General features: G+C 36.1%; 3 protein-coding genes across 3 annotated transcripts in view; 1 reads left to right on the forward strand and 2 right to left on the reverse strand.

Moving 5' to 3' along the window:
- LOC121412633 (photoreceptor-specific nuclear receptor-like) overlaps nucleotides 1-9,151 on the forward strand; it is a 10,342-nt gene extending 1,191 nt beyond the window's left edge. The window contains exons 2-4 of the mRNA XM_041605412.1: nucleotides 6,860-7,359; nucleotides 8,095-8,353; nucleotides 8,900-9,151. Of these exons, the coding sequence (XP_041461346.1) occupies nucleotides 6,860-7,359; nucleotides 8,095-8,353; nucleotides 8,900-9,141 (1,001 nt within the window). The 3' untranslated portion in view covers nucleotides 9,142-9,151. The remainder of the gene's footprint in view (nucleotides 1-6,859; nucleotides 7,360-8,094; nucleotides 8,354-8,899) is intronic.
- Nucleotides 9,152-12,276: 3,125 nt separating this feature from the next.
- Nucleotides 12,277-17,630, reverse strand: LOC121412635. The gene is made up of 7 exons (XM_041605413.1): nucleotides 17,551-17,630; nucleotides 17,023-17,075; nucleotides 16,492-16,620; nucleotides 15,732-15,937; nucleotides 15,122-15,202; nucleotides 13,780-13,996; nucleotides 12,277-13,040 (listed from the first exon to the last, which is right to left on the reverse strand). Exons 3-7 carry the CDS (start codon nucleotides 16,517-16,519, stop codon nucleotides 12,994-12,996), a joined length of 579 nt encoding a protein of 192 aa, XP_041461347.1. The 5' UTR covers nucleotides 16,520-16,620; nucleotides 17,023-17,075; nucleotides 17,551-17,630; the 3' UTR covers nucleotides 12,277-12,993.
- A 17,174-nt stretch (nucleotides 17,631-34,804) lies between these two features.
- Nucleotides 34,805-60,235, reverse strand: LOC121413790 (protein OSCP1-like). The gene is made up of 9 exons (XM_041606743.1): nucleotides 60,035-60,235; nucleotides 54,776-54,930; nucleotides 49,563-49,730; nucleotides 48,039-48,119; nucleotides 43,897-44,000; nucleotides 42,261-42,471; nucleotides 41,788-41,930; nucleotides 36,158-36,227; nucleotides 34,805-35,384 (listed from the first exon to the last, which is right to left on the reverse strand). Exons 1-9 carry the CDS (start codon nucleotides 60,144-60,146, stop codon nucleotides 35,271-35,273), a joined length of 1,158 nt encoding a protein of 385 aa, XP_041462677.1. The 5' UTR covers nucleotides 60,147-60,235; the 3' UTR covers nucleotides 34,805-35,270.
- Between the last annotated feature and the right edge of the window lie 4,315 nt (nucleotides 60,236-64,550).

Consider the following 64,550-nt stretch of genomic DNA (forward strand, 5'->3'; position numbering starts at 1 on the left):
ACGATTGATAATGTGAGGAGATTGATTGTAATTGAGGTGAAAAAAGGAGGAGAATAGTAAAATATGAACGGACGAACACATGCACGCGCTTCTAATTGTATATCCGGCATTTAATTGTTTGTTTCGTCAATATTACAAGTTCTACCGCATGCACTCGCGAAGTTCACGGTTTCCATGTAAATAGATTTGTAAAAATATATATTTTCTTTCAAACACCAGAAATTTCATTCAATGATTATTTCCGCAAATAAGCCACTGAAGATGTATTATGGAAAGAAAACCGCACACTTAGACCCAGATGCACAAACACAATCAATGCGATGACCTTTCTTGCACTTGGGCAGGAGGGGGGGGGGTTGGAGAGAACAAAATAAGAAAAGACGTTGCTGTGATTTGTGGTTTAAAACATGTCACCGGGAAATCATCCTTTACAATCACTGTAAATGTACTCTTAAAACACAAAAAGGCGAAAAGGGTCGAGAGTAGTGGATTTTTTTACCCGAAGTTATTAAAAATGCTGTCACTCCCCCAGCTCTTTTAAAAGGAGATTTACCCCTTTCATTCTTATAAGAGTGCGGTTGATATTTTCTAGAAATATATCTTTAGACATTAGATTTCAAGATTTCTATACTTCCTAACAATTTAAACTTTTTTCGTACAGTATTAAAGCCATCACATTCCCTACTCATTCCGATAATAACTAAATTGATAATTAATATTCAGCTATAGAAATAAGATTCTTCTATTCTCTATGTGGGGTTGTACCTTATTTTGAGAAAAATAATGGACTTGTTATTAACTTACTTATCTTTGGTTGGAAAAAAATCATGCAAAATGGATCCGGGATTGTTTTACCCAACAGTTTGTTATGCACAAACACACGAAACTGTCATAAAAATCCTTGAAAGATTTATTAATCTTATCTAATCGAAATTCTTATTTATTCTCTCCTTGATTTTAATAATCATGAGGTCAATGATTATTTGTGCTGTACTTATCGCATTTCCTTTCTCGGCAAGTGGCCGTCTTATATATATCCCCCCCCCTTAATTCTATTTAAATAGACATCATTTCAGCGGGCAGACGTAAATTGTTTGACATTTTCATTTCTCAAGAAGTCGATGACAGATGCTTGTCTGTTATAACATCTTCAAGCGAGTGCCCTTCGCATCCTATTTTATCGCTGCGCGCCAAACACAAATAAGTCAATACCATGCGCTTGTCGTCTGCAAACGAAAATGCACGAGACGGCGAGAGTCTGTGGGCGCACTCGGGCCGCGCTTTTTGGCCGGAGCTTTGCTTTCCTATCTCAAAGTTGCTCCTGAAAAATAAGATATGAATGGAATAAAAGGAATATACCTTGTGATAATAGCCCTGCCCTCGAGATCGAGAGGAGCTTGTTGATTTGCCCTCGGGCTAAAAAGGCGACGCTATTAACCTTCCAGGCAAATGCCTTCTGATAAGGAATGTTGAAATGATGAGTAGTTTATCTTTCTGTTGCTGTGTTATCTCTTGCCATTGAAATTGGGTCTTGAAGATCCTTTCAGTCTTGTGTCATCTGCGCATGCACTAGGCCACAAATTTGTACTTTTCTTTGTACTTTAGACTTGGCCTAACCCGAAAAGTGCACACTTTCTTCAATTTTGTTGTTCAATGATTCTTAAGACATGGAAACGACTAAACCTTGTGATATACTGAAATCAGCTAATTTTTTCAATGGTAAAAGTATTATGAGCATTCTCTATGTCCTTATAGCACTGTTTAATTTATTGTATAACTTCGATTTGCAACGCATAATTGATATTCTTTTCTGTTATAGTAACTCGCGGATGGACTCGGCAGGACAGCTTCCTGCTTGTATATTGCCAAGCTGATACATTTTACGTCTCAGTTAATCAGTCATAGTGCTTTGACCATTATATAGACGACATAAATTACTCAAGTTTTTTTATAATATTTATCAAAGTGGAGACAATGGCAGAGCGGGGATTTGAACTCACAACCTTACTATCATGAGGCCAATGGTCTAACCACTAGACCACACGAGCCATCTTGATTTATTTCATTAATCCTTATTATCCAATACCATCCAAAATATAATTTCTTGGACAATTATTGCGACATAAATTTGTTTTTATACAGAAGTATTTAGGTGATAAAAACATAAATCGGTTGGAACATCTGCACTTTACATCGTCTAGATGGAATCAATCAAAATTTGAAACTATATGAAATATAAGTTTTTGTCCATAAAACCATTTGACATGATAAAGATGTTATCAGCCTTTAGATACAGTATGTATTATATACGTTGTCATGATTATTTGAAAGTTCATATAGGAAGAAGGAGAAAAACGTTGGACGCGCAAAGGGAATATGCCTTAATTCTGGCAGCGCGCGCTTTCGGCCAACCTATGGGGGTGATTTTTCCCGACGACCATGACGAGAGGGATGCGAGTGGCTCTGGTAAATTTATTCGTTCTTCCTTCTTTGAGCTTGATTTTCTTCTTTTTTCTGTAGAAAGGTGTCATTAATCGCTCACTTGCCAAGAAAGCCACTACGGGGAAAGTGACCGGGAGAAATTTACCAGCTTCGCGATGATTGATCACGCTTGATAAAATCCACCTTGGCCAGGTTTTAATGTCAACGTTCCATATAACCCATCCCAAGACACTAAACGATTAACTTCATGCCAATGATTAGAGGTCGGTCACAGGAAGAGATGCAATCAAACACAACTCCAAACATCAATCACAACTTGATTTAGAAGCACACATATAGGGTCTTGCGATCGATTTTTGTTTTTAGTTGAGTTAAAACGCACGAGGGGGCGGGCAATTGGTCCAAGCCAAAAACATATTAAAAAAACAAACAAACATGTTATTGAATTGAGAGTCTGTCAAAATAATATTGCACATTCAGTAAAAAAAAAATTACTTACAGACAAAATGTACATGAGTGAAGTTTAAGATCGGAAGTGGGGAGTACAGGAAAATGTGATGTGCAATTATTAGCTGTAGATAAATGGATGGATAGATGGATAGATAGATAGATAGAGAGAGAGAGAGAGAGAGAGAGAGAGATAGAGATAGATAGATAGATAGATAGATGAATAGATAGATAAGTAAATAATATTTACAGATAGTCATAAAATACATCCGTAACAACCTGGTGAAGAGTCCTAAGAAAAGAAATCGTTGAAGAATAGTGACTTCGTCTTCACCGTATTACAAGAAGTACAAAACTATCATTCGTAATAACTTCCGAGGATTTCAATCGCAATTGGCCACGCTGATCATGCTGACTACGTGTGACTTTGTACTTTTCCTAGTGGTCCCAGCCCACCGCCACGAAGTAACGGCGCTCTCTCCCAAGGGATCGTGTGTATGGTGTCCCTAGTTAATAAGCAGGTAGAAAAGTGTCAAAGTATTCCAGAACCATATTGATCAAAATAGGATATTCATCTACATCTGTGTGTAGATGTTTAATCTATCTTTTACTATAGACTTTATCTTGTAGACTCGGGGGGAGGGATGCGGATCGCATCTTAAAAACTATATGGCGGAGATGGATCATTTAATGAAAAAATGAACATACATTTTTGTGGGGAAAGGGGCGAAACCTTGTATCATAAAAATAATATAAATATTACGTTTATACAATAATGTTCAGTAGACATGGGAGAGAGAAAATAAAAGGACTGTTGTACCGTTATGCGATTGCGCAGTATTTACGTTTTCCACTTTAGATAGTTCATAGCTTTATTCTTAGACCGAGAAATTGGAGTCGAATTATATGCAGAACAAGTCTTTATCTCCCAAGAGTATTTTTCCAAACCTTTTTACGAGGTGCTGGCACACCAGTGACAAATTTATGTTTAAAGACGATATGACAAGATTTTGATTTTGTTCTAAAAATAAAGAAAATAATACCGATGAGACAACATCTGCAAGATAAGCCGACAAGATCTTATCTCTTAAATTGTTATAACCTGACATTTTGAAGAATGTAAACATGGATTACTTCGATCAATCTATAATTTTGTCGTGTTCATATTAATAAAAATATCTGAGAATCTTTACAATCCATATAAGCGTGTCTGCAATTAAGAACAAAAAAAATGTCAAACTCAATCATAATTTTCGAGCTTATCCATTAAAAGATGTGAAAAATGCCATTTCGATCGATGGTGACGAAACGCCTCTTCAGAATGTGGCGGTGCTTGAAATTTTTGAAGTTGATACTCGATCTCATCCTTATACAGGAAGCGTCGAGGAGATTAGAAACCATTATGTTCGATTTTAAGAAGAGATCAAGACATTAATATGTCACTCTGACAGTCAGGCGTTGCTAAGTGACTATGACAGTTTCTTCTCCTTCTTGGAAATGTGTTTTATGTTGTTTATAGGAGATAACAATGTTGTATATTCTCATATTATATCAATAAAGTCGGAATCTAACATGATAGCGAAACTTTGCAGCTTATAATGAGGAAGTTAGCTAAATGTATTGATGGACATTGAATTTCACTCTGGTCATTTGTCATTTAATGTCTGGAGTCAATGATGTCGTTGAATTCTGTATAGAACGTAATGATAAATGCCTTTCACATGCACCATTGTGTGAAATTATATTTCATTTTAATAATTTCAATATATATTTTTTTATCAGATTATAGTTTTAAAAAAGCTGTTTTCGCCTTTCAGTCAATTTCAAAGACTACATGCCTCGAACCCCACCCTCATCTCTCCCTGTGTGTGTGTCTGTCTGTCTCTCCGCCCCCCCCCCCCCCCTCTCTCTCTCTCTCTAACCGTATATCTTCTCCTCTCCAATTGACACTTTCATGGAAATATTTAATTCTTTAGACAGGAAAAAAAACGTGAAATATTTGTTATTAATTCTCCACAGTGCAAAAAGTAATATATGATCAGACGACGTAGATCTAAAAAAGAATTATAGCGGGAAATTTATAATTTGACTACGCTGACCGAAGTTGATGGATATTATAACAGCTACTTAGAATGTGAAGTAGGTTCTCGTTGTTCTTGCACGACCCACTCCCGGAAACTATTACTCTGGAAATGAATTTTCTTAAACGTTTTACGACAATAATGGCCGTGCCGAACCGGTGTAAATCATAAACAATGACGACTCAGACATTCTCAAGGAATATGAGGTTGTCGAACGTATCATTGTCTTTTCTATGAACAAAATCCACACAATTAGCATGGTTAATTGTGTTCCTTCCAACATGTCCAAAATGAGCTTCACCTTCGTTAAATACACTACGCAAACCCAGGTGAAAAGTAGATTTAAAACATAAAACACATGTGTTTATGATTTATATTTCTAGGGCAACTTGTTCGGCTAATGTATAGCTTGCATTTCTGTGCAAACATTTTCTTCCACATGTTCTCTTATTCCTTTTTTTTCTTCCTCTCTCTCCCTCTCTCTTCCTATCTCTCTCCCCTAACCCTCCGCCAATTAGATTATTTTCTTCGATTCATACATCCATTACGAAGTCTTGTAATGTTTTATTATTTTATGTATAATTCAGTAATCAATATCATCATCAATCCTTATTATCATTTTGGACAAAGAGCCCATTTATTGTGTAAGTTCATTTCAGTCCAAAGTGCATTATCTTTTTTTGGGTCACCCTGGTTAAAAAATGAATCAATTAAAAGAAGTCCGCTCTCAGAAGTATCATTCAAGTCCTATTTTCGAGTTAATTCAATCTTTGACGGTGACTCCCCATAAAGGGTAAAGATTGATAATTCTTCAGTAATAAAAAAAATCACAATTTAGCCGTTGACAGCTGTGCCTTTTTTAAATCGAAATATTGATACTTCCTAAAACATCGCACCTTTGATAAATGCCCCTCCTAGCAGCCCCATTGTCAAAGTGTCAAATTGTATATTTTCCCACGTTCTATCTCTGGGCATGAAAAAGCTGAAATTAGCCAACTATAAGCACCTGCAATATGCCATTTTTTAATAAATACGTCGATTTCTTTTAAGTGCAAGTCTGTTGTTATTGTAACAGATAGGTGTCATTTTGTAGATAACAAGGTTACTCATCCTTCTATTGTGTTGCGTTGTCAATCAACCGAAAATGGCAGAACTTATTTAGTGCAGTAGTTTTGATGGTATAGCTAAAAATCACGAAAAAAATCCAGTGGGCTTATTCAGGAATATTAAAGAAAAACAGATCGATTATGATGATGCAAATATCACATTAAAGCCTCTTATAAGCAGGCTACTTCACGGTAGTTGTTTAATGTCTTTTTTTTTGCGCATAGTGATAAATCAATTTGTAAGTGCAATAAAGTACATAACTAACAATAATAAATTCTCTGTTTATCAGAGTGAAAATGTAATGAAGTATTCGGTCAACGATACTATATAACAAATTTGTGAAAATCTTAATTATTATTGTTTTTAATCAATATTTTGCTTGTTTTCTAATCAACTCATATTTTTTCAGTCATGACTGTACTTTTATTGACTGTTTCATTGGTTTGAGTTGTTCACCGAGTTATTATTTCATTCATTCATTCACATACATATTTTTATCGATGGTTCTGTCTTAACAAAATAATGTATGATGCAAGAATTATTACATTTTTTTATCTTGATTCGTGATATAGAATCGACATTAAGTTGGTAAAATTGGGTAACAATCTCATCACTTTATTCCAAGTTGGTGCATGTTGGCATATTTCACTTAACCAAAAATTCGAATATGAATTTTAATCAAAATTGATATTGGTTTGAAGCTAACAAAATATAAGAACAAAATTTATTCTAAAAATGAAATATATGATTATTAAGATTCTATTTTGTTCTATGTCCATCAGCTGTACAACACGAGCGAGGACCACGGAAGCCCAAGAACAAACCCATCATTCCAACAGAGATCAGATCAACAGGCACACCAGGCACCGTTCGATCCCTGACCCCATCCAGCACCACGTCACTGAGCCCCTTACCCCGTCAAACCGGGCACTCAATCCTGCCCCTAACCGTACCACACCGCCCGCTGCCCGCCGACAAGTCACCGCTTACAGGCTCCTCAACGCCGCTGCCTCCCCCGTCCAGTAGTTTCATATCTTCATCCGTTTACTACGGGACGTTCTACCACAGCCTCCTCACCGCTGAACACTACAACATCAACCCACTCGCGCTGGACGCCGTGCGGGAAGATGACGGGGCCGAGGTGGGTCGGGTGAAGGGGATTGGGTCGTCGATGTCCACGTCGCCGGATAACTTGCCTGAAGTGACAGCGAGGCTTATTTTTACCTCGGTGAAATGGGCGAAAAATATCACCTGTTTTCGATTGCTGCCGTTCAGAGATCAGGTTAGTGCAGTGTTGATTAAGTGATTTTCATTTCGCGTAATAATGCCCCGACCCCGGATCGCCCCTCCTTACACTGTCCCCCACCCTCAATTACTCCGCCCCCTTAAAAAGCAAAACAAAACGTGGAACATCCTAATCTCTTTAAAAGAACAGGTCTGAGTTTTAGTTAAGTAGAGCAAAATAATGTAATCGATGTTTTCCCCACTATTTTCTGCTTTCTTATAGCCTAATAATTTTGTATTTATATTTTCTTTCAATGTTTGATATACGTCTGACTTAGTGTTTATTCATGTGAATTTATTGTAAGAATGGAGGGCAGACTTTTTGATTTTTTTCTAATTCATAACGGATCATTAAATAAATTAATCTAAATAATGATCTTAAACATAATTAATCTATTACCTATCTAGTTAGCTAGCTAGCTTGCTTGCTGGCCTTTTCTCTATTTTCTCTATTATCTCTATATCACTCATTCTTTTTTTCATTCCATCTATCTATCTATCTGTCTGTCTATCTATCTATCTATCTATCTGTCTGTCTATCTATCTATCTATCTATCTATCTATCTGTCTGTCTGTCTGTCTGTCTGTCTGTCTGTCTGTCTGTATGTCTGTCTGTCTGTCTGTATCTAATCCTTCTCCCTCCCTTTTCTTTATCCATACAAATTTATTTTCAATAAGACAAAGTGTCTTGTAGTAATTTCATCTTTTTATTCCTTTCATCAACTTCTCTCAGCTCATCCTTCTCGAAGAAACGTGGAAAGACTTATTTCTGATGGGAATTTGTCAGTGGGCGGTTCCACTCGAAACAGACGCCCTCCTAAAGTCCCTCGCGGTCAGCATGAGCGTGAAGGGAGAGAAGACATCCCCCGAAACCACGGCGGAGCTTGCATCGCAGGTCCGCTACATGAAGGAGACGGTTGCTAAGCTACGGGCAATGAAGGTGGATTTCACCGAATTTGCATGCCTGAAAGCTGTAGCTTTGTTTAAATCAGGTATGTTGTGCCCCATCAATTCGCTAGTGAAACAGTGTGAGAAATTCCATCTCCTCTAAAAAAAAACATGCCTTAAACGGAAGTGATGCATCACCCCACCCCCCTAACACACCCTCACACACACACACACACATACCGTCCCTGCTTGGGGACTGCAGCCGCACCCCCCCCCCCCCCCCCCGCCGTTAAATAAAATAATCCTAGAATCATAATAATCAGGGGTTGTTTATATGTCTATCCGGTCTATCCGGTCATCGTTTTGACTGTTTGGAAAGTACAAAATATATTGAAGAATTATATGAAAAATGTGAAGATTGCGGTTCCCTTGTTCATAAACTTTTAGACATAATAATAGTGCATAAAAATCTTTAAAGCCACTTGAAACAGCGATTTTATTCATTTAAAAAAAAATCACATTGAACAATGTTTGGGTTTTATTTCCATCACTTAAATGATCGTAACTCGTCTTTTTATTATATTTTTAATATGAAGTTTATTGTATTCATCATTATTTTCCATCCTTTTTAATCTTTATTCATAAAACAGAAACCCCTCATCTGAGCGAGCCCCATCGTGTCGAATCACTTCAAGACCAAGCCCAAGTCATGCTGGGGGACTACGTCCGGTATGCTCACCTTTCCCAGCCCACTCGCTTCGGCAGACTTCTCATCATGCTCTCCGCTCTCCGAGCAGTCAGCAGCAAGTTTTTAGAAACGCTCTTTTTCAAGCAGACGATAGGGGATATACCTATTGAAAGATTATTGAGCGATATGTTCCAGACTTGTTAGAAGAACTTTCGTAATTTAAGCATTCTTCACATAGCGTTTTATCATTTTTATCATATTCTAACAATACTTTATCATAGTCGTTTGTTCTTTTTTATACCAGATGGAGATTAGGCATATCAAAGGGTGTTGCCTTGGCGAATGTATTGGTGGTGGTGATGGTGATTTTTTTTTACCTGACTGCTAAGAAAGCATGAATGCTTGTAAGCATTAACATTGTATTAACTGAAATATCATTATCATTAATCATTTAAATTGCTCAGTTGGGATACCCCCACCAACTTCGTTATAAGTTTGAATGTTAATAATTGTCTTAAGCCTATAATACCCACTGTGATTTTTAATACACCATCCATTCCAATTAAGCGTCAGTGCGAATCCCCCCCCCCCCGCAATCCCACAAAGCATTATTGTTATTTATATCACACATTCCTTTATCCAAAGCAGTATTAATTTTGAAATCATACATTCCATTCTCCTTCTTTTTTACTTTTAGATAAAGTGGTCAATAATGAATGCAAAAAGAAAATGAATAATGGAGAATAGCTCCTGCATGGTAAAGCCAACTGTCATTTTGTTTGCAAAACGGTGATTAAACTTAATGCTCGTGGCTTGTGTAAATAAATATAAATATGTAAATTTTAATTTATTCTTTTAACATTCAATTTCTAGCTAATTGCTTGCTGTATTATTACATTGAATATAGAAATCAAAATGTTAGTGTCAAGATTAGAGGACTGTACATGTACATGTATATATATTTCAAACTATTGGTGGCAGCACCAATAAGGCAGTATACCAATAAGGCTTCTCGTTTCATACATTATTTCTATTTCTTGTATATTTCAATATGTTTTGTAAATGTTGTTTTTAATATATGAACGAAATAAATGCATATGAATGAATGAATAAATGTATGAATGAATGAATGAATGAATGAGTGAATGAATTAATAAATGTATGAATGAATGAATGAATGAATGAATGAGTGAATGAATGAATGAAACTGTGTAAACAAAACTAGAAACAGAAAGAAGGAAAAACATGTGAAATATAGGTGGTTATTTTATCAGTATATTGTTCTGGAAACTTGCTGAAATTAAAAGTTAAGTGGTACTTAGATTGACCCATTTTATCTTATGTTTTAATATAATTATGCATACATGATTTTTGTGTTATAAATGTTATAATTGTTATAATAATGAGTGATTTTCAATGAGTGTTTTAATTTGTTTTGCTAAAAGTCCGTTAAGGACATAACTATCATCACCAATCGCCCATGTATTATTTTTTAGTAAATTAGAAAAATTTTAATTTTTAGTTTCTTATAGACTGTTGGTATTAGAAAAAAACCATTAATTTCGTTTTAAACCGATTATGTTCACATGGTCATGATGATAGCATGATGAGCCATTTTTTTAGGGATACCAGACTTCGCGTTGCAATTGCAAGCGAGCGAAGCGAAAGAGCAAAAAATTGACCCTTTTAGTACAAAAATCTAAGTTTGTGATAGAATTTTACATAATACTTTTCAGAAAAAAAAAATTCTTTCCTTTCCTTTTTTTCTTTTCTCCTGATTTTTTCTTGGTCGTGAATCTATTCAATATGCCCGTCCCCCTTCTCAACCCCAATGTATTCAGAGGAACCTAAAATTTTCTATATAGAGGATACTTTTTTTACTACACTATATACTTACGCAAATTGCCCTTCTTGTAACCAGAATCTAGCTCCAGGACGTGCAATCGTTTCTATATGTATGAAATTTTTCTTGAAATTATATATGGTTATTATTGATAGCAATGTTAGAGACTTTATTCAGAGAAACAAATAATTCAGACCTTTCCGTACATATAAAGATACGATTGCACAATCTAACTCGTATAACGGTGATAATGAAAAGTGGACTTATAGAGAGCAACAGTTTTACTTCATGATCAAAAGAGGTTTCATTATTCCTTATGCTTTTTACATGTTTATAGTCCATATTGCTTTACCCATCTTCAAACCATTATCGTAATAGGTATGCCGCGACATTCATGCATAATCATTCAGTCTGATGTTGACTCTTCTGTTTTGTCAAATCGTATGTTTATGTATAACATGCAATATGATAAGAATGTTCTCAAAACTTATTCATGAAGAATAAAATGTATGAAAATTCGTAAGTGTATGATAAAATCTTGAAAACTGATTTATGAAGACGAAAACTCCTTGGATTACCGAGCTTTCATTCTTGTCTGAGCAAGTGGTTGTTGCGATGAAAAGGAGAATGAAAGGGGGGGGGGGGGTATTTAGATAAAAGTGGAGAAGAAAATGGGGTGATGAAGAAGGAAGGGTACACAGCAAAAACTGTGGTGTTAACCGGTGTACAAAGAGGACCGGTGTTAAATTGGTGGTGTTAGTTTTACACCTAAAGGTGTTATTACAGCACCTTTGGCTGTTACATTTACACTCTTTGGTGTTATGTTCAATCTTTAGGGTGTAATTTTGACACCTCAGGGTGTGGTCCTCTATTAACACCAATTGGTGTCAGTTTTAACACCACAGTTTTTACAGTGAGGATGGGAGGGATGCAGAGAAAGAGTCCTGTGGGAGTGAGATGAAAGGGAGATTAAGAGCGGGACAGAGAGAGGAGACGAGAGAGAAAGAAGAAGAGAAAGTTCATGAAGATAGGTTCAAGGAAAATAAATTGTGCCGGTCTGGATGGTCCATTTGAATTATTAAGAGTGAAAAGTCCAGTTATGAGGTATGTAACCTGCTGTAGTTATCTGATTCTAATATTTAAAGATATTCTTGCCTTGCATGGGATTTTATGAATCACCATGAAAACACTGAAGATGGTCCTCCCTCCCCTCCCCTCCTTCCCTCCCCTCCTCCCTCCCTCCTCCTTCCTCATATATCCCATGCACCCCAGCCCTCCACCCACCCCTCTTTCTCTCACTACTCCTTTTTTATACCCTTTCACTGCTACGATTTAATCATTAAATATCAAGTTCCAAAAAGTATATCTATTGTATAAGTTGTATAAAAATAGCATCATTAATGTCACTGCTAATCAAAATGATCAACAATAGCACGAGTTTTTACTGATACCACGTTGCGGATGTATACACTGTTAAAAGAACTATACACATTTAAACAGAACCATTGACTTCATACCACGCCATGCACTTTATCTTTAAACCTACTAAATTCACATTTTTGCTCATAACAAAAATCTCTTTCTACTCAAGTATTTGCGATCTACTGATTGTATACTTAAAAAAATATGTAATTAAAATTTTCAAAAATTTACATTTAAAAATACATGAACATCATCATAATGCATCTGAAACTACAATTCAGGTGATGGATCAAAACTGAGAATATCGAGCATAATTATGATAATGCATTGGAAAAATGGCGAGCGTGCGAACAGAGCGAGTAGAGGGTCAATACAAATGAATTTGAATAATTGATTAATTTCAAAACAAATCTGGCATAATTATAAAAGACTTGGTATTACGATTTTCTCTACTGCTTTTTGGAAAATTGACAGGGCTGGGATGGGTGGAGGAGCAATATAAATTTCCGTTGAATTCCAAAACTGGGCCAATTTAGGCCGACCATTGTGTTCCATTTTTTTAACCTCTTTTACCTTATTCATGTTAATATCGAACTATTTCCGTTTTTCAATCAAGGCGATTCCACGAGCCCAAAATCTTGGCTTCTTGACATTGGCATGTTCAACACCGATCTCTTCTAAATGACATCATCAAAATGTATTTGAAAAAAATAAATATTATGTTGTTGCTATGTAAGGAGGACCTCTGGAATGTCACTTGCTCGATCATGGTGTACGAGATGATTGCTTATTTAGTAACCAATACAGATGTCTGTGGCAGTAGAACCGGGAATGTCTCCTGAAAGGTGAGAAGAAAATAAAGTAATGATAATAAGGTCATTGTATTCGATAAGAACCCCATCCCCATCCGCGGGTGATTTATTTTTCTTAAAGTAAAGAAAGAGAGTGTTTGAAACCGTTAAGGGTGTCCCTTATTCCATGTTTTGCCCATCTGTGAAAGCCTATTCAGAGGCCCGTTTGCAGAAAGAATTTGATTTAGCCTTAACCTAAAGCGCAAGTCCCTAATACGTGCATTTGATAGGTTGAATATCGAGTTGTGTTTGATTGTTAGGGTTACGTTTGATCGCAATTTTTTCTGCAACATGTCCCTGATCTTCAGTAGGATCCAAGGGCAAAAAAATGTGACATCAAGTAGGAAGGTTTAAAGATCACCCCCCCCCTCCCGCGAAACAATAAGTTCACTGCTCGAATCACCAACAGTGCTAAGTTTACTTTGACAATTTAAAATCGAATGTCGAAGGTAAATAATACTAATTTACCCTCCTTCAACTTAATGTAATATTAATCGACATGCTAATCAACATTTTTTAGCATCAAATTTAGCCTACCTCCTGATTATGCAACATAAAAAGAAGGCCCACAGATCGGTATTGACTTTTGTCCTTAAAGTTTAGACTTGCAGCTCAGCTCATTTCTCAATTCTCATCACAATCAACACACTTTTATATCTTGTTTTATTATATTCATTTACTGCTGCTTGGACTATTGGAAGGAGGTGGGGTGATCAAAGACTTTACCGTGCTCGTTAACGATATTTTGACAAATCGTGTCGTAACGGCTGGTCCCAACGAGTCTACTGAGAGCGTCGTCCCACCAGCGGATGAATTCCTGGTTCGACTTCGAAGTCATCATGCTTCCACCGGCCGCTTCACAGTTATTTGGGAAATCCGCGGGAGAAATAGTTTCCAGGGCATCGTCGAGTTGGGGCCGGCGGACACTGAAAGCAACATCCACCTTGAAATAAATCAAGACAGATACATTTCCATATTGATTTTTTTACTAATTGCATCACTGCTTAGAACAAAAGTGGAAAACATTATTCGGAATTTTGAATAGCACCTCCTTGAACTTGTTGAACCATTTTGTATAATCAATCATTCATTTCATGTTTTATTGGGGGCGGAGAAAAACTTCAGATACTTCAGATAACAAAGCACAAATTGTTCCATCGAATGGTGCGACATTCGAAAATGCAATCTATCACCAAAAAAAACCAAACAAACAAAATAATGAACACCATCAAGGCATACAGCTCCACAATGCAGACGCCGTGAATGGCAATACCTTTTGCTCGGTTAGTCCATTAATGTTGCTAGTTTTGACAATAAATCAGTTTTCAAAATGAATATCCAAATGAAATCAGCAAACGCAATCTAAATTTTCTCGTCTTCCATGAAATCTAGTATTACAGTATTTTTACATCTACTGCTGATGAGCTGGAGTCCGTTTAATAAAACTTGTTTATAACAACAAATTTACAATATCAGTTAAAAGCTACTGAAATCTTTCGATCCGACTGGCTGATAATCATTTGTAACATAAATTGTGCATTTGTTTTTATAACAAAGTGTGTATGAAACGGGCCCCAGTATTGACGTCTTATCTTAACCTGGGGAGCGTTTCATGAAAGGACTTGTCGGACGGTTTATCCGACAAGTCCTGTTTTATCCGACAGTTACTATAGTTACAGTGCTTCTCAGCCAATTAGAATCCAGGAAAGTTGTCAGATCTGACAACTTGTCGGACGAAAATATTGATGAAACGCCCCCAGGTTACAATATCATATCCATGAGTCTCCATCACAATCCAAAAAATATTCACAGAAAAATAAATACAATAATGATATTATATAATATACACTGCAGCCTATCTGATGTGGAGAGGGAAACAGTGTGCCACCCCCCCCCCATGCTCCTATACTGAATTTCATGACCTTTTATTTGTGTGCTTGTCAGAAAATTTTCGACTGGAAAAGTGCTTATGTGACCTGTATTGCATTTTTCTCAAAGTTTAGAAATGAAACGAATTTACCCAATACAAAAAGAAAGAAACAGAGGTTATAATGAATGATTAACTTACATCCCCATTCTGCACGGCAGCAATGAGATCTTCAGCGGTATCGTACGTGATCTTTTGACTATCCGATGGTAAATCAGCACCCTAGAAAACAAGTTTGCAAATAAATAAGATTTATTCAAAAATAGAAAAATAAATCGTTACATTAATGAATCACTTTAAGATGTTGTACAATAATACACATATAGCAACTTAATAATTTATCAAAATTAAGGTTCGTTTTTTTTAAATACACAACTGATATAGATCTACAATGATTAATATACACTTATTCTAGATGGAGTGTGGGTAAGTTTTTATGTAACGCCGTCTTGAAGAATATGCCTCTTGATACGGTGATGCTAAACCAATTCATTATTTCAATATAGAGAAAAGGGATTATTATGGACGGGACTGGATAAACCAACCAAGTGTTTTAGTGGAGGAGGAGAATGTGAAGAATTAGAAGCGTTAAATTTACGCGCCGATGAAAGGTCGACATGATGAAAAATAAAGATTGGCAAAGGGAGTGACGGCACGGTGAACATGAAGGAGGGGGGGGGGGGGGTTCTGAGACAGAAGTGTGAAATTCCCGATATATCATATTATATGAGCGTAATCATTGTAATCATACCGCAATTGGATAAGACGGATCAGTCGTGTAGCGAGCTAGGCAAGGGGCGTCAGAAAACCACGTTGCTAGAAAACCAACTCTGAGCCCCGAGAGATCGGAGTAATCCTGACTGCTTCCACTCGCGGCATAGAGGGCGACCTTTCCCTTCTGTGAAAAGGGTCGTGTGAAACCGAAGGTGAGGAGACGTTCATAAGTTTGTATCCATCCTGAAATTATGAATGAGATAATTGTTAAAAGACACTGGCAGATCGTTGATACGCAAACAAATTAAGATTGATAAGGTCTTGCTAACAAATAAGGGCCTACATTTAAAATGTTCTAAATAATATATCGAAAAAACATAACATGACATGAGCCCCCCCCCCCCCGCCCACCACCAAAAAAAAAGGTTACTCTTCAATGATTATATACGTCATGAACAAAGCTTGCTGCATGCATTATATCGTCACTGCTACTGATTCGTGGCAAATAAATCATCAATAAATTTACAGTATGAAAAGATTTTTTTAAGGTTTAATCGCAATTCTCTCATACTGTATCATTAGACTGGGGATATTAGTTATTATTTTAGGTCATTATTGTTCTTCTTTCTTAAATTACGGGAGCAATATTAGATTTACACAGGCATAATCCTGTTTATTTTTCAGAAGAATATTTTTATAACATTTATGCAATACAATGAAATCATTACAATAGATCGACATTCATTGGTGATCATTTTGATAAAATTTTATAAATGACTTCAATTATGACATCATACCTGTGCAGGCGGTGTACCAGTTTGCCATCAAACCAACTCCCCCTCTGGCTCTCTCATTAGCAGGGCTCTCCCAACAGTTGCTGTACACATCCCAGACCAATTCACAATTCTTATTTGCGATATCACAAACTGTAAAAAGGGGAGAAAATTTATAACAGATATTATTGTACATCTCCTTTATGATTTTATCAGTGTAATGTAGATTTGTAGATTGTAAATATTATATGCATAACAAATATTGGTGCATGATACATTTTTCTTCATGAGTTTTATTGCAGATAAATATTTATATTACCTCATTATAATCGATTAAAGAACAGAAAAGAGGAAATGGTTGTTTTTAAAACCTAGTTCAGAATAAAAAACAAATCGTTTAGGGTTTAAAGTGCATGCCGTGCTGTGCTTTTATTACACACTTTAAAACAGGCCTGTGATACTTATCGTAATCGTTTCATATACTCTACTGAATCCAAGCTCAACATTGTATGTAGAATAAAATAAAACAAATAATGAATTGATATATCCCCATACCTGCATCGATAATGTCTGCGTTGTAACCTTTCAACTGGTTTGACACAGGATCCCTTGAATGACGATAAAGAAGAGTACGTAATCAATAAGCTTAATACATATGAATTAAATCAAAACCAAAATGAATGTATAAATAAATTATCAAAGTCGTGTGTGTGTGCTTTTCATAGAACAGGAATTTATTAATCGTTAAAACGCAGAAACGATTAGTACACCTGCTTTGCAAAACCACAGTGACTGATGCATTATTGCAGAGTACTTATGTAACCTCATCAGAAGTTTTCCATTTACATTAGATACATATACAAAATATTGAAATTCCAACATATCACAAAAAAGGGAAAATAGAACAAGAGCTCAAAGAATCACACGGTAAAAAGCGTAAGAGTGCTAATTGACTTCTTGTAAGTGGTAAGCGCTATAAATATGGTCATGCCTTTGGTAGGGTAATCTAGGTCAAAAATGTATATTACTTAGTTTAGTTAATATAAGTGTAGAAACAAACACAAAACCTGAAAAGTTACTTACAAGTATTCCAATCTGTTGTCATAGTCCCCGATAGCAAAGAGCCAAACTTTATCGTCAGAGGCTATAGTGAATATGAGAATACGATTAAAATACTAAGTCATACTATCGAAAGAAAATATACTATCTTGAAATAATGGAACTCGATGACAGTGGACCTTATTGTGTAAAACACCTGCAATTCCGGTATAAGACTTCTGGATGATGACTGATCATTCTTGCACATTTTTTTCTTTACCCTTCAATAATCTAGGCTACAATAGTTAAAATATTCAGGGATATATAAAGAATTCCATTTGTATTATTACAAACTTTCCAGACTGAATAACTATTTTGCCAAATTCACAAACTACAATCGAATATGTTGACCCAATCTGGTTACCCTAATTATCTTCAATCTTACCATTCACTAAACTCGATCTTTTAAACGAAACTCATTAATTTGTTTTTATTAGGCCGTTTCATTTTGCTTATTGTGTTCCCCTAGGATAGTCCAATATGTTGTTAATTGTTTTTCTGTTTGAAACCGTCTTGGATTTGCCTTTGTTATTCCTGTATTATTCTCTATAGTCATCTGTAATCTCATGTATTTTATTCCTATCTTACTATCGTAATAAGAAATGTATTTTTATGCAAATGTGACATAAAATTATTTTTTTTCTGCGTTATCCTACAAAATATCTTTAAGCCCCTAGCATCACTGAATTGACTTTTTGAAAATTCCAAATTCAGAATTTATTTCCAACAAAACAGAAAGTAATTATTTCCATACATTTATAATACCAATCAATGTCGTACGTTAAAAGGGTCCAATCAACAGATATAGTAATATATGCATATACCACATCCACCTTGCATGCAGAGTACTCAATGCAAATTATCATTCAGCCCATCCTTATTATGTCGTATCACTCTGTCAGTAGGGGTGGGCAAATGACAACTTTTTTTCAAACGGGTGAATTCTATTGCCATTTTTGCTGCTGAACACAAATCCGCCAACCATTTTGACCTCCAATGAGGTTTGATATTGGTTCCAGCCATTTTTTTGAAAAATGGCGGGAAAATTGCCCTTTTTGCCCTATTTTTATATATAACGGCATATAACGGGTGTGTATTTGTCTCTCTCTTTGTTTTTGAGGGTGCTGAGTTCAATTATCTCAATATGTAAATCATTGGATGTATAGCCATGGTAAAAAATTGCCATTTTCCCTCCATTTCTTGAAAAATGGCGGGAAAATGGCATTTTTCCATGTTTTTTTACATTGAGTAGCATAAAATTGGTGTGTGATATGTCTTATGTGTTTGAGGGTGCTGAGTTCAAATATCTGCACATACATAAAGGACATTAGATGTATAGGCTCGGTGAGATGAAGTTGGTTTCCCGCCATTCTTTGAAAAATGGCGGGAAAATGACCTTTTGGCCATATTTGTACATTAAACATCATAAAAGGGGTGTGCGACATGTCTCTTTATTTTTTAGGGTACTGAGTTGAAATATATGCATACTTATTGAGGTACAGGCATGGTGATAAATGGTAAGATCAACATTGTAAGCAAAAATAAATGCAAATAGTGAATTTCATATGTTTATTAAAAATCATTATCATACATGTAGTTATGAACAAAACAAAACGAAATCAAAGATTTAATAATCTGCAGACCAGCTGCTTTAATGAATCAATGTTGAAAATACATAGGCATACAGTTGATATGAATAACATGAAAGCAGACCACATCACCATAACTGGACATTCAGGTAAAAGGACATCCCTGACCACAGGTTATGTGGGAAATTTGATGCATAGTGGTCAAGATGGGGCTGATCAAAGCTTATGGGTTCAGGTGCTTAATAGCCATTCTTGCCAACTCCACAGCTGATGAATTGAAATCAGAAATAGACTTCTGGATGACAGATCGAGTTGCTGACAGAAGTCCTTCTTCAGGCTCTTGGAGTAGACCTTACTAAAATCCTAAAATGCTGCGCTCATATAATTTTGCGTATAGATCATGCAATAGATGTGCAGAAACATAACAGAACAGAAGATTTGCATCCACCAGTTACTGGAGGTATCAGCAGGTGAGGGGATATTTGTATCTCCAGGATTTTCAATCCATACTAGGGTTAATCGCAATCTCCTAGTTATTGTCTCCTAGCCATAATCAGCAATAAGTGTCCCTCTTGGATGGAAAATAACAATATTCAGTGCCAAGGATTCAAAGGATTTGTAGCCAATAAATTCGGTAGAATTGCAGAACTTGCTAAGGAGTACCTGTCATGACGAGAATTCATCCAAGCTTTCTTCAATGCAGATGTGGACACCAACAACTACAAACTTGTTCTTGCAGTGGCTACATTCATTCAGAATGAGTGGTTCACATGCTGTTGAGAAATTTACACAATGACAGGTTATCTTAACATCTTCCTGATGAAAGAACTGCTGGGCATCAACAAGATGGGTGAGCAAAATGTTGGGGATAGAACGTGGCAGGTGATTCCTTGAGGAAAAACTAAATGGGTAAGACAAAATTATGGTGGACAAAGAGAAAAGAAACAGGATCGGGAAGAGATAGGCTAGTTGCTGATGTGATTGAAGAAGTTATTAGTACAGTGAAGAGCCAGATGTCCAGGACAGATTACTTTATCGGATGTTGATGGCATGATTTATGCTCCTTTTACCAACTTAGAATGTGAACTGAATTTTCAAAGCTAGTGCACAGATTCAAAGTTACTGATGGAAGTTCTCCTGTCCAGAAAAAAAAATCTGCTGGCATCTGGTGGTCTTCTGGTACACCCTGAATTTGAAAGTAAGAGTATAGAAGAAAGGAAGGAAAGGTGGAAGTGGGCTCGCTGTTCTGAAGAGGTGAACACAGTATAGAAGCTCGAAGCACACTTTAATGCAACTGTTGTATCTGCACAGAAATTTGCACTGCATAAGAATGAGGAGTTAAAGAAAAAAGCTTGTAAAACTCTAACAATCTTGGAAAGATGTAAAGACCATAATGGCCCACTGACTCTTAACAACTTAGATATGTTAGCAAATCTCAGTGAAAATGGCTTCAGAATTAAGTTGGCTATCTTTGTCTCACAGTAACTCCAGACATTCGTCAAATAGGTGTGTGAAAGGATCAGATGACATACAAGATGGAAAAATGTTCTGTGGAGAAATTGAAAGTTTTGATAAGAAATGCACTAAGAATACCAAAAGACTAAAAAATGGATGCTCTGCTGCTGAATTAAAAAGTTCATATATTAATTCATTATACACGTACACACATTAGTACACTCTGTGCTCAGACTCTACAGTTTCATGTAAACAATTTTCATTTGTCAAAATATTTTCGTTTTCCCAAACTTTGACACAGAGTACTTGTAGGCAATCGTATTAGTCAAAATTATGTTCCAGTTTTACTAGTGTTGAGATGGTCTTGTAAATCACTGCATATTGGTAACAGATGCAATAAGTACATTTTAACATCTATAATTCTGACTAAAGTCAAGGTGATATCTAGCAAAAATTTCACCAAGCCAAGCATTACCCCAAATCTAAAACAGAAATATATAAATCCTCAAAGGGAAACATTGATATCTAACAAGAAATTCATATAGCCTCCTGCTTTAAATTTCATTTTCTTTAATCTAGTGCTGATCATGAAAACATGCACTATAGGAGGCATAGTTCGAGACTTGTTCTATTACGTTATGTACATTGTACATCAAAAATATTTCAAAGCCACATACATGTATACACCCCCCTTGCCTGACAATTTCTGGGATTTTTCTCTAGAAAGAAAATGAAATTATATCATCATACATGAATCATCTATTTTTCAAATAAATAGCATGAACACATCAGTTCATACTATAGTAATTAGTATAGGTACAGATGCATTAATATTGTTTTTTTTTTATGAATGCAATAGTGATTTGTGATCATTTATCACCACATGATAAAAAAAAAGCTGATTTCACCCCCCAAAAAAACTTTACAAATGTTGGAACAGATTTAATTTATTGATTGTTGGCTTCAGTGGCCATGAAAACATATATTTAGATATGTAACAAACTACAGATAAATGAATAGTTACTGCTTTATGTCAAAAAATTATGATTTGAGGGCAATTCATAACAAAAATGGCCCAAATATGCTGTTTTCACCTAAAAACATCATTTTGAATGACCCAACTTATCTGATTCATGCATTTTTGTGCTTAGTGACCATGAAAACATAGAGCTAGACATGCAACAAGTTACAGATGAATGAATAATTAAGGATTGATGTACAAAAAATGTGATTTGAGGACAATTTTTACCAAAAAATGACCAAAAAATGCTGATTTTCACCCAAAAACGTCATTTTGAATGACCCAACTTATCTGATTCATGTATTTTTGTGCTCAGTGACCATGAAAACATATAGTAAGATATGTTGCAACCCTTATTTGTACAGATATTTAAGGATTTACAAGTGAAAACACTGATTTTTGAGGAATTCGGCGGCCATTTTGAAAAATCGCTCGGAACCAATATCAGACGTATTCTAAAACAAAAATACTTATTAGATTTGTGTTCAGCAGCCAAAATGGCAACAGAATCCACTCGTTTTAAATTGAATTTCCCAAAAAAGGTTTTATTTGCCCACCCCTACTGTCAGTAGTATAGGCCTACTATCAATAAAAGTGGCCTTGATAAAAGTTCACATCAGTCTTAAACTGTCCACGAAGAGGCAATGGCAAAAAGAGTTACTCTAAAAATATAATAACTCTAAAAATATAAATGTTAAAATCGTTGAAGGAGTGACAAACTTTTCTAAATGATTTATTTACCACTTAAAATGTTGGAATCAACTTAATGCAGGATTGGATATATCATTTGAAAAAAAAGGTTCTAACCCCTTCAACTTTTCAAATATTGATTTAACTTTTTATTTTTACTGAGGCTAGAGGGGGGTCATTTGCCCTTCTCCACTCCCTCTCTCCTTGCGATGTATTTGTCTGGATGTTTATTTCTGTGTGGCATCAACTTTGAAGAGTGTTCTCTCTTCACTTCCAACGAAAGTAGCAAGTAGCAGATCAATAGAAAAACAAGAACAAAACACACTTCCTTTTGCCACTTTCTGTCAATGTGTGAGAACTCTTTGGGCGGGGTGCAATTAATAAAAATCAATACCTAAATCCCTTTAAACTATTATCAATAGAGAAAGGAGATCGATTTAAGCTTTTATTGAGTTCCTTTGATCAATACACGTCCCCGACTGGTACTGGTTCTCGACAAGAAAAGAAAAAGGCAGGTCAATGCGTTGTTTGCAGGCTTAAAGTTTTATATAATAATGCTTTACAAAGGAATGTCATTTTTGCATGTAACATGTTGATCGATCGGCAGAACTAGAATTACTTTAAACCAATAAAACTCAAATATATTTAATTTTGCCGAACAAAATGTTAATACTCTTTATCTATGCTCATTTTCTGGTTTGAATTGAATTAATTACCAAATTTCAATGTAAAATAAATTTACACTTAACATTGCATAAAGGGGGCGCGGAACGGGGATGGGCCGAAAGTGCACTGCAAAAACTCCGGTGTTGATTTAACACCAGAACGGAATCTACATGTATTTATGTCCACACCAGAGGAGTGTAAAACAACGCCAGGTTGGAATCAAACCGATGCTGGTTTAATACTAATTGGTGTTGTATAAACACCTATCTGGTGTTATACAAACACCAAACTGGTGTTGTTTAAAACTTCTCTGATGAGGACAATATAGATTCCAGGCTGGTGTTAAATCAACACCAGAGTTTTTGCAATGTGTATGTGAGAGGGGGTTGGTCATGAAAAATATCAAAATGAGATGTTAAGTTTTACGTTTTTGTATACAGTTTTGAAAAAAGCGGGGCTGAAGCCCCATCCCCTTTCCTGATTCCTCGGCCCCTGCATAACATGAAAAAACCCCAGATATTTGGGGCTATAGCGCAACAGCCAAATGCTAATCGAGGTTAGCCCCAAATGAGAAAATTCAAATTTTAAACAATAATTTAAACTAAATCACAATATTTCGTTCAGTAAATTCAGTATTTATAACCAATTCATTCTTTATCAAAATTATAAAGCGAATTAGAGGTATGCACTTTCTTGGCGTCAGACTGCCTTAGACCTAGATTCCTAAGTTTCTCAAAATGCGTTATCCCATGGTTGTTTCATTTTTTTTCTTCTCAATAAGAAACCGATAAGGTTGCCTGGGTATGGTATTGGACAATAAACAGTCGAACAAATCAATCGCATAATCCTATAATACCTTTACATCCTCTAATCCAGTAATCTTTTCTTTTCATTTCATCCATTCTTCGTTTTTGCCGTTTCCGCGTTAATTTGGACAATAACCGAAAACGTCTTCCTTGTATAACTTCTACTGTTGCACGAAGCTAGAGGGAGTTTTGCACCTCAGCGCACGGCGGATTCAAGAACAAAGTCCTGAAAGTTTTTTTGTCAAATGCTGTCAAAATTACAAAGAACAGCTGAGAGGTGAAAGTCGATAATTGATAAACAAGAACAATTTCGTCTTAAGTTTCGTAGCTGACAAAAACTTGCAAATTCTATATCATTTTTTTTTCCAGAGTCCTGGACGAAACTGCTTTTGATTGCCCAATCATTTTCGACAAAGACTTCTTGGTTGTTTGTTTCCATGAAAGGCATTTGAAAATACATTTTCGACATTCTTGAATCCGTCGTTAAGTGGAAACTCTCTATACCTTAAAACGGAAATTATGTTTCGTGCATTTTAGAAATAGCCTCGTACTATTCCCTTGCCTATACAAAATCGAATAATGTTTGAAATAGTTTTGGTGAACTGTAAATAGACATCAAATTATATTCGATGGCGTTATAACAGAGGGAACAAACAAACAGCAAATTGAAAAAAAATGAAAATGTGCACTTTTTGGGGGGGTCGGTGATATAGGAACAAATTATTGTAAATCGTATAAAAAGTTCGATACTGATATCTATATAGCATGGCAATACAAAGTAATTTCTAGAATGACATCTTTGATGGAAAAAAAAATCTTCATCATCAAACCTTTATTGCGACAAGGCATTATGTAGTCTTCTAAAATCATTTAGATCTAGTGCCAGGGGCGGCACCTTTAATTGTATAAAAAATGGAGGCAAAGGTGTAATAAGAGAACAAAGTCATATCTTTTTAATTTTTGTCTTTTTCAAGATTCTTGATCCCCCTTCTCTTTTTATCGCTCAAAATTAGGAGTCGTGCTCCCCCCCCCCTCCGTGGCATCGTACCTGTACCCCTCCCCAAACACACATCCTGGTATAATTTCCTTTAATAAAGTATATCAACAAGTAACAAGGCGGTAGGCCTATACAGCTGCATTTACTTACAAGAGGATGGTGATGAAACGCCGCTGTCGACGCCACTATCCCCGGTCGTGCCCCCACTGCTCCCAGCATAGATGTTATAATCTGCCCTTCCGTTCAACCCAACCTGGGCCAGGCTCAGGGCTCCGAGAACCACACCCACTGTCGCGATGATGAAGGCACAGCACACCAAGAGAACCAGCATACAGAACTTGTTGTCATTTTCGGAAGACATTTCGAATTCAATTTCTAGAAAACTGGTATCACCTAATTTCTTTTAGATATTCACGTAATTTCCCGTTCAAAATGTACCTCCTTGAAACCCCCGATTGGAAAGTACAAGCACCAGTCCTATAGAGTCCCTTGTTTTTCTTCTGACCTGGTACAGTCCGCCTCTTGCGTATTATCGGTCACAGGATGATCCGTTTAGACAATGAATTGTGAGATCCTTAAACGACGTTTTTAAAGATTGGTATTGATTCTGCACCCTTCTTTCACAAGCCGCTCTTCACCTTGATGGCCGCTCTCTCGTTGGGCACAGGGGCGTATTTCATGAAAAGTTTTGTTTCACTTACTAATTTTGCTCCCATAGCCAATCAGAAGCAAGGATTTGCAATAGCTTATAGCAGCACTCAGTTAAAATCGCTGAATATTATTCCCAGATCCCAGCAGTAAGTACGGAAACTTGGAGTTTTAAAGAGTTCCCGGTGCGTATGGGCTAACGATTGTCCCTCCCTGGACTTGTAAGGGTGCAAATAGTCACTGTGGGTTTTGAACAGCTTATGATTACGTAATGGAAGATTTTGAAGCTGGAAATATTAAAGCATCGTTTTAGCTATTACAATACCTGGCATTAACGGAATCAGCTCACTAAATCAAACAATCGCATTACTTCTTTTTTATTTCAAATCTAGGAGAGGGAGGAGATTCTCTCCATAAAGTACGCTAAGTTGACGAACCAAATATGGCAGAATAGTCATTAAAAATCACGAATAGTGCAACCTGCTCGAATTCATCCTCGTTACATCACAGTTTTGAAAGAAACTTGAAATGTATGAATCAATAAATATACGCATATATTGGGCCTACATAATTATATATCTTTTTATCGTAGTCGTTTTTTGGGGGGTGGGAGGGGGCTTCAGTCCCCAAAGCCCCCTCCCACCTTAAAATAGCGCCTGATCATACATTTAGGCTACATAATCATCAATTAATTTGAATTGCGATGACGCTGTGGTTGTGAAAATACTTTGTTGATTTTTACCGCCACTTTACTTCAATCTGAGAAGAGCAGACGATCAATCAATGTGATCGATTAATGCCGATACCTATTACAAGAAATGTGTTGCAAGTGGGCACCTGTGCGAACAAGACTTAAAGGCCTGGTCACACCGTCCGAGCGTTGTTGGAACGGTCGTGGAGCGGAGAGAAAAAAAATCATCACCGCTCGCTACCGTTCACAATTTTCGATTCCGATTGGTTTATTTTTGTGTTCGATTTTTGTTTTCGATTTTTTCCCCACTTTTGTGAGTGAAATTCGACCCTCTCTCCCTACCGCTCCACGACCGCTGCTCCAACAACGCTCGGGCGGTGTGACCAGGCCTTTAACATTTTTAAGATAGACCGGGCGAACTTTATAGCGTGGGAAAGAAATACAAAGCAGGCAGATGAATAATTTAGAGATTTTGTTTTGTTTTTAGAGACGTTCCCCCACCCTCCCCCCATTGTCAGGTTCATCTGTCAATGCTGAGAGCATTAGGCCTAAGCTTTTTTTCACTTTTGTAAACTGCTGGCGAGTGGAGTGCACATTCAGTCAGTTTTAACATAATTATAAGCATCTACATCTGTCTAAGAATGCTATATGTCTGCCCAGGGGCGGATCCAAGATTTTCCAAAAGGGTGGGGGCGCATTTTTTCCGAGGAAAAACTTAACATGCAAGAAAAAGAGTCTCACTTTCAACGGGGGGGGGGGCACACTTCTTTTTCAACGGCATTTTCACAATACAAATTGTATGTTATGCTTCTCAAAAAGGCTGGCACGGTCCGGCTGTACACCCCCCTCCCCCCCTGGATTGAATTGAATTGAATTTTTAATTGAATTGAATTTATTACCAAATATTACTGTCAGGTACAATTACAAGGAATAGTACATCACATATAAACAAATCATTTGGTAATTGGAGCTAACATAATAGCAAGATGCTAATCGAGGTTAGCCCCAAATAATGTCATTATCATAGTTTAAACAATAAATTTAACTAAATCTCAATATTGTACAACAAATTCAATACTAATTCTACTTATTAGTGTTGCAGAAAGTTTCGATTATTTTCAGTGAACATAATTACACTATTTACAGAAAAAAAATCTTAATTATTCACAAAATCTTTACATAGAATTATTTGTTTTCAGGCAGTATTTTACCATATCAAATTAATTATAATCTTCCAGTAGCCAGTGTATCTGCCGTTTCAGATTGATTTGATACCACATTGTAAAATCTTGATGAAAGACGGATGAAAATTGAATTTACTGTATGTATTCAAGAAATGTCATGGCAATAATTATCTTAACTTTCGTTTATGTATATTAATTTGCTCTTGGTTAGCAAGTTAGTGGCATAACTAGGTGAATTCATTTTCTTCACTCTAAATTCAAAGGATTTGAAATAAATTCAGATCGGATGTGAAAAATGATTGCTGAAATTCAGTTTTACAAAGATTGAATTTAAATCTAGATTTGAAAGTTAATCCTTAATATTTAGACTTAATCCAAATTCGACTGGTCACCATGCTCACATTGGATTAATATTTTAAATCGAGAAGATTTAAAGAGTTTGAGACAATTATGCTCATTAGAACCAAAGGGTACACGTTCTTACCACTAACCTCACTCACATATGAGTCCATATCAATATGAGTCCATATCAACTCTAAATATCATGCGCAACTTGATTATCAACCAATCAACAGCGCGCATTTGGGACTTGCGATTGATTTTTTGACTTGCGTTTAAATACAACTCATTCTGCAACGGACCCCTGACCGTAAACAAGAGCACATACACCACACTAAATAACACAAATGATTCATTAAAATTTCTTTTGTTTGTTCATAATTTATTAACTAGAGAATGCCAGAAGCTTTTTTTTCAGTGCCGACTGATACAACACTGCACAAACATCATATATTCAGCATAAGGGAGTGCACAGTTTTTAACATAATTATAAGCATCTACATCAGTCTGAGAATGCTGTCTGCCCAGGGGCGGATCCAGGATTTTCCAAAAGGGTGGGGGTACATTTTTTCGAGGAAAAAAACTTGACAAGCAAGAAAAAAAGGTCTCACTTTCAAAGGGGGGGGGGCACACTTCTTTTTCAACGGCATTTTCACGATACAAGTTGTACGTTTTGCTTCTCAAAAGGGGTGGCACGGTCCGACTGTGCCCCCCTCCCCCCCCCCTGGATAGCCAGTGTATCTGCCGTTTCAGATTGATTTGATACCACATTGTAAAATCTTGATGAAAGACGGATAAAAATTGAAATTGAATTTACTGTATGTAGTCTAGAAATATCATGGCAATAATTATTTTAACTTTCGTTTATGTATATTAATTTGCTCTTGGTTAGCAAGTTAGTGTCATAACTACTTAGTAGGTGAATTCATTTTCTTCACTCTAAATTCCAAGGATTAAAATTAAATTCAGATCGGATGTGAAAAATGATTGCTGAAATTTAGTTTTATAAAGACTGAACTTAAATCTAGAGATTTGAAAGTCAATCCTTAACATTAAAACTAAATCAGAAATTGGGGTGGTCACTATGCTCACAGCCGATTTCAAATCCAGGAAATTAAAGTGTTTGAGAAAATTATGCTCATCACCACCAAAAGGTCCATGTCAATGAATATAGGTGGGTGTTTCACAAAGCTTTTCGTAAAGTTACAAACAGCTTTACGAACGACTGGAACATGTTATCAGGTCATTATCTCAATTACATAGGGATATCACATAGCACAAGAAAGGATCACCAGTCGTGCGTAAAGTCATTCGTATCTTACGAACAGCTTTATGAAACACCCACCTATTCGTAAGGTAAGAGCGACTTTACGAACAACTGGTGATCCTTTCTTGTGGTAAATGGTATCTTCATTGGCAATACTTTAGCGCGTAAGAAAGGATCACCAGTCGTTCTTAAAGTCGCTCTTAACTTACGAACAGCTTTATGAAATGGCCCCCAGGATCGTAATCGACAGCACATACACCACACTATTAAAATAAGAAAAATAATGCATTAAAGCTTCTTGTGTTTGTTCATAATTTATTAACTAGAGAATGCCAGAAGTTTTTTTCAGTGCCGACTGAAACAACACTGCACAAACATAATAAAGTATTATATATATTCAGCATAAATATATATATTTCTACAAATTCAAAAGTGGTATGAATTACACGTGAAGTACAATGACATATTTAGATTGGAAATTGTGTTTAATATATAAGTGTTAATAAATGAAATGTGTTCAAGTAGAGTCCAAGATTAAGAAATAGCGTTGGTCACAAGGTTTGTAGAATATTTTCATTTTTTATTGAAATAATAAATGCCTTAGGAATTATGCATAGCAACAATTCACTTCAAATACAAGAGCCAGGATAAAATGCTAAAGAGCATAATTCAAAATTTAAACGTTCAAACCTACATCTAAAGAGGAGGTCAGACCTTGAGTTTTTAGCCAGGATAAATTGACTTACACATGGCAAGCCATTTATCATACATATCCAATTTCATGATATCAAGAATCGCCTTGTTTGAACAACACAAAATTATTTTTTGATTTTTATGTTACCAATAGGATTGAATGACACGTCATGTCATATAGGTAAACCAACTTACGCTGGCTGAGACAGTCTGCAGGCAAAGACCCTGATTGAAACTTTGATCAACGAGTGGGTCTCCACACAAGACTAGCACATTAAAAGCCATTTGTCGGGTGTGCATTCAAACCACTTAACTCAAGTGAAGGGTTTGCACTGTAGACTAGCATGACAGCCCCTTAAGCACTGTAGTTAAGGAATTATATTTGGGGAAACGGACAGTAATAGTAATGTTTCAAGCAGAGAATTACAAGAGGGTCAAATAGATTTTTTTTTCACTCAATGTTCTTCTCAGAGCCTAAAATTCCAAATGGGAAAATCATTTGGTCTACTGACAATTCGGTCTAATACACACTGGCCCGTATTCTGAGGTCAGGTTTAACTTAGACCATGGTCTAATTCTGTGCTAAAATCATGAGGAGCCAAAAATTCAAAAACTCTGTTTATATTGTATATTTCTTATGTTTACTATTTTGTTTCCATTTGCTATCATAATGAAGAAATATATTTCAAAATACTTCAGTTACTATTTCCAGACAATTTGGGTGTCATACGAGTTAATAAATCAGATGTGTATTGTTATGAATTTGTGCCCCATTGGCTATCCATAGTTAAAGCACAACTTTAAACCAGGGTTTAATTTAAACCCGAGTTCAGAATAAGGGCCACTAAGTCTACATTTTATGTAGTATAATGCCCAGTTGGTTCTATTTTCGCTTCAATCTCCTTATTTACTTTCACTTTATCAAATGATAATTTGGTTCATTAACAGTTCACCTCACCATATTCATTTCATAAAGACTTAATATAATAACAAATTCTCTATCAGCCAATCAAATCAAATGATTTCAGTAACTTAAAAGTGATATTGCAAATTTGTTTATCATATAATAGGTTTTATGAAATGGGCCCCATATGGATATTAGATGAAATTGGTATATACTGTAGCACAAATGGTAAATACATGTAGACTACATGTATGTGGCAGTTATACAAAACTTATTGCAACAAAATGGGATTGGATCATCTGGAAAGAGGGCAGTTGACCAGTGAGCAATTTATCAACATTATTTCAGGGGATAATGACCAACAAAATTATGAACTATAGAACACATATATCAATATATGAATATACTGGACTACATATCATATACTTCTAACAATAAAATATATACTTTGTCTAATAATGAAACAACAAAAAATCAAGGTGTCAATTTCAAATTTTCAAATAATCACATGTGACATAAAATAATGCATAAGTGCTATGGATGGATTAATCACACTCAGAGTGTTCAAGGTATTGTGACATAATAATAGTTTATAGAGTAACTGACTTCTCCGCTTTGATAACACCAAAATATGATAAAAAGAATCATGAAACAAAGCTGTGTTTGTCCATGCAGGTTGATTGGTTGATTATGGTTAAGCATATAACTTTGTTAGCTAATGTGAATGAAAGGTGCAGACAAATAAGCAGATAAGCAATTCAAATACAACAACTGAATGACCATCGTTTCAAGAAGTATCGCAAGAGGCTAAAATTTATGGCAAATAAGAACAGATTTCTTATATCAAAGAGCTTCAAACTCCTTGCTTATATTTATATTTAACTAGACTGTCATATGTGTAGGTAAATCTCACTACATTTCAGAGACTTTGAAGTGGTTTCAATCAATTCCTTTGATATTGTACTATTATAAAATGTGGATTCATCACACACTTAAACAAAAGCTAAACTTACATTTTTTTATTTCAAAATATGTTTCTGTGCAATAAAACAAAATGGAATAACTTCATGAAAATGGTGAACAATTTACATGGTACTTTGTGTAAGAAAAGACAGCAACAAATTTTCCTTCTTCAGTAATGGGCATATGGTAGGCAATTAACTGAGAATATTGTAAAAACCAAAATTTCAATCAATTTGAAATATGATGGTAAGTTGGAAATTGATGGCTCACTTGTAAATACTGCACGTCAAATCCTACCGTCTGTTACAACAAGCTATCTGGTAATCAATTACATATTTGCAATTAATTCCAAGATTTAAAACTTATATTTAGAAATATATATATATATACACTTCGGGAATTCTATCCTTGAATAGAGTGCTCGATGTTCTTCACAGGAAGAGCTTTGGATAATAAACAAAGTCACAAGGCTGACTGGAGGTTCATCAACCTCCAGTCAGCCTTGTGACTGTGTTTACTATATATATATATATATATATATATATATATATATATATAATGAATTCTAAGTTCCTAGCAATATCCCCTAAGAAAACCAAATGTGACAGGATCAGTCCAAGTACAAATAATATCCAATTAAAGAATCTTGGTCTGGAAAGGAATATTACATTGCTTTGGAATGTTGAATATCAAAGACACCTACTTCAAATTACTAAATATAGTCCTACTTTCAAATTTTTTCAAACAAAATAAGCAACATTTTCATGACATTAGAAGCTCAGGTTTCTGATGAGTTTTAATTTTCTATACAAACATAGATTTATTGTACTTTTTTGTAAAACATCTTTAATGAACAGGTGAAGAGATGTAAATGAAGTTTAGTTTATCGTTGGAATTTTTTTTAAAATGATATTATGTACTCATAATACATGTATGATAAAGAAATAATCTACATATAATACACAAACTCAAGCCACCTCTACATTCAAAAGAAAAAAAAAAACATTTGCAAAGTGAAATCCTTTCTCACCAGACAAAAATATAAATCTGATTTGTTATACACAACTTCAGCATAGATATAATGTACAATGGCTGCAAAAAAAGAGAAAAACTAAACACACACAAAAAGTTTCAGATTCAAATGCAGCTATCAATATGCACAAATCCCCATGGACAGATCCTTACGATTCAAAGATACAGAAGAACAATCCATAATTTTAAACATTGATACGACAAAATCATCTATTAAAATACATTTCTATGCATTGGCAATAATGCATTAAGACCTTGGAAATCACTTATTTTATTTGCAACTACATGACCAAACGCTTTAAATGGGAAGTTTGCCCAATGCTAAGATAGTATTCAACAAAAGCAAATAAGTGTTGGTGAAAGTTTTGACAAAAATCCATAAAAGAACAAGGGAATCATTATTTTTTGTAAGGTTTTGATTTCTGACGTCATAAGAGGGCATCTACCCCATTGGTTATGTAATTTATGTTCCATAAATTTCATATCTTAATGGTTGATGATGACAGAAATATTTTTCGTATAGCATCCTGTATGAAAAAAAATATCTGATACAATGAAATCACAGGTAAAACCATTTTCAATTTTCTGAGAAAAAAATAGGATTTTAAAGAAGTAACATCACATGTGAAGACACAAAATGAAAAATTTAAAAATCATTTAATTTTTCATCTTTGACAGATCTGTGTCAACAATATTAATACATTGATTGTTATTTTGTTGTCATAAATGCCAAGGTGAATTTTCCCTTTAAAAAAATGGTCACATGAAAAATGCAATAAAGACAAATGCTTGACAAAACACAAAATCGCTTGATTTGAGGTGGATTCTTCCAACGAACCCAGCCCCCCCCCAAGTGTGTGTCGCAAGTGTGGTAAAATAGTCATTATCTTGCATGTTACTTTTACATAGATACAACAAACTTCTAGTACTGTCTTTTAAATTTTACAGATACTTGTTAAAATCCATGAAACACACATATGCAAACAAATCAAAACTTATAGTTACTGGCATGAATTCAACAACGAAATTATTGTTTCAGGAGAGACAAACTATTATCTCATTCCCTCCCCCCACTTGTACAGTATGACATAATGGCGTATGTATGTATTTTAGTTTTGTCAGACGTGTATCAATCAGATATGATTATTTACGTCTGGGACTGACCTTTAACGTCACCATCCGAAAGACGTGACCAGGGCTCGAACCTCGAACCACTGCATCAATTTGTAACTTCCCCACAGCTTGGATTTAACTTAAACTCAGGTTTAAATTTGTGGTTTAAGTATGGGAAGCCAAAAGCATCAACATTTTTATTAAGTTGTATATTTCTTATGTTTACTGTGCTCTTTCCTGATTCATCAATGGTGAATACAATATTCTTTTCATACTTCCTAGACAATTATGAATGATTTGAGAGCTAAATGAGCTGAAGTATGATATCTCTACTATTAGTGATTTATGTAACAATTGGCTATCCATACTTAAACCACAACTATAAACCTGAGTTTAAGTTAAACCTGCTATCGGAATACGGGCCAATGTATTTATGCCCATGCTTAGATTTATATACATGTACATTTAAAACATGGATCAAGCTCCACTAAATCAGGGGAGCATTTCATCAACATTTTCATCCAACAAGTTGTCAGATCTGACATCTTTCCATGATTTTGATTGGCTAAGAGGCACTGTTCCTATGGTAACTGTCGGATAAAATGGGACTTGTCGGATAAAACGTCTGACAAGTCCTTTCATGAAACGCCCCCCAGAAATATAATTCATATACCACCTACATATGTAATGCATAAATACATATTCCAGATATTTTAAATCCATACGGTTACATGTATATCAATAACTAAGGACTCTCTTCCATGTGCTTCATATTCCAATATGTTTGCAAGTCTTTTGATATCAACATACAAATCTCTCTCTACACAAACATAAAGAAACATTCAGATTCCAACATACTACTCAAGAATGGAGCTGAGGTCGATTTTAACCGATGGCAAACCAGATTCAGTGAATGCAAGCACCCAAATAGGCAGACAAATATAAGACCCTGATATTCACTGTTCACGACACCATTTTGAACAGGATGCTTTTCTACCAAGCAATCTAAATTCACATTTATCAAGAAGAAGGCAGTGTTATTTCACACAAAACAACCACACCCAAGGATTCATTTTTATCATTCAGGGGCCCATTACACAAAGTTTATAATGATCGTAGAACATTTTTTTTACAATTGATTGCATTGACTACAATGTACAATCTATTGTGAAAATCAAGCATACGACTGAGTGCTAACATTTGTGTTACGGGACCCAGGGGGATGTTTCACAAATAAAAGGTTTAAGTATGACTTAGAGCCACACTTAAATGCCAATTTGCATGCGTTTTCAAAGGCGTGACTACATCGGTCAGGATCATACCAGGAGGATGCACATGACTGCATATTAATCAATAAGATTTTGCGTTGCATATCATGTTCACGTTGGGATATAAGTACGACTTAAGTCATACTTAGATCTTCGTGAAACACCCCAGATCTTGTAACATCTTCTGTGAATCATATTATCCCATGGTTTATATTTTTCCAGTGAATTCAGGTGTGGGAAATTACAGAAATATCAACTGGAGCGGTACAAACATCTAAAACTGTCTCTCAAAACACTCGACATTAATGGCACATGTAAGAATGTATATAATACATCAAGAATTAAAATCTGATTGCTATAATGGTAGTGACCTTTGACCTCATGATGCACTGTCCATCAGTTCTAAAAGGTCATCGCCCTTATTGGAAGGACCTGTGGCATCCGGGATGGCCATGTCGCCCATTATTCTACTCAGCTCCTCGCTCGTCTGGATCTAAAGAAAAGTGATACAACAGTGAAAGAATTATTGTTTAACCCATAGGCTGCCCATAGCTATATATGTAAACAGTTTACTTCTATGTATATTTGCAGCCATGTCAAATGCATGCATAACATGTTCACTCATGAACACTAAGTAGCCCTGCAATAAACCTGGCAAAGAGGAAGTATGGTGCTGGCACAATAAGGGTTAATTATCATAATCATAGCATCAAGATAAATACTAAAAGATCCATGGAGAAAGAGAGAGGAAAAAGGGGACATTAGAAAGGAAAAGTACCCATGATCCAATCCATACCCTGGCTACCCAGTTACGATCTGAAAACAGCAGCTCACAAAAATGATAGCAAAATAAAAAGAGGGCTTATAAATCCAACTCCCAATTAAACTCATAGATTAAAACTATACAAACTTTCTTTCATAAATAGTTTATCATGTGTAAGCTGGACAAAAATCATCACATTCAAATAAAAATGAACAGTACTCTGAGCAAACTTTGCTAAGGATCGATCAGTTATTATTTATTATAATTCCTCAGCTTACATAACACTCATTAATCATTACAATAATTACTGACTGATATTCTTCCAAGCAAACTATAGTTTGATGCTGTTGAATGTAATGAAGTCCAATGCCACTGAAATAACAAAGTCGGTACCAATTTTTTTTCCTCATGATTTATCATACAGGATCCATAAGCTCCACCTCACTTCACTGTATTTTTCAAAATATTCTTTCAATCAGTGATATTAGTTTCTGAACACCTACCTTTGAGGCATCAATGTTGATGACCTTGAAATCATACATGTCTGGAGGAGGTCGAGCAGCAGCAAACTTCCTAAATGGGGGCAAATTATGAAATGAAACAATTTTTTTCAATAGATGATCAAGTTTTTTGGATTTTCGTGTTTTCACCACGTAAGGTAGTCCTGACAAGGACTGTTGGGTATCATTCAGACAATCATTATAAGAAAAATTGGTGATCTCGATGTTGAGCATGTAAAATCTGCTCTTGTCAAGAGTGAAGACTTGAGCCAAAATGTTTGTGATAAGTAACTAATTAACTTATTGAATGCAAAATACTGAAAGCTTTTTATGGGCGTCAATCGGTGGGGGACAGGGGCGACGTGTCCCTCCCATGATTTTTTCACGGGGGGGGACACAATATCAAATGTCCCCCCCATGTTTTTGTCACAAAAGAAGTGTGACCATGGGGGGGGAATATGTGTATACCTTCTCAAGGAAATGTGAGTTGATTCCCCTTAAAAAATATAAAGAAAAAGTCATGTAATTTTACAATGCAATTAACAGTGGGTAAATTCGCATTCAAAAGCAGCGCTGCTAGCCGCCTTTAGGCCGTTCCTGTACATACGACGCCGGGGTACACGCGAGCACCCACACGGAGACCCGCACGTGCGTGGTGGGGTTTTTTTTCATGTGGATATGCCTGGCATGACATACCGTACATGTAGCGGTGGAGTATGCCTAAAGTGTAATGGATCTGGAAAGACCGTACGTACGTACGCGTACTGTACTGGTACTTTCAGCGAATCAGAAGACAGAAGCTTTTGCTGTTACTTACGGCCCTACGGCCAGGTACGATCCATCCATCTACCTAGTTGCACCAGATCACCAGCACATTTTTCAAGAATCAAGATGCCTCTTAGAAAAGTGGCAACTGTAAGTTAAAATGTCTGAAGTTCACTTGAACAATAAGTGTTAATGTAAAATTGTACAAAGTTTTGCGTGGTAAGGAAGATAGAGAGGGCAACTTCAGGCTTCTCCTAAACTTACTTGAATCAAATGACCAAAGTCTGAAAACTGGTTGGAGTGAAAGACCACTTTTACAAGTGGTTCATGTCAAAATGAGGAACTACAATTAATGTCCCACAGGTTGATGAGAGATATCTGCAAGGAGGTTAATGCGTCAAAGTACTTCGGTATTATTATTGATGGGACTCAGGATTGTGTCGGTATGAAGGAACAGAAGTCCATATGTGTTCATTACGTGACAAACACATTTGACATCGAGTAAGAATTCCTGGGATTCTATGAGATACCAAATACAACTGGTGTTTCACTCTATAACATGCTGCAAGACGTATTGACAAGACTGCAATTGCCAATCAAGAATCTAAGAGCACAGACATATGATGGGGCAATTAACATGTCGGGAAAATATCAGGGATGCCAGGCACACGTTAAACACATTCAACCACTGGCAAGTTACACACACTGTGGAGCCCACGTTTCCCATCTGATTATGTCTAAAGCTGTACAGGCTGCTCCATTTGTAAGAGATGCCCTTGACCATCTCCAAGAGTTGGGGAACATCTACAAGAAATCTGGCAAATTTAAACATCTCTTTCTGAATTTGCATGCAGAAGATGAACATTCCTCATCAAGAAAGCTGAAGCCCATCTGCCCTACAAGATGGCTCACACGTTGTGCTTCCGTAGTTGCCTTGTTGAATAACTATGAAGATGTTTTAGAAGCACTGATGACAGCATCCCGTGACTTTGGGACAGAATTCTCTTCACGAGCAAATGGAATAAAGAAATGCATCTCTTCAGGAAAATGTGACCTCGGCCTAGTTGCAGCCTTGCCAATCTTGCAATGCCTGGAGAAGTTCAACAGATGTTTGCAAAGTTCCACTACCACCATTTCAGGAATGCCTGCCTCAGCTGACATTGTTAAGAGTGAGCTCCAACAACTTCACTCTGATGAAAGCTTCAGCAGGCTATTTGAAGATGCAAATTCAAAGATTAAGAAGTGGAACGTTGATCCTCTAACTGCAAGATCAACAAGGATCCCAGCGAGGTATAATGATGGGTCCCAGCAATATGTTTCAAGTTCCATCGAGGAAACGTATCGCACTGAGTTTTTCAAGGTTATTGACAGCGCCCTTTCTAGTCTGAGAACATACTTCAGTACCACAGATCTCCAAGAGCAGAACAAGTTGGCATCAATGCTTTTATCTGGTTCCTTCCACAAAGACCTTGTGGAAAAGTATCCCGAGCTAGAGGATGCACATACATGTACACTTCAGCCAGAGTTAGCCTTCTTTCGGCATCAATTTAGCTGTTCATCTCTTGAAGAATACAGAATTTCTCTTCAAAAAACATGGTGCCAGACGTAAGGAGAGTGTTCCCCCAAGTTGAACGACTACTACGACTTTTGTTAATATCCCCCGCCAGTTCATGTGAGGCAGAAAGATCTCTCAGTGCTCTCTGAGGCGGGTGAAAACTTGGTTGAGGAACACAATGAAGCAAGACAGATTGAACCATCTGATGGTTTGTCATGTGCATCGTGACAAGTTAGCTGAAATAAATTTACATGATATAGCAGTATCATTTGCTCGCAATTGTGAATCAAGGAGGCACATTTTTGGTAGGATGAGATATACCTATGAAATTTAATGAAGTAAAGAGTGCTAAATAATATGGCTCCATTCATGGGTACCCCAAGTAAAAAAAATGTATGCACCCCTTCAAGGGCAAGTCCACTTTACAAAAGTTAATTTGAAGAGAGAGAGAGATAGAGAAAAAACACAAGAATGAAACTGAAAATTTCCTCAAAACGGATGTAAAATAAGAAGTTTTGGTATGTTCAAAAATTTCATTTTCATGAAACAGTTATCTGCATAACGAGGGTGAAATGCAAATGAGACAGTGGATGATGTCACACACTCACTGTTTCCTTTGTATTTTATAACATACGGTATAGACTATTTCCATATTTGCAATTTTGAAAAAAAAAAGCTCTTTATATTCGACATGTTCAGGGACAAATCAAACCCTGTTTAAAAACAGAATGAAGAAAAATTATGATATTTCACATTTCTCTTGTCTTTTTAAATTTTAGTTTGGGTGGATCTTCCCTTTAAAATTCAAAATGTTATTTTCATAATGAAACTGACTTGGTTCTTAAAGGGATGCATAAGCCAATAATGAATGAGTCAGACATTGTGGTGGTGTCATGTCTTGATGACCCATAGCATAACCCCTAACCCCACCACATTGTTTTCAACTTTGAAACAAAAAGTAGTTTTTTAGAGGGAAAAACATGAATTTCAGCCAAAAAAGTAAAAAAGAGTGTGAAATAGATAAGTGCTTTATAAACATAACAAACAAACCATAAAAATCGATTGAAATGCTGGCTGAAAGGAGCAAATTTACATGACTGCACTTTTCCTTTTAAAGGATGTTAGTATTTATAGAGAATTAGCAAGTGAAAAGACTTTAAACAAAAAAGTGACATGCTGGTTCTCCCCTCATACATTTTGTACATAGTTTTTGTGGCTCAACTTACCCCAGAAGGTGGCTCAAACTTACCCCATATATGGGGCAAGTTGAGCCATTTGACATCGTTTTTTTCAAAGGTCACGATGACTCTCAGTGTGGGGATAGAAAGTTAAATATAGGTGGAAAATATTTCAGAAGAATTTAATTTCAAGGCAAGGTACTTATTTCGACAAGATTATTAATCATATCAATTCTAACATGCAAAAAGCAAAAACTGTCACAACTTACCTCGCCTTCCCCTATGTATTAAAATGGTAATCAAAATTTTAAGAGTTAATGTTTCAAGATTTTAAAATATTACATGTTAAATTAGCCAAATTGATACCTTTTTGTTTTTTGTTTTTTTTAACCAATGACACCATGCATGGCTGAACAAATTAATCAGATAGACAACAGGTACAAATTCAATTTTTTCAAAACATGGCAAGTAAGTATGAGATAAATCTCTCACTGATGCCTCACTGAGCTGAATGATTTATTTATTACTAAATGTGGTTACTATGAATAATCCTTTTAATAAGGATATTTTAATATGCAAGGCTGAAAAGGTTGCTTTGCCGGGCTGATCAGTCAGCCCCCTTTAACCACCCATTTTGTCTTTTAGCTTCATTGGTTCAGACATGAGCAGTGTAAATTGTATTAGTAAGGTACCAGGAAAAAGATTAGGGGTTGCTCTTTTATTTTTTCTGGTAAATTTCTTTTCTGATATTCATTAATCTCTGACTAGGATGAATCCTCTTAATATATGGATTTAGACTGTACTTTGGAGCAAAGGACACAAGTTGTACCTTCACTACACTGACCACTTGTTGACATGTTTATGGCCAGGGAGTGGAAGTAACTGGTATCAAAGTGTAATCCACTGAAGATAGTGAGTAATGTAAGGCAAAGTTGAGCAAAAAAAGAGGATGAAATTTGGAAGAGTACACCTCTACTACCAGTTATTGGACTATTGATAAATAATATGTCATGTTCTTGAAGTTTGAATAAATATGACAAGTGATGCATTTTATTTTGAGTTTATTTATATATTATTATTCGTGTCACAATGTAACATAACCAGGCAACTTGATTTTCATGGAGAAAAATTTCAGCATTCAATAGATATGTTCATAAAGCTTCTTAACATTCTTGTTGAAAGCATGATAAAGGCATCCTTTCATATAATTTTCATATATTCAAAGGTCAATTGAAGGAAACAAAGTCAGATAGAGGTTGTGTGTGGGTGGGTGTGTTTGTGTGTGTGGTGGGACAGAGAGAGCTACAGAGAGAGAGGAAGGTACGTGGAGAGAGGGAGACAGAAGACGGGCTTCAGCAATACGTCATGGTATTAACTTTGAAAGTATACCTATAAAAGTGACATGCTTGCATGTTGCTATTGTGTTCCCCCCCATGATCAAGTTTGGATTGACGCCCATGTTTTAATTAATATCACATCTTTAGCACAAGTTGTTCTGCCCACAGTCATTATCAGTTGTTTCATCAGAAAACCAGACAGGATGAGGTATTTTAGAATCCCTTAAGATTGATCAGACTGTGCTAGAATCTAGTCTCTCATTACACAAACTAAAACTTCAAACCAGAATGTAAATTACAACTTGGGAAAATCCTTAACTTGCAGTATGACCATACTTCAGCACGACCACACTTGCAAACAAGGGTGTTTGGCAAGGACAGGGGTGTGCATATGTGTATTTGGATGGGCAGGAATGTTAGAGGTATCCTGTTTTTCTTTATTTTGGGGGACCAGTAAATTTAAAGTTTGGACCAGTGGAAACTTGAATCTACCAGTTGAATAGAAATAGGTCACACCTGGGGCCTGTTGCATAAAACTTTTTACCTGCGAAAACTCTGGTAAAAACTGGAAACTAAGGTTAGTCCGATTTCTGCCATTGACTTTAACACAGGGCAAAAACTCTGGTAAAAACAACCTGAGTTTTTTCAGGTAAAAAGTTTCATGCAACAGGCCCCTGTAGAAACATTGGCTATAGTGGCATTCTGCACTCTGTGAGAAGCACCTAATGCTGAGGAACATGGATGAATTCACTCTTTTCTTTCTTTTCTTTTTTTTGGATCAATAATGGAATGACTTACTCTTCTTCTTCATCTGTATTGAACATACTGATCCTAAAATCATTTTCTTTGCCAGGACCAGCAGGTTTCTTCTCTACCGCACCCATCAGATGAGCCAGGAGATTAAGCTCTGCTTTCACCATGGGATTAGGATTAGCTGATGCCTGTGGATTAAAAGAAAAACAAATCAAGATATATCTTTCAGGTTTACATTTTCTAGGACTTGTTCATTTCTCCTTAAATCAAGACAATTCATAAATCCTTTGTTATGGAGCTTTATTGAAAATATTATATTACTTCAATTATCCAATTCTATTTTGGTCAAAACGAAAAGCTCTCAACTATCAGTTCTGTACAGTGCTATTTAAAAATCTGCTCCTCAAAAGACATTTTTTTTTTTATGTGGAGCAGTCTGTGATGTGACACCAGGAAAGCTATTCCTTGGACTCATAAGCCTCCAAACTTATCTAATCAAATGGGAACATCATACTCACATGCTCCGCAGAGGCTTTCGATTTGCCCCTGCCGCCGGAGTCCCCCATGACCGTGGCGTCTCCCGTCTTTGATGTGCAGTACATGTTCCTTCCGAGCTTGATGACCCTGTCTCCTTCCATTTCAAACGAGCCTTCCTTGAAGGAGGCAATGTACTTCCCTGGGCAGGAGAACTCCTCTGTCTCAACCTGCTTCCCATCTCGGTTGAAATATCTGTAATATAAGGAAAGGAGACAATTCCATGACACTTGCTCCGGCAACAATTGCTCCGCTATGAATTCAACAAACTTATCGAATAACTAAGTTCAACTCTGTACCCTACCCTAAACCTAACCCCAATTCTATTAACACAAAACTATATTACACAACCATTAGTAGCTCTATGTTATAACCCTACATGTACATGCACATATATCTTTGACAAAATAAAGCCTAAAGCAAATGCTGTGTGACTCGGGAGACTGCTAAAGTAAAATTATTAGATGCATTTATCTTGAGAATATGGATGATTGTCATTCACTGTATAACCCATAGAAGTACATTGCATGTAATGTACGAAGGCAAAACTTAAAGGTAAAGATTAATCTGTATTCGCTCCTCAAATTGGCACTAACCACTATTTTTTCTATCATTTTCATGGAAAAAAAGAAAGAAATAGATAATTATTAACCATATCGGACATGTGAGCAGGACAACTTTTATTGCCTGCTTATGACTGTGATCAAATCGTTGGTCAATAAATTTCCAATTGTTTATCCATGGGCCCAAATTATTGGCTGCTAAGAAAGTCAATGAGAACATGTAAGGAAAAGTAGCAGGCAATATTACAGGCACAGCTAGCATCCCAGTGTTCTACGCATCCTTATAAGCGTCCTATTGAACCGCACACCAACAATATACATGTACTTCATGATGTTAATCCAGATAAGACAACGCTAGCTGGATACTGCGTTACCAGGCCGGGTACGCCACATTTCGATTACGTCACAATGGTTAAGTTCAGAGGTTCAGTCTGCCCATAATAACAAAATAGATTTGCAATCTTAAAGGGTAAAATATCTAAATTTTCACAATTTTTGCTCTACAGCCCTGTAGATGTCTGATTTGGATAATACTAGAAATATTGACTGACTTTTCTTTCAGGGAACATAAAATATATTTCCCTTTTATAAAAAGAAACATATTTCCTTCGTCTAACGACTCGGGCCAATAAGATTATATTGCGGGCAATATATTTACTGTTTCCCTCAGGCCAGTCTACATTATACAAATATCTTTAGACTTTTATATCACCATTTTTATTTTTAGATGTTTTTATATATTAAAAAAGATTACATATGAACCTATCCATAGTGACCACTTCAAGGGAAACACAAAATGTGGCCTTTAAAAACAGGTAGTTTCTCATACACACAATTTGCCTCCATGGGAATCAGTTTTTAATGGTCACCATAGACAGGTGAGACAGGTGGTACATGTACGTACATGTAGCTATAGACAGGTGGCCACTAACACCAGGTTTGACTCAGTGAAGAGTGAAATTAAATAGAAAAGTGAATAAGCCTTCATTTACATACGCCTCTCTGTATTTTCTGTTCTGTAACACCGACTTGATCACAGAACAAATATTCTACAAACCTGATTGTTCCTGGAATCTCTGTGCCGTATGGAACAGCGCCACCGAGGGAATGAACAAACCGCCCGTTAGAACTCTGCACCTTCTCTTTCAAGAATATTGACACCTGACAGATAGAGATGAAAGGTTTTAATATCTGGTTAAAGTTCAATGTTAAGGCATTTTTTATATCGAGATTCAAAGACACGTCATTCCTGCAAAAATACTACAAGCAGCTTTACATGTAAAATAGAAATCACCACAGTCACCATCTTATAGAAACATAATAGGAACTGCCGGAAAGCTGCAATCAGAAGACGCATACATGTAGCATCCTTATAGCAATATCCTTGTTTAAAGATGTGCAATGGATTTTTGACAAGTTTGAGTTGAGTTTGAGTTTATCTATTTACTTAACAACAATATCAATAACGATAACAATGTGTTAACATCACAGCACAAACGTAACTATTCTAGTATACAGATGTAATTGCTAACATTAATGAGAATACAAACAATAAATCTGAATACATAAAATGTGACATGCATTTATAAACCTAAAACAAATGTTTTAACAATTTTTAAGATCCTAGTCACAGTTTCCAATATTGATGATTGAACAAAAAGACACGAATATGGTTGAATGTTGTTGTTAAGAAGGAACCAGAAGGTAGCACAAGTGCTAGTCGAGACTGATTCCTTCAAATCTTTGATATTTTACATAAAAGAAATGTGTGAACAGTGAATAATGCTATAAATGTTGTTTGAAAAATCACCACGTTATATAAAACATATAATTAGAATTAGAGATTTATATAGAATACTCTTAATTCTATTGAAATATTTCCTATTCTCTTGTCAGAATTAAATTAGAGGGTTGGTTGTATTTAGGTAAGCAAATAATTCCTTTCGGAAAGTGTTCCTTGATCTCTTTTCCTTTATATCATTTGGTATACAATTCCAAATTTTTGATCCCATGAAAGTAATTGAAAACTGGCCCTGTGTGGTTCTGCATATTGGGAGATATAATTGATCAGCATCTTTACTCCTTGTAGCATATTTATGGTCTATAATCTGACAGTACTCAATTTACAGTTACATTCATTGTTTATCTTCAAGTAAAGATCACTGTATACAGTACATGTATGTACAGTTACACATCCCAACCACAGACATACAACACATAAAATTATTCAAAGAATCATACAGAGTATGTGACATTCTAATGATGAAGATGTGTTTTTGGTATGTCACAGTAGGCTTTATACTAGCCTGAATGAGTAAAAAAATTGGATCTTGTATAATTATTTTACAACAAATATTGAACAGTGTATGGACAAATTTGTAAGTTTTATCCAATCCAAACAATTACCACTGGTGCTTCTCAAGTGTTTGTAAAAGATGCTCCTCCGCCTCTTCATTGGTTCCGTATTTGTGTAGTTGAATTTTATGATTGTGTACATGTGCATTACAAAATGTCATATAGTGAGGCCACAAAAGAGGTTTAATTTCTTGTGACAACACAATTACCGTACATGATGCCTGAGCAGTGAGCACACTGTCAATTAATGCACATGTACGCTGCAAAGCCCAGCTAGCAAAGTATTTTATATTCACATGCTGTCAGAGTTTCATACAAAGTACAACAGTGAGTAGACCAAAATTACAATTTATGGAGACAGGAGAGTACCTAAACTAAATGATGATGATAATGATAAAAAGTCTTTTTCCCCTGAAATACATGTACTTGTAAATATTGGAAATACTAAACATGTACAAGTAAGCTAAAAATAATGAGAAAATATTGAACTCATTTATTTGTTAAATCAACAAATAAATTACATATTCCCACTGTAAAGTATGCAAGTGTTATATTGAAAATCCTACTGTTGTTTATTGTGTTCCATGAATGTACATGTACTGTATGTAATAAAATGTACAGGCATCTACACCTGTACATCCAAATTCTCGATTACTACGTGTAGATGAAGAAACAGACCTGTGCGGCTGAAATTATCATTACAATCCCAGCCAACTGTAGCTAGCTTCTTTCATTAGTTTCAGTGACAATTGCTCATCCTAGGTGTACAAGGTCAATTATGACTAAAACACTCTAATAGGAATTCAACAGTCAGATGCCTATTTGTGTGTGTACTAACTAATTAACTTTAATTGACACAAAAGACAGAACGTTATCTGAGAGAGACAGGTAGATGTACACTGCACAACCTCGTACATAATACTACAATGTACATGTACTTCTGCTTCTAAGACTGCCTTTACTGTACTACATGTAGTTTCTGTAAATAAATGATGAACATGTATGTTATATCAGTTCAAAATATCTACATTTTGAACTCATTACTTCTGCTTTATTTTGGTACTGCTAATACTGTACTTCATGTAGTGCTGTACCTGTACATAACTGATGAACATGTACATGTTCATGTATGTACATATGAATTCATAACATTTTCCCCTTCTGCATATTTGATCTAAATGTACCTGCCATGTTTATCTATCATGATAAGCAAATGGTCTCACAATTATCAAACCATACTTTGTTCTGGTACACAGCATCAAATGTGACAATAAGTCACATTAATTTGGTCATGACATATCATATTCACCATTACGAAGACAAGTACTTCTCCGTGAACTATTATGCAGGACAGCCAACGACTACATTGTATTCATACGTCGGCTCTGTGACATCATTAATCACAGAAATGCCAATGCATTTTTCACCATCTTCCCAAAATACATGGAGGTGTGCCTCATTTGCCAAGACACTGAAGAACCTGTTACCATGGCAACAAGCAACACAATCAAAGAGGCATGCAGTGTACATGGTCATGAAGCATAGCAACATGTAGGAAATAGTCCTTTATTGTACATGTACATGTACTGGGTTTCCATGCTCTTTCTGAACTACTGTATCCAATCAAACTACATGTACATGTCTCTATGCTAATGAGAAAATGGCCTACACATGTATTCATTTTACATCTTCCTCCCTATTAAAAAAAAAATCTCAAAAACTTTTGAGACCTCCTTTTTTCTATGAATACATACATGTCATAGCACTTTATCCCACCTGATCAAAATTTGATTTCATTGAATCATTGAAAAGATTACATATTTATGTCAATATGTATATTTCAGAAGGGTCCATTAAAATTTGTATTCAACTCTTCTGAGAAGTGAATATCAGCCATGTCTTAAAACAGTTATTTCTTTGTTCTTTCTTGTTCATTGAGCTTTAGAAAATTTTTCGTTTTGAGCCCATAAAATAAAGTGTTTTTAATAAAGTTGAAAGTCTGAGCTTCATGTTCTCACTCTGTCAAATATGTGACACCTACATGCAATAATCGGGTCAAGATCATACTACATACGTGTATTTCAAATCGAGTTCAATGCAAGAAAGATTTTTTTTATTTCATGAAATGGTTCTAAGCATGCAATTGTGTTCAATTTTAGGAGTTCAATTTTACTGCATAGAAAGTGTAACCATGGAGTGTCACCATGGAGACGTACATGTAATTAGGATTCTGGGTCAGCACATGGGGTGTGCAGGCTCTTCAACCAATCAGAGAGCAGTATTCTTGGTTTAATTCAAAGCTGTAATACATGTACACTGTACATGTGTACATGATGTATTTTGTCTGTGAAAATAGCACTCTACACCAAATCAAACCTACATGTACATGTATACAGGTATGTACATGCAGGTCACTTTGATGTACATTGTACAGGTAAAACAAATTTACTCAAAAAGAATTACATATAGATTCTAAAAACAGTAACATGTTTTGAGAAGTGAATAATTATCCATACCTTCACCAACGTTTCAAATGATTTTACAAACTCAAAGACATGGTATTAAAGCATTTCCCTTTTTTAAAAGATGAAATTTGATGAAAAAACATTTTAGAGCTCGCAGCAATGACACGATAGGTCTTTTGATCAGCATCGTGTACGTCACGCATATCACTTTGACGGAAGAAGCTACTTTTTGAAAACCTGCCTGACATGTAAACCTGAATGATAAATATGGACTACTGAATTCTAATGCCGTTTCACAATTCAGCATTTATGAAAATATGATGATTTCTAAAGGGCAAAGCTATCTGACACAAGCACAATTACATGTAGTTTTTCTTACCCTAATATGCATGTCTTGAAAGAAGCCTAAAAGTGTCTGTCGTATGAGCTGAAACTCTCCCAATGTTACACCAGAAAAGGTCTGACGAAGAAAGGAAGAAAAAATATAATTTACAATTAACACTTAACATTTCACCTCTTAATGTGTGGCATGAAAAAAATCATGTAATATGAAATGCCAAAAATTTCATTCACAAAGATGCTTGATCCAACAAATCCTATCTGGTACATCTACATGTAGGTGCTGCATTCATATCTAACATAGATTTGTATTCAAGTTGCATGTATCTGACATTCTCTAGTGTCAATTTCTTGTTTACATGTATATCTAACAGGATATTGATGATGATGAAGGTGATGGTGATGATGTTGACAATGATGATAGCGATGATGGTGATGATGATAGTGATGATGATGATGATGTTGTTGATGATGATGATGATGATGATGTTGATGATGATGATGATGATGATGGTGATGATGACGATGATGATGATGATGATGATGATGTTGATGATGATGATGATGATGATGTTGATGATGGTGATGATGATGGTGATAATGATGGTGATGATGATATTGATGATGATGAAGGTAATGGTGATGATGTTCTTGTTGATGATGATGATGATGGTGATGATAGTGATGATGATGATGATGTTGTTGATGATGATGATGGTGATGATGATGGTGATGATGATGGTGATGATGATGATGTTGATGATGGTGATGGTGATGATGATGATGTTGATGATGGTGATAATGATGGTGATAATGATATTGATGATGATGAAGGTAATGGTGATGATGTTCTTGTTGATAATGATGATGGTGATGATGATAGTGATGATGATGTTGTTGATGATGATGGTGATGATGATGGTGATGATGATGGTGATGATGATGGTGATGATGATGGTGATGATGATGATGGTGATGATGATGATGGTGATGATGATGGTGATGATGTTGATGATGATGATGATGATGATGGTGATGATGATGGTGATGATGATGATGATGATGATGGTGATGATGATGATGGTGATGATGATGGTGATGATGATGATGATGATGGTGATGATGATGATGATGATGATGATGATGATGATGATGATATTGATGATGATGAAGTCAATGGTGATGATATTGTTGATGCTGATGATAATGATGAAGTTGATGATGACGCTGGTAGTGATGACAATTTTGATGACATTGATGATCAATAGTGATGATAATGATGTTGTCAATGATAATGATGACGATGATGATGGTGGTGGTAATACATGTGACTAACAATTGCGTGCCTGAGCTAATGAACTATGAATTAAATTCATACCAATTACACAACATCCCAGCCAATATTATGGCAAGTTAAGATTTTGCATACAGTGTATAAACACCCTTCTACATGTACACAGCGCAAAATGAATGGTCAATATTTTGCTCAAAGCAAAGAATTGCTTCTTTTGGCACTCAAAAATGTATTCTGTTGTCACTTATAAACGAACTACTGTATACCAACCTTCAAGAGCAGACGACAAACACCCTCTACACCAGTCTTGAGTGTTGGGTTGTCACAAACAAAGCTTCTGATGGCATCCATGTGGTTTAGAGTAACAAGAAGAATATCCTTAGGTCTGAGACAGAGTGATATCTGATATTTGACAGCCATCGTCATCAAGTCATATAACTACAAGAAAAAAAAACCTTGATTTTGGTCATGTGTACAATGCTCTACCTGTTTCAATAACTGTATACAAGTGTAAATAGCCACAAATTTAAAAGGAAACTTTGTATATTTACAGGCCTACTGTATTTTTGTATTCAAATGTGTAGTTTTCCCTGATAATGATATGAACAGTGTTCCTGCTACATGTACATGTATATATTTGATATTTAAAACTATCTGATGGTTACCAATCACAAATACATGTACATTATTATGATAGAAAAGGGCTATTTAGCCAATCGTATGTATCTACATGTACATGTAGATGTACACTGTAGAGGCCATAATTTTAGAGCTTTTCGCAGTACATGTAATAAAGGTACATGTACGTGTACAATCTACAATGTAGAGTACAGTGAGAGATTTTAAACATACATGTACATGTACATTGCACATTGTAGATGTTTGTTATATTTAGGTTTAAAAACAAACACTGATTTTATGTCATGTACATGTACACATGTACAGTATATCAGAATTGATGGCCAAGGTTTTAATAATAAAAATTGATATTTGTATACTGTAGAACTTAATACAACAGTTTCTATTAAAGCGCGTTGGAAAAATACAGTGAGAGAGAAGAGGATATAGAAGAGGACTACTTAATGAGGTAAGACTTGAGGAGTGTTTTGAAAGATTCGACAGTGGATGCATTACGGATGGAGATGGGAAGATTGTTCCAGAGTGATCATTTTGACATATCAAAATGATCAAACTTCAGTGAATAGCATTGGTTTATGGTGAAGACACAAGGATTACATGTACACAGATATGTTGCTATCTAGAGTAGATCTTAAAACAGTTTAGGAAACAGACACTCTACATGTACATGTACAGTGTGTACTAGAATTAAACCAATTATTTCTTCCAATATTACCGTAAGGGCACTAGTATTCAACCCGTTTGGAGAGTTTCCTCAAATATATAGAAATATAGAATTCACCTGAATTTCAGACCCGTCTTATTTCCAAGAGCAAATGCTGGTTATTCTTTTTCCGTTATTTTTTTCTTCAACCAGTCGACTGTGTGCGCGGGCGATCGAATTATACGGCGACGGTTTTTTGCACTAGTATTCAACCCGTCTGCACTAGTATTCAACCTAGCGATGAAAGATGGTCCTGTCTCTCAATCTGCCCTTGTCCCATCCGACTATGGACTAGACCATTTGAGATGAGACCAAACAGGGAATTAATCAAAGCCAGATACTTACATAGATCTAAATCTAATTTAGCAATATAAACCCTTTTGAGATTTGCTATCTATCCTCACTAGGTTGAATACTAGTGCAATTCAGTGCAAAAGGCCATCGGCGCATAATTCGATCCTACGTGCATACAGTCGACAGATTGATAAAGAAAATACCAACAACAGATTACCCTGGAAATAACAAAGGTATGAAATTAAGATAGTTTCCATATTTCTAAATATTTTTGGAAATATGTCAAAATCTTTGAATTATGCCGGGTTGAATACTAGTGCCCTTACGGTATATTGGTATTGGGGGAAACCGAGGATTCCGGGGAATAATCAAGAGTTGTTTCTTAAACACCATACATATACATGTACAGGTTATGATGGAAAAAAACAAGATGGGAAGTGGGTAATCAAAGTAACAAGTGGAATGCCTCTGGCCATCTCACCTGCATCACACAGTTCAATATAGCAGCAGTGCTGACTTTGAAAACTACTCGCACAAGATGTTCAGTGATACATGGTTACTCTTATATCCGCTTTTTATGAACTAGACCAATGCACTTACAGAGATATGATGGTTATTCAACAAAAAACCCCAACATGGCCAAAGTTCATTGACCTTACATGACCTTTGACCTTGATCATGTGACCTGAAACTAGCACAGGATGTTCAGTGATACTTGATTACTCTTATGTCCAAGTTTCAAAAGTCAGATAAAAAACTTGCAAAGTTATGATGGTAATTCAACAGATACACCCAATTCGGCCAAAGTTCATTGACCTTTGACCTTGGTCATGTGACCTGAAATGTGCACAGGATGTTCAGTGATATTTGATTACTCTAATGTCCAAGTTTAACGAACTAGACCAATAAACTTTCGAAGTTATGATGGTAATTCAACAGATACCCCAATTCGGCCAAAGTTCATTGACCCTAAATGACCTTTGACCTTAATCATGAGACCTGAAACTTGCACAAAATGTTCAGTGATGCTTGTTTACTATTATGTCCAAGTTTCATGAATCAGATCCATAAACTTTCAAAGTTATGATGGGAATTCAACAGATACCCCCAATTCGGCCAAAGTTCATTGACCCTAAATGACCTTTGACCTTGGTCATGTGACATAAAACTCATGCAGGATGTTCAGTGATACTTGATTAACCTTATGTCCAAGTTTCATGAACTAGGTCCATATATGATGACATTTCAAAAACTTAACCTCAGGTTAAGATTTCGATGTTGATTCCTCCAACATGGTCTAAGTTCATTGACCCTAAATGACCTTTGACCTTGGTCATGTGACATGAAACTCTAATAGGATGTTCAGTAATACTTGATTAACCTTATGGCCAAGTTTCATGAACTAGGTCCATATACTTTCTAAGTTATGATGTCATTTCAAAAACTTAACCTCAGGTTAAGATTTGATGTTGACGCAGCCGCCGCCATCAGAAAAGCGGCGCCTATAGTCTCACTCTGCTATGCAGTTGAGACAAAAACAAAACAAAAGAGTAATTTACATGTACTAACAAACATGATAGAATTTTCACAGCAAAGCCTATATGTTATTCTAAAAAAATATAATGGGTCTAGGGAGAGATAAGTGTCAAAATACAAACAAAACAGTATTAATCTACATATAGTTACCAAACATGATAGAATTTTCATAGCAAATCCTATATTGTTTTTTTCAAACAAAAAATATAATGGGACTTGGGACAGAGAATCCACAAGATGATTGTACTTGAATGTTCAGTAGGTGTGTGCGTGTACATGTACATACATTATAGGCCTACATGCAATTCACATGTACATGTAATGCTTGATACATAACACTCAGACAGAATGTTTAATATCATTCTTGGTTCAATAAATAAGAAACTGCTTTGAAGGCAAAGCTTGTTGCTTGGCAACAAACATTTTAATTGTTGCTTTCATTAAAAATACACATTCCAATTAACGTGTACGTGTACCAGTGGAACTGTGTGCAAGGCATTCCATTAATACTGAGCATGCATCATGTATGCATGTGTTTGGAGAAGTAAATTGTATTAAAAGTGAGAGCAAAAGGAAAGTGAATCGAGAGCAAGAGGAGAGATACATACATTTGTACACGTACAGTATATGGTTTGTACATGTTCAACATGTAGACAGAGAGAGACTGACAGACAGACAGAAAAAAACAGAAAGAAAGAAAAAAGAAAGGAAGGAAGAAAGGAAAAATGAAAGAAAGAAAGAAAGAAAGAAAGGGGGAGAGGGAGTGCAAGAACAGACAGAAAGGGAAACTGATGAAATGGATAGTGAGACAAGCCATCTGTACACGTGTAGGAGAGTGAAAGAGAGAGGGGGCAGAATAAAGACAGACTGAGGGAGAGAGAGATGACAATGAAACTTCATGAGTGAACTTGAAGTACACTGGATTCAACTGTTTTTAATATACACTGGTCAATAAAATTAAGGCATGAATTTTCTAAAATAGCTTGATGCTACAGGTAAAAATGCAAAAAAAAGAAGGATAATTCTATATTCATTCATGTAGTATATCGATGCAAAAAGTGTTTGTTGAATTTTCAAAGGCATACATGTACTTTGGTATGCACTGAGTTGGTGAAATTTGCAGTGTTAAATTTTTTTAAAAATTCAAAAAGAACCACTACATGTATTAAACTCCTTTACTTGTAAAATGGGGGTGGGGGTGCAAATTGTAACAATGCAATTTACTTGTGCTTTGTAGAAAGCAACTCAAACCATGGGATATCATCTGATGAGCATTTTTCATGGTGTACAGTACATGTACATGTAGAATATAAAGAAAGTTATTAACAGCATAATTTATAACTTTGATGCGACATTGCGAACCGCGCGATTGATTACACATATAATGTACATGTACATGTAGTACATTTCAATAAAAGTATTTTGCAAAAGAATAAGAAGTTTAAAGGGGTACTCTACATGTACATGTAGCCTAATAATAATATGATTTGAATACATACATGTACATACATATCATAAAGTAAAATCAGACAACCAGTGAAAATTTCCTCAAAATCAAACAAGGAATATAAAGTGAATAACAGTTCTATGCAAGTCTTCACATTGCAATGAACAAGCTGATAATGTCATCATATCCCCACTTTCTTCACAAAAAGATACACTACCATTACCACCAGTCACAATTCTTGGACTCACTATTACATGTACTGTACCTGTTAAAACCAGAGAACAATAAGATTTGGTCCACTGAAAATGGATTTTCTACTTATTTCAAATGTCACTGTGGAAGATAATCATCAAGCACAGCAATTAAGTTTTCTTTCAAAGGAGACATCATACACACATGATTTCAAGTAATAAGTTTTTGAAAGAGAAAGTGAGGACATGACATCATCAGCCAACCTACATACTGCATTTGTGTACTGTTTGTACATGTATGATATCGTCACCTCTCACAAAGGCCGTGAACATGCGCTGTGCATGTGCACGCTAACAGGAATTCTGCGGGAAGGCGATGCAAAATGCATGCTACATGTAACTGCCTTTGTGCGGGAAGGCGACGATATCAAGTACAAACAGTACATGAATGCAATAGCAGTTTTCAGAAAAAATTGCTATGTACATAAATGAAAATATACAATAACTTTGTTACTTGTTTATCAGATTTGCATGAAATATGTTTTGCTTGATGAATAAAGATATATAATTATTTTCAACCCGTAATACACCTTTATAATGATCGAAGGGGTGCTCAAAATTCACATGCCCCAATACTGATGAGTGATAAAAAAAAACACTACATGTCACTTACCTTGTCCATAGATGCAGTGTTGAGTCTCATGATAGAAGCATGAGCCAGACGGTCAAAAACTGTCCTCATCGCTTTCTTAGAGTAGATATCTTGAGGCTTGAAGAGTTCCACCACGAATCGTTGGTTGAACATCGTCTTAACAATGTCATGCATCACTATATAAACAAAACAATGAAAATAAAGTTTTCAAACTGCATGTGTTCCAACATTCTAATTAAAGAAAAATGAAGCTGGAATAAACAAGTGTCATTCATTAATCTGTTGGTTAAAAAAGTGCTCTGAACGTTTATTAAAATTTTACGAAAATAAATTGCAAATTTACTGGTACCTAGATGCTTGTTTGTCTGAAAATGACATGAAAGTTCCTTTTAATCCAAACATTTGTGGCATTATTACAAATGTTCATAAAGGTTTATCAATAAAAAAAAAGAAAGTATGTGTTTTATTCTGAAGGTGGATTATTAATCTGATGAATATTCAAAAATTAAGGTGAAAAGCAACACTTGGTGAAATTTTATGGTTTCCTTTCCCACAAGTATGATTTTTGCTGATATCAGGTTAATTCAGTTAATACAACATGTTAATTGGAAGGTTTGATATTCCGGTTTAGGAAGTCCCTTCACAACGTTACAAAAACTTTGTGGATAGAAGATGGACAACACAGCAACTGGTAAAAAAAATACCTGTATGTCCCTTTGTCTAACCTAGTGAATAGCTAATGACAGTAATAATGATAATAATAACAATATGTTAGGATTTACATAAAAGCGCATGTATCCACCTTGCTACATGTACATGTAAGTGCTCAAGGCGCTCCTATATTACCCCAGCTAATAAAGCTAGTCTACCGAGTCCGGTGTGCACAGCTTTATGAGTAATTACTTCCTGCCGGTAACCATTTTCCTCACCTGGGTTGAGTGCAGCACAATGTGGGTAAATTTCTTGCTGAAGGAAGGAAAACACGCCAATCAAACTCATGTCCTTCAGATTGAAAGACGAGTCTTAACCACTAGACCACGATGCCCCTGTACAAATGACAGTGAGTCATCAAAACTTTCTGACATGAGTAACTTTACATGTACATGTAAAGTACACATCTCTCTGAGCATTGGGGTTCCCACAATTAGATTATCTTGATGAGAACCACCCAAGGGTTCATTAACATCCGGTCTGTGGGGAATCTACAGATAGGACTACATGTATGGTATGCTAATCATAGGCGGATCCAGCTTTTGGCGAAAGGGGGGCGCACTGCCGAGCGGCGCACATATTTTTGCACTTCACCAGCGCCATAAAAGAAAATGTTGAAAAAGGTAAAAAATATATATATATTTATCTATGACTCATGAGATAGAGACACATATATCTCACCAACAAATTAATGCGAGCGCGAAGCACGAGCTGAAAACAGGAAAAAGGTGCCGGTTTAGGACTGTTTGTAGTAACTAATGAGAATACATATCTCACTACACAGATAATGCGAGTGCCGAAGGCGAGCTGAAATTTCTTTATATTCTGACCAGAAAGGTTGATATTCTAAGAATTTTTGGTACCAATGATTAAGATGGGTATCTAAAAAAACAATACATGCGAGCGCGAAGCGCGAGCTTAAAATTTTGATATTTCGATCTGAAAAAATGACAGTTTATGGACGTTTTGATAAAGAACAAGATTATTTCAAATTGAAGCAGGAGTTCTTTTGATTAGAACTGAAAAAGGGACATTCTATTCACATATTTAATCATGAAAAGTATGGGGTTTGCTACAGAAATGATGCGAGCACGAGCTGAAAATTTTTAGATTCCAATTTGAAAAGCGGACAATTTGCACGTTTTTAAATAAAGAACGAGTTGTGTAGCTCTATCTCACTTGCTGATTTCTGTGTAACACTACCATCTTATTTTATTTTTGCACATGCGGAACTATTGGGGGAGGGCAAAACGATGTTTGCCCCCAAACATTTTCATTGGTGGGGCGATCGCCCCCCTGCCCCCCCCCCCCCCCCGATCGACGCCACTGCATAATACTACATCATGAATCATTTGTAATACATCACCAATCCAGGTTTATATATATATTATCATTCAATTTTCATGTACATGATGTATAAACCTATATACAGAATTTGGTATGTATATATTGTGATGCTTTTCACTAAATCTAATGCAATTTGTAATGACTGTAAATTTTTATCTAATTACTTTGATGAAACTGGATATAATGCTTACATGTATGACCTGAATTCAGAAATAGATCCTTCAAGACAGAGCTTTGGAAAAAGTTCTCCAGTTTTACAGGTATCGTTATCTTTGTTTTAAACTTCTTCCTGGGTGATCGGATGAATAATATTTAACTTAATGGAAGATGAAAATAATCAAATTTTGTGGCGTTAACATTTAAACGTTAAAACAAAGGTACGGTATTGACAAACTGTATTTATACATTGAAAATAATATTTAGTGGTTTAAGGTCTAATGAATATACGTCTGGTTGCATAATTATACACTCCCGGTATAAGCAACGTTTTGGACTAAAATACATGTATCAAATCATCTTCATAAAACACTACATGTATAGTAGCTGTCTTACACTAAAGGCCATAGAGGTGGCACAATGTGGAATGTGTCAAGAAGAAAAGTGACTGACCCTTTTTTACTATAGCATTGGAAAATAAGATCAAAATTAAAGGATTTGCTTTACACTTTTGTATGATTCTGGGATTTTTTAAAATAACAAATTAAAGATTTAATGACATCTGTGGGCAACCGTCCTGCCCCAGTCCACTCTGTAAGGGCATGCGATAAGCTTTGTTATTCATTATGACCATTCAACAATAAAATGTATAACCAGCTAGGTGCCGCTGATCATTCTTGACCGGCGCCGATCTAGATTTGGTTGGCAATAGGCCCTTCTTCATTATTCTACCGGTGCCTATTTATTGGAACCAGGGGACGCTGATCATTCTTGACCGGCGTCGATTTAGATTCAGGTGGCGCTGGTCAAGACAAAGGCAGCGCCGATTTGTCTTGACCGGCGCCGATTTAAACAAGTAGTGCTGATTATTTTCCCGACGTCACGTAAGATTCAGGCAGCGGCAATTCATAATCGACTGGCGCCGATTTGGATTTAGGTGGAGCTGATTATTCTTGATCGGCGCCGGTTAAGAACTCAGACAGCGTCAATTTTTCTTTACTTGCGCCGATTTATAACCAGATGGCGCCGATTATTCTTGTCCGGCACCGATTTAGATTTAGGTGGCGCTGATTATCCTTGATTGGCACTGGTTAAGACTCTGGCAGTGCTGATTTTTCTTGACTGGCGCCGATTTATAACCAAATAGCGCTGATTATTCTTGCTGGGCGCCGATTTAGATTTATGTGGAGCTGATTATTCTTGATCGGTGCCAGTTAAGCCTCTGTAAGCGCCGATTTTTAACCAGATGGCGCTGATTATTCTTGTCCGGCCCTGATTTAGATTTAGGTGGCGCTGATTATCCTTGATTGGCGCCGGTTAAGGCTCTGGCAGTGTCGATTTTTCTTGACTGGCGCCGATTATTATTGTCCGGCCCTGATTTAGATTTAGGTGGCGCTGATTATCCTTGATTGGCGCCGGTTAAGGCTCTGGCAGTGTCGATTTTTCTTGACTGGCGCCGATTATTATTGTCCGGCGCTGATTTAGATTTAGGTGGCGCTGATTATCCTTGATTGGCGCCGGTTAACACTCTGGCAGTGTCAATTTTGACTTGCGCCGATTTATAACCAAATAGCGCTGATTATTCTTGTCCGGCACCGATTTAGATTTAGGTGTTCATGGCGCTGATTTAGATTTAGGTGGTGCTGATTATTCTTGATTGGCGCCAGTTATATGCAGGCAGCGCACTGCTACCGGCGAAGTTAGAAAAAAGACTTTTCTTTTCCTTTATTTTTTCAAGCAGCGCCTTTTCTTTCTTTTACTTTTGTTTTATTTTTTTTATTAATTACCCTGGCTATTAGCAGTGCAGCCATTTCTTTTCCAATGTTCTCCTTCTTTAAATTTCTTCATTTCTTTCTTTCAATCTTTATTTCTATCTATTTTTCAGTTTATTGCTTTACTTTCTCTCTTTCTTTTTCATTCTTTCTCCCTTCCTACCTCCCCCTTAATCCCTTTCTTTCTATGTCTATGACTTTGTTCTTCTCTTTTTTTTCTTCTCAATGACAATGATCTCTTTGAGTCTTTCTCATATTTAATTTTAGGCAGTGTATACAGCCACACGCGTGTGTCTTTACCATCCAGCCACACGCGTGTGGTTATATCCAGAACACCTATCTGTGGATACCGCCACACGCCGCCAGTAATAACAGTAAAACGCGTATGTAGGTCTGACCGTCTATATCACGATCAAAATAACCTCATTTCTTCATTAAATTCTTACATTCTAAACCACTCTGATTTCTTTAAATCGTTTCAATTTCATTCTCACCGTCTTCTTTCCTTGCTTTTCTTGTCTTGTTACAAAAGGCCGCCTGTTAAATAGCAAATTTCCACACTTTTTCTACTTGTGTCGATTCTCTACTGACTCTAGGCTATGTGCGCGTACGTGCATACGTACGAAACCCAAACTGTGTATGTCTACTACTGCGCTGCGCTAACGCTGTATGGGTCTGCCACCGCGAAGGAAGCCAGAATCGACACAAGTAGAAAAAGAGAATTTGCTGTTAAACAGACGACCGTTTGTAACAAGACAAGAAAAGCAAGGAGAGAAGACGGTGAGAATGAAATTGAAACGATCTAAGGATATCAAAGGGGTTTAGAATGTAAGAATTTAAATGAAGAAATGAGGTTATTTTGATCGTGATATAGACGGTCAGACCTACATACCGGTACGTGTTTTACTGTTATTACTGGCGGCGTGTGGCGGTATCCACAGATAGGTGTTCTGGATATAACCACACGCGTGTGGCTGGATGGTAAAGACACACGCGTGTGGCTGTATACACTGCCTTAATTTTACTTAAAAAGTCTTCCCTCCTCTCTTTTTGTCTTCTATCCACAATGAAATGGATTATTTCTTAACACATCTATCTACACTACAGATTACTAAACAGCCAGTTACGGTTTGACGACGATTAGCCCAGCGATTCTTGATTTTTTCGCCAGGCGCCGTGAGATCTATCGTCGAATATCAGCCCAGTCCCGGACCCAGGCATGCAAGCTCGCCGCGCCCCGCTCCTCTCTCGCTACTGCACTGCTCCCGCTCGCTCGATCTCTGGCACTGCTTACCTTTCCGTGCTTTATCCGCGGGAATGTTTTGAGCTCGCAAACGCTGGTCCAAAATATACAACATTTCACCTCCAAGATTGATGAATAGAACTGGTAAAGCCCGTTGAGACATTTTTACGTTTAAAGTATTCCAATGAGTGAGAAAATATGACTTATCACCCCAAAATATAAAGACGAGACACGGGAGTGTTGCACTGATCTCTCCCCTACCTGGATATGCGGTGAGGGTCCTTTGTTTGAAGCCCGCGAGTTCTATTGTCCGCCATACCAGTTCCCCCAAAAGGAACGCGATCGCCCCATTAGCATGTGCATTGTGAGCGATATGCTAGCTGTCTGCACACTGAAGCACTCATTGCTTTTTATACAAAATTCATATATTTAAGGTGCCAGAATTCGCAATTTTCTTGAAACCATGGTACTTTCCCAGTATACAATTCGGAAACATAATTTTGAAGGGGTTGGTGTTTTTCTCACCTACGGAAGAATGGATGAAATCCTTGACTTGTCTAGGGGTATTTTGGAGGTTTTCCAAATAACCATCTTAGGATCGATATGGCGAGGACTTTCTAGGTTATGAAGGCTTATAACACTGGGCTTGAACCCCCCTTTAATTTAAGTCTACCCCACCCCCCCCAAAAAAAAAAAATCAAACAAGTGTAACACCGAAAAATTCATCGCTTAAATAAAAATATAACTTTCATATTTTATTTCTAATTTTGATTAAATTTTGAGCATTATTGTGTGTTTTTCTCTCTATTCAAATAATCATTTCATGAGGTGGACTCGCCCTTTAAAGAACAAGTCCACCCAAAAAAATCTTGATTTGAATAAAAAGAAAAAAAATTCAACAAGCATAACCCTGAAAATAATATGAAAGTTATGGCATTTTAAAGTTTCGCTTCATTTCACAAAACAGTTATATGCACATCTCGGTTGGTATTCCATTATTTTAACATTTTGTGCTTCCGGCAAGGAGGTCCAAAACGTCAAATTCGTAAAAATTGAAATATTGTATAATTCAAACTATAAAACACAAAAGAAATAGTGAGTAAAATCATTGACTCTCTCATTTGGATGTAACTGGCTCGTTCATAATACTATTTTTTTTTAAATAAACGATACTTTGAAATGTCATAACGTTTTTATTTTACATCCGATTTTAATGAAATTTTCAGCATTGTGCTTGTCTGATTTTTCTCTATTGATTCAAATCAACATTTTTCTGAGGTGGACTTGACCTTCTCTCTCTCTTTCCTTCTGTCACATCGATCGACCCTCTTCAATTATCCTCTACCCAGTTTGTTCATATACACTGTAGGCAGCGGAAGCGGGGGGGGGGTCCTGGTCCCCTAAATTTTAGGTGGGGGACAGACCCCCAAAATTTATGTTGACAACTTTTTTTTGTTCTTTTTGCTTGTCAATTTTTTCCTGCATCCCCCTAAATTCAGGTGGACCCCCCTAAAATCGTTGTGGTCCGCCCTGAAATTCTGGTTGATAACCCTTTTTTGATACTTGTCAGATTATTTCTTTTGTTTTGCATCCCTTCCTAAATATGGGTTGATAACCTTTTTTGCTTGTCAGATTATTTTCATTGCGTCACCCCCTAAATTTCTGGTTGATAACACCCCCCCCCCCTTTTTTTAATTGCTCCACCGAGACATTTTTTCTTTGAAGACATTCGGCATCTCAAAATAAGTTCTGTGAAATTTCTGAAGTCTTTAAATCCGTCTCTGTAGCTTAATGTCTTTTTTACGTACTTAAAAAAAAAAGAGTTCTTGGAAAAAATAATTTGATCTATTGTTGACAGAGAAATATCACAAATTCACATGCCACAAGTTACATAAGCCCCCTAAAGTCCTAGTCCTATACCGTACATGTACCTATAGCTTGTAAATTTTATTGTCCTTTCACAAATAAAAGATAAATAATTTTCAGAATACCTTGTAGATCCAGTCCTTGTCCCAAAAATCAGTCTATTTCGGTCAGGATCTATGCTTTGCAAAAAATATTTTTGTTTAACTCCTCCGAAACGGCAGATTTACATGCTATATACACGGTCAGTATTTTCGTGTCTCAGTCGTGATATTCTTCTGTCCAAACATGATTGATAAACTCATAAAACTTGGTGACATTTGTGAATATTAATAAACTGAATATTTATTTGAATCATGGTTTGAATTCATCACGCTTCCAGAGAAATCACAACAATCGATACCCCCCCCCCCCCCGGAGTTTTAAAGTTTTGGAAACTTGCTCTGGTAATTTAGAATTACCACACATGTATTTGAGCACATGGGACTACATAAAGTCTACAACTATGCAGTTCACCAGCTTGTCTTATCTGTGAAAAGTAATCCCATTTTCTCTGTTTCCACGGTCGTCACAATAAGTGCAATTATACGTGGCACAGGACGACATCTTAAACTTTGTATCAGGTATAAATTCACATTGAAAAGTGCTGTTATAAGAGTTGATTTGGTAAGTATAATTAAGAATTGACACTATTGCCGTGTACCAGACTCTACTCCGATTTTGGCTTTTTTGGGGGAACTCGGCGTGCGGAGGTACCAACTTCCGGTGCTTCAACACGGAATAGGCCAATCAGCGTTATTGTTCCCATCCAGGTAGGGGAGAGATCAGTGGAGTGTTGGCGTCGGAGTATCCCTGGATATTTTTTAAAGGCCTCGTACAATATATGTAAATATGTAAATAAATTATATTAAATAATAGATCTTCATTTACATTAATAAAAAACACTAAATTTCAACAAAAATTAGCAAAATATTTTTGAATCACAATCATTATTTTTAATTGCAAAAATAACATAACACACACGCACAACTATTTTTTATCTTTAGAATATTTATAACGGCTACTCAATAGAGTGAACTTTTCGATTACACATTAATGGAGTATGGTCATGTAAGATAGAAAATCGCGTTTTATTTGATATTCTGTGCATGATGCACATTATCAACCATGTACACTCCTTGCCTCCTCTACTTCTCTTATCTTCCAAAGCACTGCAGCTACATAACTAGCATGAATAAATATCATCCAAGATATTCTCATTATCCTCAGTGAAGATTGAAAAAAAAAGAAAATAGCAACATGTGTTTTTTGATAATTTTGTTCCCTTGTTTCCCCCGATAGGATTATAGATCCCATTCATGTCGCCTTCTTCACCATTTTCGTTGTCGTCGTCATCGTCATCATCGTGACGTCATCATTATCTTCATCGTGGTGATCGGCGTCGTCATTGTCATCACCTCACCATGTTTCTCTTTGGGGAAGAGTTCCTTTTGCAACAGCCACCAAAGTGAAAATAAAATCATGGGTTCAAGATTATGTAATAGCCTCCCAATAGCCTATATAGAGGCCGGGTTTTATTAGGGTGAGAGTTGGCTGTCGCAAAAGTCCCCCCTGGATCCGCCAGTGAATCAAAGGGTATGGCCCAGGGAATCGGGCCATGGATAAATATCGGGATAAATATAGCCAAAAGGGCCTACTATATATATAGGCAATGCTGTAACTTCTTAGAATGGCATTCTTGGAAACAGATGCACTAAATTCATCGAGATATATCTGCATTAACTTTGTACTGAAATAATAACCTATATATTGGTACTCGCATTTCTACTGAATTTCAAGCATTTATTATTTAATTATCCATAGAGGCTTTATGTATATGCACAGTTTTGTTTGTCAATATGCAAACGTGTATTCACCTTTACTGTATATAATTCTTATGTAATAGCTTTACATGTTTTGTTTTGATGTTTATTTAGTTGAAGTTTTTCGAAACAAATTTCTGATGTGGATGAATAAAGATCGACGAGCTTTGAACTTTGACTCTTTAATGGAACCCTTTTTAAATTTGCTAGTCAAATTTCCCGGGACCAAAATCACCTTTATTTTGTAGTGACCCCCCCCCCCCTTTTTTTTTGCTTTTCAAATTTACATCAGCAGTAAGCACCCCCAGTAAAAGGTTGGTCAGTGATAGGTTTGCATTCTAAAAACATATATTTCAAAAATCGTTCCCAGTGCCCTGACTCCAAATAACAGATGAAGTAAAATAAGACAAACAAAACACTTAAATTTCCATCAAAATCGGACGCAGGGGAATTTGCATTCCCCCCCCCCCGATAAATTAGGTCTGTACATTACACGAGCAAGCGATATGTGATATTGTGATGCTTATCTATATCAGGGACAGATCCAGGATTTTTCAGGGGGGGGCACATTTTCCCAGGGAAACTGACCAGCAAAAAAAGTCCTTATAGTTGTGTATTAACGGCATACATTCCCTTTTATTTATTTATTTATTTTTGTTGGCTGTGACTCTCAAAAGTGCCCGGAGGGCACACTTAGACATATTTAAATTCAAAATACTGACTGTGGCTCTCTTGAAAGGGGGGGGGGGGGGGGGACACTGGCCGGAAATGCCCCCCTACCTGGATCCGCCACTGATCTACATAACTATGATATTATTTGCACTTATATGTATCACCATATC

The sequence above is a fragment of the Lytechinus variegatus genome, chromosome 4 (genome assembly GCF_018143015.1).
Source record: "Lytechinus variegatus isolate NC3 chromosome 4, Lvar_3.0, whole genome shotgun sequence".
Lineage (NCBI taxonomy): Eukaryota > Metazoa > Echinodermata > Echinoidea > Temnopleuroida > Toxopneustidae > Lytechinus > Lytechinus variegatus.

Bases quoted from the DNA above. Each gene is read 5' to 3' on its own strand.
- LOC121412635 (XM_041605413.1), bottom strand. From the start codon at position 16,519: ATGGCAAACTGGTACACCGCCTGCACAG. The intron at 13,997-15,121 runs GTAAGTTAATCA...ATTTATTTCAAG, and splicing joins CTGCCGTGCAGAATGGGGAT to GTGGATGTTGCTTTCAGTGT. The intron at 13,041-13,779 runs GTAAAGTCTTTG...CTCACCTTTCAG, and splicing joins AAATATCGTTAACGAGCACG to GAGACATTCCCGGTTCTACT.
- LOC121413790 (XM_041606743.1), bottom strand. From the start codon at position 60,146: ATGTCTCAACGGGCTTTACCAGTTCTATTCATCAATCTTGGAGGTGAA. The intron at 49,731-54,775 runs GTAAGTGACATG...TTTTTCTTGTAG, and splicing joins ACACTGCATCTATGGACAAG to TTATATGACTTGATGACGAT. The intron at 36,228-41,787 runs GTAAGTCATTCC...GCCCCCATTTAG, and splicing joins AATACAGATGAAGAAGAAGA to GAAGTTTGCTGCTGCTCGAC.